This window comes from Macaca mulatta, chromosome 15 (genome assembly GCF_049350105.2).
Source record: "Macaca mulatta isolate MMU2019108-1 chromosome 15, T2T-MMU8v2.0, whole genome shotgun sequence".
Lineage (NCBI taxonomy): Eukaryota > Metazoa > Chordata > Mammalia > Primates > Cercopithecidae > Macaca > Macaca mulatta.
In genome coordinates this window covers 77,918,686-77,990,774 of record NC_133420.1, presented here as the reverse complement: position 1 = coordinate 77,990,774, position 72,089 = coordinate 77,918,686, and the positions used below count along the sequence as shown (strand labels likewise).

At 35.6% G+C, this 72,089-nt stretch overlaps 9 protein-coding genes, 1 non-coding gene and 1 pseudogene across 10 annotated transcripts; 1 reads left to right on the top strand and 10 right to left on the bottom strand.

Annotated features, from left to right (window-relative positions):
- Nucleotides 1-3,752: 3,752 nt before the first annotated feature.
- LOC710848 (interferon alpha-17) lies at nt 3,753-4,322 on the bottom strand. The gene has a single exon (XM_001107817.5). The coding sequence runs from the start codon at nt 4,320-4,322 to the stop codon at nt 3,753-3,755; it is 570 nt and encodes a 189-aa protein (XP_001107817.2).
- A 3,794-nt stretch (nt 4,323-8,116) lies between these two features.
- On the bottom strand, nt 8,117-8,686 carry LOC144334812 (interferon alpha-17-like). The gene has a single exon (XM_077966570.1). It carries the CDS (start codon nt 8,684-8,686, stop codon nt 8,117-8,119), a length of 570 nt encoding a protein of 189 aa, XP_077822696.1.
- A 3,860-nt stretch (nt 8,687-12,546) lies between these two features.
- On the bottom strand, nt 12,547-13,116 carry LOC144334811 (interferon alpha-17-like). Its single transcript, XM_077966569.1, has one exon. It carries the CDS (start codon nt 13,114-13,116, stop codon nt 12,547-12,549), a length of 570 nt encoding a protein of 189 aa, XP_077822695.1.
- A 3,650-nt stretch (nt 13,117-16,766) lies between these two features.
- On the bottom strand, nt 16,767-17,532 carry LOC710751 (interferon alpha-4-like). Its single transcript, XM_015117659.3, has one exon. It carries the CDS (start codon nt 17,521-17,523, stop codon nt 16,978-16,980), a length of 546 nt encoding a protein of 181 aa, XP_014973145.3. The 5' UTR covers nt 17,524-17,532; the 3' UTR covers nt 16,767-16,977.
- An 11,534-nt stretch (nt 17,533-29,066) lies between these two features.
- On the bottom strand, nt 29,067-29,702 carry LOC100426176 (interferon omega-1-like; annotated as a pseudogene).
- Nucleotides 29,703-37,296: 7,594 nt separating this feature from the next.
- LOC106992322 (interferon alpha-17) lies at nt 37,297-37,866 on the bottom strand. Its single transcript, XM_077966568.1, has one exon. The coding sequence runs from the start codon at nt 37,864-37,866 to the stop codon at nt 37,297-37,299; it is 570 nt and encodes a 189-aa protein (XP_077822694.1).
- Nucleotides 37,867-41,663: 3,797 nt separating this feature from the next.
- LOC114672663 (interferon alpha-17-like) lies at nt 41,664-42,233 on the bottom strand. The gene has a single exon (XM_028834485.2). It carries the CDS (start codon nt 42,231-42,233, stop codon nt 41,664-41,666), a length of 570 nt encoding a protein of 189 aa, XP_028690318.2.
- A 6,114-nt stretch (nt 42,234-48,347) lies between these two features.
- LOC114672956 (U6 spliceosomal RNA) lies at nt 48,348-48,454 on the top strand. Its single transcript, XR_003723470.1, has one exon. It is a non-coding gene; the product is annotated as a U6 spliceosomal RNA (small nuclear RNA).
- Nucleotides 48,455-49,215: 761 nt separating this feature from the next.
- Nucleotides 49,216-49,785, bottom strand: IFNA10 (interferon, alpha 10). Its single transcript, NM_001194384.1, is given in 1 exon segment — nt 49,216-49,785. A coding segment is annotated over 1 exon segment (570 nt).
- Nucleotides 49,786-58,713: 8,928 nt separating this feature from the next.
- Nucleotides 58,714-59,972, bottom strand: LOC710568 (interferon alpha-4-like). Its single transcript, XM_015117658.3, has one exon. It carries the CDS (start codon nt 59,641-59,643, stop codon nt 59,074-59,076), a length of 570 nt encoding a protein of 189 aa, XP_014973144.2. The 5' UTR covers nt 59,644-59,972; the 3' UTR covers nt 58,714-59,073.
- A 6,896-nt stretch (nt 59,973-66,868) lies between these two features.
- On the bottom strand, nt 66,869-68,470 carry LOC710487 (interferon alpha-14). The gene has a single exon (XM_001107576.5). The coding sequence runs from the start codon at nt 67,890-67,892 to the stop codon at nt 67,233-67,235; it is 660 nt and encodes a 219-aa protein (XP_001107576.3). The 5' UTR covers nt 67,893-68,470; the 3' UTR covers nt 66,869-67,232.
- Nucleotides 68,471-72,089: the final 3,619 nt, after the last annotated feature.

Genomic DNA, 72,089 nt, shown 5'->3' with positions numbered 1-72,089 from the left:
AGCTGGGAATATTTTTTCTCTCTAAGATCCAAAAGTTAGGGAAATGGCCTAATTCCAGTACCAGGGTCAGTTCTTTCTTGGGAAGAGCCTCTCTTTAGCTATGAAGATACATCTCCAGTCAGGAGGCCTACTTCTCACTAACAGCCTGCTCTCCAGACTTGGCTGCTGTCTTGGTGCATTTTGACCAGTTGGTGGATCGCTTTCCCTGTAAATGTTTAACAGTCTCCAAGTAAATGGAACCTGCCTTTTATTTCCTTTTTTGCTAAGCTACTGTTATGTCATTGTAACAGGGACATTGCCTCTTTCAGAAATATTCATCATAAGAAAGGAAGGAGAGTATTTTATAAAAGAGCTTCTGAAAAACCTAGAACTTTCACTGAACTTCTGCTTTCATTTGTGATTTTGTACTCTTAATGGGAAAGTGATGGATAAAACCCACAAGAGAACTGAAAACAGCTGTGTGAAGAGGCAGTGCAGGCTCACGGTGAGTGAAGAAGAGACCACAGTGCCAATTTCTAGAGGAAGAGGAAGGAAACTAACGTGATATGGGAGTGAAAAATGTGATACGGAAAAGCAGGGAGGAAAGGGGAAAGTGTGTCAGCTCCCAGAACCAGCAAAGATGTATATTTTACTTAAGTTTAGGAGACTACCTTCATATGGGAGTGTACTCTGGAATTCCGAGAGCCAGGAAACGAATGTGCCAGGTGCCAGAATCAGTTAACCATAAACACGTGTATTCTGCACTTCACTCTAGATGCCGCTCCTCTGTCAGGTATTTCTACAAGCCACCATTTCCTGACTGAATATATATAGGACTTTGAAATGAGGTGAGACAATTTTTCAGCCTCTCTAGAATTCATGACAGAATTCTGTTTTTTTAGGCTGCCTAAAATAATATATGCAAGCATAATGGAATTTCAATGAAAAATAATGTATTGTTATTTGTACCTGATGTGTAAATTTTGTATTGGGATTTCCTTAATCATTATTAATCTCCTCTTTTCCTCAATTATACACAGCCATATCCTGCTCTCTTAAATTCCTTGGTTGTATTTTCACCTGAGTTTGACCAACTTCTTTTCTTTCTTTCTTTTTTTTTTTTTTTAAATTTTGCTTGAAGTTCCAGGATACATGTGCAGAACGTGCAGATTTGTTACATAGGTATACGTGTGCCATGGTGGTTTGCCGCACCTATCAAGTCGTCACCTATTAGCACATTTTTTTTTAATCGAGTCTATCATTGAAGGGCATTTGGGTTGGTTACGTGTCTTTGCTACTGTGAACAGTGCTGCAATAAACATAGATGTGCGTGTATTTTTGTAATAGAATGATTTATATTCCTTTGGGTATGTACTCAGCAATGAGATTGCTGGGTCAAATGTTATTTCTGCGTCTAGATCCTTAATGAATTGCCACACTGTCTTCCACAATGGTTGAACTAATTTACATTCCCACCAACAGTGTAAAAGCTTTCCTATTTTTCCACAGCTTCACCAGCATCTGTTATTTCCTGACTTTTTAGTAATCGCCATTCTGAGTGGCATGAGATGGTATCTCATTGTGGTTTTGATTTGCTTTTCTGTAATGATCAGTGATGTTCAGCTTTTTTCATGTTTATTGGCTACATAAGTCTTCTTTTGAGAAGTGTCTGTTCGTGTCCTTTACCAACTTTTTGATTTTTGTTTGTTTGTTTTGTTTTTTTGTAAATTTGTTTAAGTTCTTTGTACATTCTGGATATTAGACCTTCATCAGATGGGTAGATTGCAAAAATTTTCTCCCATTCTGTAGGCTGCCTGTTCGCTCTGATGATTCATAGTTTCTTTTGCTGTGCAGAAGCTCTTCAATTCGATGCAATTTGTCAATTTTAGCTTTTGTTGCAGTTGGTTTTGGTGATTTCATCATAAAATCTTTGCCCATGCCTATGTCCTGAGCATTATTGCCTAGGTTTTCTTCTAAGGTTTTCATGGTTTTGGGTTTTACATTTAAGGTTTAATCCATCTTGAGTTAATTTTTGTATTAGGTGTAAGGAAGGGGTTCAGTTTCAGTTTTCTGCTTATGGCAGTCCAGTTTTCTCAGCACCATTTATTAAATAGGGATTCCTTTCCCCATTCCTAAAGTATTGAGAAAGAGAATCTCTTCTAGTTTCCGATTTTATTTTGTGAAAGAAATGTGTCAGTTTTTACTGACATTTAACAGAGAAATAATCAAAATAATGATCAATTACTATTGTAAATAATTTTATATTTTATGCTTTAAAAATATAAAATATTAAATGTATTAATATGATTTACCAATGCATCAAATATATGAAATTTAGTGACATGTATTTTCAAAAAGGAAACACTATGCAGATAAAAGATAATCCACATTTTTGGAGAGTGCAACCTTATTACTTCCCTCCATTGCAAATGCAGATCTCTCACAATTTTCTATATGTGTCATCTTGATTTTTCTTTTCGGATTCACTCTTCTACCTACCTCAGTATGGCTTCTGCTGATTAATTCTATCAATCCAGCTCTCAGTAAGCTCTGCACTGCCATCTCTTTTCTTGCTGTAGTGCTCAGTTTTAATTCACATTTTTCGTAAGTCTATTGATTCTTTTTCTAAGCACATTTATTTTCTAAATATGCTTTTATCACCATTCCCTCTTGTCCTTCTGCTGTTAAGATATTCCACCTCTGAGCTTGCAGTGAGCTGAGATCCAGCCACTGCACTGCAGCATGGGCGACAGAGGGAGAATCCGCCTCAAAAAAAAAAAAAAAAAAAAGATATTCCACCTCTGTTTTCTTTTTCTCTTTGTGTCTCTTCCGTTCCCCCACTTTAGTGGTGGAAGGTCCTCAGAATCCACTTTAAGTCTTTTTTTCCCTCTCCAATTGTTCACCACATGGACATTCATTCCATTTCATTTTTGGCCTTTCCATTGCCAGTTAGGAACTTCCAGATATGGTATTCCTTGAAAACTGCAAACTCATTTATCTGACTGGCAATGTACCTTTTCAATTACATGTTGAAAGTCAGTTTACAGAGAATATCTCTGCTTTTAATTCCAGACATGTCTCAATCTACCTTCTGCTAAGAGGAATTCATTGCTTTTTCACTTCTTCATATTACAGTAGTTAGTATAACTGATATTAATTCAGCATTATTATTGTTTTTAGATTTCTTTCTGGACAAAAATCAAAGATACAAGAGAACAGGAACTGTAGTTTTTATGTTCATGTTTGTATCCTGATGACGACATATAACCTGGTATAGAAAAATATATTTTTATAAAACTTGAATAAAATTATGATAGGTAACTAAATTAAATCATCTATTTTTAAGTCAGGTTGTACAGTCAGGCTTGGCAATTTTATCTTAAAGAAAAAACAAACACAAGACATTTTGTGTAGTAAAAATTTAATGAAAAAGGAAATTAATATATTAGCTACATAAGAAGAACATATATTGTTACATTAACCACAAAATAAAGGTACACATGATATTACATAAAAATAATTTAAATCTTAAAAATATGTAAATAATAAATATTTAAATAAACAGATGAACAGAGACATCAGCGTGGTCATCTGTAAAGGACTAGTGCCTGCACAGGCAAACACGATGCTTCTTTACACTCCTGAAAACATTTGAAAATTTTGATTCAACTCGTGGTGTTTATAGGAGAAATGAGTCTTTGAAATGGAAGAACTCATGAAAGTGTGAGATGACATGTCCGTCAATGAGGATCATTTCCATGTTGAACCAGTTTTCAATCCTTCCTCCTTAATCTTTTTTGCAAGTTTGTTGAAAAAGAGAGGGATCTCATGATTTCTGCTCTGACAACCTCCCAGGCACAAGGGCTGTATTTCTTCTCCGTCAGATAGAGAGTGATTCTTTGGAAGTATTTCTTCACAGCCAGGATGGAGTCCTCATTCATCAAGGGAGTGTCTTCCATCCCAGGCTCTGCTATCACACAGGCTTTCAGGTCATTCAGTTGCTGGTAAAGCTCAGCGGAAAATTTTTCTAGGAGGTTCTGTTCCCAAGCAGCAGATGAGTCCTTTGTGCTGAAGAGATTGAAGGTCTGCTGGATCATCTCATGGAGGACAGACATGGCTTGAGCCTTCTGGAACTGGTTGCCATCAAACTCCTCCTGGGGGAATCCAAAGTCATGTCTGTCCTTCAGACAGGAGAACGGAGAGATCCTTCCCATTTGTGCCAGGAGTATCAAGGCCCTCCTATGACCCAGGCTGTGGGTCTGAGGAAGATCACAGCCCAGAGAGCAGATGGATTTGTAGCTGAGCACCACCACGGCCATCAGTAAAGAAAAGGACAGGGCCATTGGGATGTTGTCAATATTGCTAGGCTACGTGAGGTGGGTAACCTTGAACCTTGGCCTCTAGGTTTTCTGAAGACTTTGCTCTGTGCATGGGTCTTAAATAGTGAACATACTAATTTCCATTTTCTAAAGGCTCTAGTTTTACTTTCTATCTCTGTTTTTGCTTTCTTTATTCACTCTCTACATGTGTTGAAAGATGTTTTTCATCATTGCCTATTTTTCACCTACACTCAAAATTTTTATGGTATTTTTTTCTAATTGAAATCTTCATGAACTCTTAATAACACAGATTTGGCATATTTATTTATGTATACTGTGTATACCTCTACTTCACAGATAAAAACTATAAACTTTGCTCTTTTTATTCAATGTAAAGTTAAGAATGACAGAAAAGTTAAACTAAAATCTAAGTTTAAAAGCTATTGACATTTAACTTAGTTTGATGGGTAGAATTGTGGAATAACTTTTAATGTAATATATTCATGTAAATTTTTGTGTGAAATTACATATGCAAAATAAAAATCTATATAAATATACATTAATAATATGAATGTAATTACCTACCTAATCATTCAAAACTGCTAAAAATGTGAATAAGTTTTAAAAATTTTTCTCATAGTATATGAAGCTTTAAATTTTCCTTTATATGAGAAAATAATTTGTAAACTTCACTAGCTGCAGTATTCATCCAGGTATTGCCAACACTTTTTCTTTTCAGTACTTAACATAAATATTGATGTGTGACTAACTTTAGTAGAAATAAATCATATAATGCAAGCTATTTGCATTTAATTCTCAAAGTCTATGAAACATCCTGAAAAACTGAGAATCAAACATAAGTAATAACCATAAGATAGTCAATGGCAGCCAGAAGTTATGCAGGCTAAAGCTACAAATTGTGATAAGACTTTAAGATCCAGCAAAAAATGGACAGAAAGTCCTCCAATCACAGTCATCTATTTGCCCTAGGTTTGTGACACTGATCTTGCGAATATTTTGTGTATCTTCCTGAACTCAGTATCAGTGCTTCTCATGTGATACACAACAAAACCCAATGAGAAAGATGTATATTAAGCAATCAAATTTTGTTGGATAGACTTGTTGGAGAGTCACAAACTATTGTAATACATCAGATTTGTTTATACTATGAGAACTAATTTTTGTACCCTTCGAAGAAGTATCATTCCAATAAATATATGTGACTTAGAAAATATTATCAATTACATCATTGTCATTTTTCAAAGGTTTTCAGAAGTTCTTATCGAAGTCAATTCTTATCGAATAAATAAGACCATCTTTTCTTCTAAATTCATAAATTTATAATAATTGAATATTATCAACTAAAGTACTAACTTTCAGAGTGGTCCTGAACTCTAACTCTAACTTTTTATTTTGCATAAGAAGTTAGTTTGTCTCAGCCCTATAGAGGCTGAGTCCTTAAATAGAATGAGCTCTGCTTTAGCAAATCAGCTATTTAGTAAGTGAAGGTTTACTAGTTTCTCATTTTTTCTTCTACTAGCAATGGGATTGCTGGGTCAAATGGTATTTCTGGTTCTAGATCCTTGATGAATTCCCAGACTGTCTTCCACAATGGTCGAACCTTTTACATTCCTACCAACAGTGTAAAACCTTTCCTATTTTTCCACAGCTTCACCAGCATCTGTTATTTCCTGAATTCTTAGTAATCGCCATTCTGAGTGGCATGAGATGGTATCTCATTGTGGTTTTGATTTGCATTTCTGTAATGATCAGTGATGTGGAGCTTTTTTCATGTTTATCGGCCACATAAAAGTCTTCTTTTGAGAAGTGTCTGTTCGTGTCCTTTACCAACTTTTGAATTTTTTTTTTTTGTAAATTTGTTTAAGTTCTTTGTACATTCTGGCTATTAGACCTTCGTCAGATGGGTAGACTGCAAAAATTTTCTCCCATTCTGTAGGCTGCCTGTTCGCTCTGATGATTCATAGTTTCTTGTGCTGTGCAGAAGCTCTTTAATTCGATGTCATTTGTCAATTTTAGCTTTTGTTGCTCTTGGTTTTGGTGATTTCATCATAAAATCTTTGCCCATGCCTATGTCCTGAGCTCTGTTGCCTAGGTTTTCTTCTAAAGTTTTTATGGTTTTGGGTTTTACATTTAAGAGTTTAATCCATCTTGAGTTAATTTTTGTATTAGGTGTAAGGAAGGGGTTCAGTTTCAGTTTTCTGCTTATGGCAATCCAGTTTTGCCAGCACCATATATTAAATAGGGAATCCTTTCCCCATTCCTAAAGTATTGAGAAACAGTATCTCTTCCAGTTTCAGATTTTATTTTGTGAAAGAAATGTGTCAGTTTTTACTGACATTTAACAGAGAATTAATCAAAATAATGATCAATTACTATTGTAAATAATTTTATATTTTATGCTTTAAAAATATAAAATATTTAATGTATTCATATGATTTACCAATGCATCAAATATATGAAATTTATTTAGTGGCATGTATTTTCAAAAAGGAAACACTATGCAGATAAAAGATAATCCACATTTTTGGAGAGTGCAACCTTATTACTTCCCTCCATTGTAAAGGCAGATCTCTCACAATTTTCTATATGTGTTATCTTGATTTTTCTTTTCGGATTCACTCTTCTACCTACCCCAGTATGGCTTCTGCTGATTAATTCTATCAATCCAGCTCTCAGTAAGCTCTGCACTGCCATCTCTTTTCTTGCTGTAGTGCTCAGTTTTAATTCACATTTTTTGTAAGTCTATTGATTCTTTTTCTAAGCACATTTATTTTCTAAATATGCTTTTATCACCATTCCCTCTTCTCTTTCTGCTGTTAAGTTATTCCACCTCTGTTTTCTGTGTGTCTCTTCAGTTCCCCCGCTTTAGTGGTGGAAGGTCCTCAGAATCCAGTTTAAGTCTTTTTTTCCCTCTCCACTTGCTCACCACATGGACAGCCATTCTATTTCATTTTTGGCCTTTCCATTGCCAGTTAGGAGCTTCCAGATATGGTATTCCTTGAAAACTGCAAACTCATTTATCTGACTAGCAATGTACCTTTTCAATTACATGTTGAAAGTCAGTTTACAGAGAATATCTCTGCTTTTAATTCCAGACATGTCTCAATCTACCTTCTGCTAAGAGGAATTCATTGCTTTTTCACTTCTTCATATTACAGCAGTTAGCATAACTGATATTAATTCAGCATTATTATTGTTTTTAGATTTCTTTCTGGACAAAAATCAAAGATACAAGAGAACAGGAACTGTAGTTTTTATGTTCATGTTTGTATCCTGATGACAACATACAGCTTGGTATAGAAAAATATATTTTTCTATAACTTGAATAACATTATGATAGGTAACTTAATTAAATCATCTATTTTTAAGTCAGGTCGTACAGTCAGGCTTTGCATTTTATCTTAAAGAATAAACAAACACAAGACATTTTGTATAGTAAAAAAATTTAATGAAAAAGGAAATTAATATATTGGCTAAACATGAAGAGCATATATTATTACATTAACCACAGTGTAAAGGTACACATGATATTACATAAAAATAATTTAAATCTTAAAAATATGTAAATAATAAATATTTAAATAAACAGATGAACAGAGACATCAGCGTGGTCATCTGTAAAGGACTAGTGCCTGCACAGGCAAACACGATGCTTCTTTACACTCCTGAAAACATTTGAAAATTTTGATTCAACTCGTGGTGGTTATAAGAGACATGAGTCTTTGAAATGGAAGAACTCATGAAAGTGTGAGATGACATGTCCGTCAATGAGGATCATTTCCATGTTGAACCAGTTTTCAATCCTTCCTCCTTAACCTTTTTTGCAAGTTTGTTGAAAAAGAGAGGGATCTCATGATTTCTGTTCTGACAACCTCCCAGGCACAAGGGCTGTATTTCTTCTCCGTCAGATAGAGAGTGATTCTTTGGAAGTATTTCTTCACAGCCAGGATGGAGTCCTCATTCATCAAGGGAGTGTCTTCCATCCCAGGCTCTGCTATCACACAGGCTTTCAGGTCATTCAGTTGCTGGTAAAGCTCAGCGGAAAATTTTTCTAGGAGGTTCTGTTCCCAAGCAGCAGATGAGTCCTTTGTGCTGAAGAGATTGAAGGTCTGCTGGATCATCTCATGGAGGACAGACATGGCTTGAGCCTTCTGGAACTGGTTGCCATCAAACTCCTCCTGGGGGAATCCAAAGTCATGTCTGTCCTTCAGACAGGAGAAAGGAGAGATTCTTTCCATTTGTGCCAGGAGTATCAAGGCCCTCCTATGACCCAGGCTGTGGGTCTGAGGAAGATCACAGCCCAGAGAGCAGATGGATTTGTAGCTGAGCACCACCACGGCCACCAGTAAAGAAAAGGACAGGGCCATTGGGATGTTGCAAATATTGCTAGGCTACTTGAGGTGGGTAACCTTGAACCTTGGCCTCTAGGTTTTCTGAAGACTTTGCTCTGTGCATGGATCTTAAATAGTGAACATACTAATTTCCATTTTCTAAATGCTCTAGTTTTACTTTCTATCTCTGTTTTTGCTTTCTTTATTCACTCTCTACATGTGTTGAAAGATGGTTTTCATCATTGCCTATTTTTCACCTACACTCAAAACTTTTTGTGGTATATTTTTCTAATTGAAATCTTCATGAACTTTTAATAACACAGATTTGGCCTATCTTTTTATGTATACTGTGTACACCTCTACTTCACAGATAAAAACTATAAACTTTGCTCTTTTTATTCAATGTAAAGTTAAGAATGACAGAAAAGTTAAACTAAAATCTAAGTTTAAAAGCTATTGACATTTAATTTAATTTGATGAGTATAATTGTGAAATAACTTTTAATGTAATTTGTTCATGTAAATTTTGTTGTGTGAAATTACATATGCAAAATAAAAATCTATATAAATACACATTAATAATATGAATGTAAATACCTACCTAATCATTCAGAACTGCTAAAAATGTGAATAATTTTTTAAAATTTTTGTCATAGTATATGAAGCTTTGAATTTTCCTTTATATGAGAAAATAATTTGTAAACTTCACTAGCTGCAGTATTCATCCAGGTATTGCCAACACTTTTTTCTTTTCAGTACTTAACATAAATATTGATGTGTTGACTAACTTTAGTAGAAATAAATCATATAATATAAGCTATTTGCATTTAATTCTCAAAGTCTACAAAACATCCTGAAAAACTGAGGATCAAACATAAGTAATAACCATCAGATAGTCAATGGCAGCCCAAAGTTATGCAGGCTAAAGCTACAAATTGTGATAAGACTTTAAGATACAGCAAAAAATGGACAGAAAGTCCTCCAATCACAGTCATCTCTTTGCCCTAGGTTTGTGACACTGATCTTGTAAATATTTTGTGTATCTTCCTGAACTCAATATCAGTGCTTCTCATGTGATACACAACAAAAGCCAATGAGAAAGATGTATATTAAGCAATCAAATTTTGTTGGATAGACTTGTTGGAGAGTCACACACTATTGTAATATGTCAGATTTGTTTATACTACGAGAACTAATTTTTGTACCCTTCGAAGACGTATCATTCCAATAAACATATGTGACTTAGAAAATATTATCAATTAAATCATTGTCATTTTTCAAAGGTTTTCAGAAGTTCTTATCGAAGTCAATTCTTATCGAATAAAAAAGACCATCTTTGTTCTAAATTCATAAATTTATAAATATTGAATATTATCAACTAAAGAATTAACTTTCAGAGTGGTCCTGAACTCTGACTCTAACTTTTTATTTTGCATAAGACGTTAGTTTGTCTCAGCCCTATAGAGGCTGAGTCCTTAAATAGAATGAGCTCTGCTTTAGCAAATCAGCTATTTAGTAAGTGAAGGTTTACTAGTTTCTCATTTTTTCTTCTACTAGCAATGGGATTGCTGGGTCAAATGGTATTTCTGGTTCTAGATCCTTGATGAATTGCCACACTGTCTTCCACATTGGTTGAACTAATTTACATTCCTACCAACAGTGTAAAACCTTTCCTATTTTTCCACAGCTTCACCAGCATCTGTTATTTCCTGAATTTTTAGTAATCGCCATTCTGAGTGCCATGAGACGGTATCTCATTGTGGTTTTGATTTGCATTTCTGTAATGATCAGTGATGTGGAGCTTTTTTCATGTTTATTGGCCACATAGAAGTCTTCTTTTGAGAAGTGTCTGTTCATGTCCTTTACCAGCTTTTTGATTTTTTTTTTTTTTTTTTGGTAAATTTGTTTAAGTTCTTTGTACATTCTGGATATTAGACCTTCGTCAGATGGGTAGACTGCAAAAATTTTCTCCCATTCTCTAGGGTGCCTGTTCGGTCTGATGATTCATAGTTTCTTTTGCTGTGCAGAAGCTCTTTAATTCAATGTCATTTGTCAATTTTAGCTTTTGTTGCAGTTGGTTTTGGTGATTTCATCATAAAATCGTTGCCCATGCCTGTGTCCTGAACACTATTGCCTAGGTTTTCTTCTAAGGTTTTTATGGTTTTGGGTTTTACATTTAAGGTTTAATCCATATTGAGTTAATTTTTGTATTAGGTGTAAGGAAGGGGTTCAGTTTCAGTTTTCTGCTTATGGCAATCCAGTTTTGCCAGCACCATATATTAAATAGGGAATCCTTTCCCCATTCCTAAAGTATTGAGAAAGAGAATCTCTTCCAGTTTCAGATTTTATTTTGTGAAAGAAATGTGTCAGTTTTTAGTGACATTTAACAGAGAATTAATCAAAATAATGATCAATTACTATTGTAAATAATTTTATATTTTATGCTTTAAAAATATAAAATATTTAATGTATTAATATGATTTACCAATGCATTAAATATATGAAATTTAGTGACATATATTTTCAAAAAGGAGAGTGCAATCTTATTACTTGCCTACAATGCAAATGCAGATCTCTCACAATATTCTATATGTGTTATCTTGATTTTTCTTTTCGGATTCACTCTTCTACCTACCCCAGTATGGCTTCTGCTGATTAATTCTATCAATCCAGCTCTCAGTAAGCTCTGCACTGCCATCTCTTTTCTTGCTGTAGTGCTCAGTTTTAATTCACATTTTTCGTAAGTCTATTGATTCTTTTTCTAAGGACATTTATTTTCTAAATATGCTTTTATCACCATTCCCTCTTGTCCTTCTGCTGTTAAGATATTCCACCTCTGAGTTTGCAGTGATCTGAGATCCGGCCACTGCATTCCAGCCTGGGCAACAGAGGGAGAATCCGCCTCAAAAAAAAAAAAAAAAAAAAAAAGATATTCCACCTCTGTTTTCTTTTTCTCTTTGTGTCTCTTCCGTTCCCCCACTTTAGTGGTGGAAGGTCCTCAGAATCCACTTTAAGTCTTTTTTTCCCTCTCCACTTGTTCTCCACATGGACATTCATTCCATTTCATTTTTGGCCTTTCCATTGCCAGTTAGGAACTTCCAGATATGGTATTCCTTGAAAACTGCAAACTCATTTATCTGACTGGCAATGTACCTTTTCAATTACATGTTGAAAGTCAGTTTACAGAGAATATCTCTGCTTTTAATTCCAGACATGTCTAAATCTACCTTCTGCTAAGAGGAATTCATTGCTTTTTCACTTCTTCATATTACAGCAGTTAGCATAACTGATATTAATTCAGCATTATTATTGTTTTTAGATTTCTTTCTGGACAAAAATCAAAGATAAAAGAGAACAAGAACTGTAGTTTTTATGTTCATGTTTGTATCCTGATGACGACATATAACTTGGTATAGAAAAATACATTTTTTTAAAATTATGATAGGTAACTTAATTAAATCATCTATTTTTAAGTCAGATTGTACTGTCAGGCTTTGCATTTTATCTTAAAGAATAAACAAACACAAGACATTTTGTGTAGTAAAAATTTAATGAAAAAGGAAATTAATATATTAGCTACATAAGAAGAACATATATTGTTATATTAACCACAATGTGAAGGTACACATATTACATAAAAATAATTTAAATCTTAAAAATATGTAAATAATAAATATTTAAATAAACAGATGAACAGAGACATCAGCATGGTCATCTGTAAAGGACTAGTGCCTGCACAGGCAAACACGATGCTTCTTTACACTCCTGAAAACATTTGAAAATTTTGATTCAACTCGTGGTGGTTATACGAGAAATGAGTCTTTGAAATGGAAGAACTCATGAAAGTGTGAGATGACATGTCCGTCAATGAGGATCATTTCCATGTTGAACCAGTTTTCAATCCTTCCTCCTTAATCTTTTTTGCAAGTTTGTTGAAAAAGAGAGAGATCTCATGATTTCTGTTCTGACAACCTCCCAGGCACATGGGCTGTATTTCTTCTCCGTCAGATAGAGAGTGATTCTTTGGAAGTATTTCTTCACAGCCAGGATGGAGTCCTCATTCATCAAGGGAGTGTCTTCCATCCCAGGCTCTGCTATCACACAGGCTTTCAGGTCATTCAGTTGCTGGTAAAGCTCAGCGGAAAATTTTTCTAGGAGGTTCTGTTCCCAAGCAGCAGATGAGTCCTTTGTGCTGAAGAGATTGAAGGTCTGCTGGATCATCTCATGGAGGACAGACATGGCTTGAGCCTTCTGGAACTGGTTGCCATCAAACTCCTCCTGGGGGAATCCAAAGTCATGTCTGTCCTTCAGACAGGAGAACGGAGAGATCCTTCCCATTTGTGCCAGGAGTATCAAGGCCCTCCTATGACCCAGGCTGTGGATCTGAGGCAGATCACAGCCCAGAGAGCAGATGGATTTGTAGCTGAGCACCACCACGGCCATCAGTAAAGAAAAGGACAGGGCCATTGGGATGTTGTCAATATTGCTAGGCTACGTGAGGTGGGTAACCTTGAACCTTGGCCTCTAGGTTTTCTGAAGACTTTGCTCTGTGCATGGGTCTTAAATAGTGAACATACTAATTTCCATTTTCTAAAGGCTCTAGTTTTACTTTCTATCTCTGTTTTTGCTTTCTTTATTCACTCTCTACATGTGTTGAAAGATGTTTTTCATCATTGTCTATTTTTCACCTACACTCAAAAGTTTTTATGGTATTTTTCTTAATTGAAATCTTCATGAACTCTTAATAACACAGATTTGGCATATTTATTTATGTATATTGTGTATACCTCTACTTCACAGATAAAAACTATAAACCTTGTTCTTTTTATTCAAAATAAAGTTAAGAATGACAGAAAAGTTAAACTAAAATCTTAGTTTAAAAGCTATTGACATTTAACTTTATTTGATGGGTAGAATTGTGGAATAACTTTTAATGTAATATGTTCATGTAAATTTTTGTGTGAAATTACATATGCAAAATAAAAATCTATATAAATATACATTAATAATATGAATGTAATTACCTACCTAATCATTCAAAACTGCTAAAAATGTATATGTTTGAAAATTTTTTTCTCATAGTATATGAAGCTTTAAATTTTCCTTTATATGAGAAAATAATTTGTAAACTTCACTAGCTGCAGTATTCATCCAGGTATTGCCAACACTTTTTTCTTTTCAGTACTTAACATAAATATTGATGTGTGACTAACTTTAGTAGAAGTAAATCATATAATATAAGCTATTTGCATTTAATTCTCAAAGTCTGTGAAACATCCTGAAAAACTGAGGATCAAACATAAGTAATAACCATAAGATAGTCAATGACAGCCCAAAGTTATGCAGGCTAAAGCTACAAATTGTGATAAGACTTTAAGATCCAGCAAAAAATGGACAGAAAGTCCTCCAATCACGGTCATCTATTTGACCAGGTTTGTGACACTGATTTTGCACATATTTTGTGTATCTTCCTGAACTCAATATCAGTGCTTCTCATGTGATACACAACAAAACCCAATAAGAAAGATGTATATTAAGCAATCAAATTTTGTTGGATAGACTTGTTGGAGAGTCACAAACTATTGTCATACGTCGGATTTGTTTATACTATGAGAACTTATTTTTGTACCCTTCAAAGAAGTATCATTCCAATAAATATATGTGACTTAGAAAATATTATCAATTACATCATTGTCATTTTTCAAAGGTTTTCAGAAGTTCTTATCGAAGTCAATTCTTATCGAATAAATAAGACCATCTTTTCTTCTAAATTCATAAATTTACAATTATTGAATATTATCAACTAAAGAATTAACTTTCAGAGTGGTCCTGAACTCTGACTCTAACTTTTTATTTTGCATAAGAAGTTAGGTTGTCTCAGCCCTATAGAGGCTGAGTCCTTAAATAGAATGAGCTCTGCTTTAGCAAATCAGCTATTTAGTAAGTGAAGGTTTACTAGTTTCTCATTTTTTCTTCTACTAGCAATGGGTTTGCTGGGTCAAATGGTATTTCTGGTTCTAGATCCTTGATGAATTGCCACACTGTCTTCCACAATGGTTGAACCTTTTACATTCCTACCAACAGTGTAAAACCTTTCCTATTTTTCCACAGCTTCACCAGCATCTGTTATTTCCTGACTTTTTAGTAATCGCCATTCTGAGTGGTATGAGATGGTATCTCATTGTTGTTTTGATTTGCATTTCTCTAATGATCAGTGATGTTCAGCTTTCTTCATGTTTATTGGCCACATAAAAATCTTCTTTTGAGAAGTGTCTGTTCGTGTCCTTTACCAGCTTTTTGATTTTTTTTTTTTTTTTTTGGTAAATTTGTTTAAGTTCTTTGTACATTCTCGATATTAGACCTTCGTCAGATGGGTAGACTGCAAAAATTTTCTCCCATTCTGTAGGCTGCCTGTTCGCTCTGGTGATTCATAGTTTCTTTTGCTGTGCAGAAGCTCTTTAATTCGATGTCATTTGTCAATTTTAGCTTTTGTTGCTCTTGGTTTTGTTGATTTCATCATAAAATCTTTGCCCATGCTTATGTCCTGAGCGCTATTGCCTAGGTTTTCTTCTAAGGTTTTTATGGTTTTGGGTTTTACATTTAAGTGTTTAATCCATCTTGAGTTAATTTTTGTATTAGATGTAAGGAAGGGGTTCAGTTTCAGTTTTCTGCTTATGGCAATCCTGTTTTCCCAGCACCGTTTATTATATAGGGAATCCTTTCCCCATTCCTAAAGTATTGAGAAAGAGAATCTCTTCCAGTTTCAGATTTTATTTTGTGAAAGAAATGTGTCAGTTTTTAGTGACATTTAACAGAGAATTAATCAAAATAATGATCAATTACTATTGTAAATAATTTTATATTTTATGCTTTAAAAATATAAAATATTAAATGTATTGATATGATTTACCAATGCATTAAATATATGAAATTAAGGATATATATTTTCAAAAAGGAGAGTGCAATGTTATTACCTCCCTCCATTGCAAAGGCAGATCTCTCACAATTTTCTATATGTGTTATCTTGATTTTTCTTTTCGGATTCACTCTTCTACCTACCCCAGTATGGCTTCTGCTGATTAATTCTATCAATCCAGCTCTCAGTAAGCTCTGCACTGCCATCTCTTTTCTTGCTGCAGTGCTCAGTTTTAATTCACATTTTTCGTAAATCTATTGATTCTTTTTCTAAGCACATTTATTTTCTAAATATGCTTTTATCACCATTCCCTCTTGTCTTTCTGCTGTTAAGAAATTCCACCTCTGAGCTTGCAGTGAGCTGAGATCCAGCCACTGCACTGCAGCATGGGCGACAGAGGGAGAATCCGCCTCAAAAAAAAAAAAAAAAAAAAAAGATATTCCACCTCTGTTTTCTGTGTGTCTCTTCAGTTCCCCCGCTTTACTGGTGGAAGGTCCTCAGAATCCAGTTTAAGTCTTTTTTTCCCTCTCCACTTGCTCACCACATGGACAGCCATTCCATTTCATTTTTGGCCTTTCCATTGCCAGTTAAGAACTTCCAGATATGGTATTCCTTGAAAACTGCAAACTCATTTATCTGACTGGCAATGTACCTTTTCAATTACATGTTGAAAGTCAGTTTATAGAGAATATCTCTGCTTTAATTTCCAGACATGTCTCAAACTACCTTCTGCTAAGAGGAATTCATTGCTTTTTCATTTCTTCATATTACAGCAGTTAGCATAACTGATATTAATTCAGCATTATTATTGTTTTTAGATTTCTTTCTGGACAAAAATCAAAGATACAAGAGAACAAGAACTGTAGTTTTTATGTTCATGTTTGTATCCTGATGACAACATACAGCTTGGTATAGAAAAATACATTTTTCTATAACTTGAATAACATTATGATAGGTAACTTAATTAAATCATCTATTTTTAAGTCAGGTTGTACAGTCAGGCTTTGCATTTTATCTTAAAGAATAAACAAACACAAGACATTTTGTATAGTAAAAAAATTTAATGAAAAAGGAAATTAATATATTGGCTAAATATGAAGAGAATATATTATTACATTAACCACAGTGTAAAGGTACACATGATATTACATAAAAATAATTTAAATCTTAAAAATATGTAAATAATAAATATTTAAATAAACAGATGAACAGAGACATCAGCATGGTCATCTGTAAAGGACTAGTGCCTGCACAGGCAAACACGATGCTTCTTTACACTCCTGAAAACTTTTGAACATTTTGATTCAACTCGTGGTGGTTATAAGAGACATGAGTCTTTGAAATGCAAGAACTCATGAAAGCGTGAGATGACATGTCCGTCAATGAGGATCATTTCCATGTTGAACTAGTTTTCAATCCTTCCTCCTTAATCTTTTTTGCAAGTTTGTTGAAAAAGAGAGGGATCTCATGATTTCTGCTCTGACAACCTCCCAGGCACATGGGCTGTATTTCTTCTCCGTCAGATAGAGAGTGATTCTTTGGAAGTATTTCTTCACAGCCAGGATGGAGTCCTCATTCATCAAGAGAGTCTCTTCCATCCCAGGCTCTGCTATCTCACAGGCTTTCAGGTCATTCAGTTGCTGGTAAAGCTCAGCGGAAAATTTTTCTAGGAGGTTCTGTTCCCAAGCAGCAGATGAGTCCTTTGTGCTGAAGAGATTGAAGGTCTGCTGGATCATCTCATGGAGGACAGACATGGCTTGAGCCTTCTGGAACTGGTTGCCATCAAACTCCTCCTGGGGGAATCCAAAGTCATGTCTGTCCTTCAGACAGGAGAAAGGAGAGATTCTTCCCATTTGTGCTAGGAGTATCAAAGCCCTCCTATGACCCAGGCTGTGGGTCTGAGGAAGATCACAGCCCAGAGAGCAGATGGATTTGTAGTTGAGCACCACCACGGCCATCAGTAAAGAAAAGGAAGGGCCATTGGGATGTTGCAAATATTGCTAGGCTACTTGAGGTGGGTAACCTTGAACCTTGGCCTCTAGGTTTTCTGAAGACTTTGCTCCGTGCATGGATCTTAAATAGTGAACATACTAATTTCCATTTTCTAAATGCTCTAGTTTTACTTTCTATCTACTGTTTTTGCTTTCTTTATTCACTCTCTACATGTGTTGAAAGATGTTTTTCATCATTGCCTATTTTTCACCTACACTCAAAACTTTTTATGGTATTATTTTCTAATTGAAATCTTCATGAACTTTTAATAACACGGATTTGGCATATCTATTTATGTATACTGTGTACACCTCTACTTCACAGATAAAAACTATAAACTTTGCTCTTTTTATTCAATGTAAAGTTAAGAATGACAGAAAAGTTAAACTAAAATCTAAGTTTAAAAGCTATTGACATTTAATTTAATTTGACGAGTATAATTGTGAAATAACTTTTAATGTAATTTGTTCATGTAAATTTTGTTGTGTGAAATTACATATGCAAAATAAAAATCTATGTAAATACACATTAATAATATGTATGTAATTACCTACCTAATCATTCAGAACTGCTAAAAATGTGAATAATTTTTTAAAATTTTTGTCATAGTATATGAAGCTTTGAATTTTCCTTTATATGAGAAAATAATTTGTAAACTTCACTAGCTGCAGTATTCATCCAGGTATTGCCAACACTTTTTTCTTTTCAGTACTTAACATAAATATTGATGTGTGACTAACTTTAGTAGAAGTAAATCATATAATATAAGCTATTTGCATTTAATTCTCAAAGTCTACCAAACATGCAAAAAACTGAGGTTCAAATATAAGTAATAACCATCAGATAGTCAATGGCAGACCAAAGTTATGCAGGCTAAAGCTGCAAATTGTGATAAGACTTTAAGATCCAGCAAAGAATGGACAGAAAGTCCTACAATCACAGTCATCTCTTTGCCCTAGGTTTATGACACTGATCTTGCACATATTTTGTGTATCTTCCTGAACTCAATATCAGTGCTTCTCATGTGATACACAACAAAACCCAATGAGAACGATGTATATTAAGCAATCAAATTTTGTTGGATAGACTTGTTGGAGAGTCACAAACTATTGTAATATGTCAGATTTGTTTATACTACGAGAACTAATTTTTGTAACCTTCGAAGAACATCATTCCAATAAACATATGTGACTTAGAAAATATTATCAATTAAATCATTGTAATTTTTCAAAGTTTTGCAGAAGTTCTTATCGAAGTCAATTCTTATCGAATAAAAAAGACCATCTTTGTTCTAAAGTCATAAATTTACAAATATTGAATATTATCATGTAAAGAATTAACTTTCAGAGTGATCCTGAACTCTAACTCTAACTTTTTATTTTGCATAAGAAGTTAGTTTGTGTTGGCCCTATAGATACTGAGTCCTTAAATGGAATGAGCTCTGCTTTAGCAAATCAGCTATTTATTAAGTGGAGGTTTACTAGTTTCTCATTTTTTTCTTCTACTATGAAGTGTTCAAGAATGAAGGTATTTTGCTTCATCATGGCCATATTTGCTGGGATTATAATAGACAATGACAAAAATTTCCATTCAGCTCTTACTGAGAGTCAATAATGCCAATGTAGTTTACTGCTAAAACCACTGGGATTCTAGTTTTTTAAGGTGCATGTAGATCTGGGGATCACAATTGCAAGAGCAGCACAATATCATCCTCTGCCCAGCACTATATTAACCATTTATGACTTCTTCTCTGATCTGCCCTCTACTTTGTTATAATAGAAAATAACCAGCCTGGTGTCAAATACAGATTCACATATCTAAATTCAAACTCTCCCATTCACACAGTTTATAGGAATCAGACAATTTACTCTTCCCAAAAGTAAGGAATAATAGCCTCTGTCCCCCAGATAATTCTACAGCTTTCCTTCCCTGAATCAAATCCCCAGAATGTGTATGTGAACTGTAAATACTTGTGACATCATTTTTCCATCATTTATAAATTTCAGCTTCAAATCACGTGATAATCTTTAGATGACACTAGTAGAAAATGAGCCTGTTTATATAAAGGTAGAGATTATGAAATGGATCAATTTTAGAAAATAACCAAACACATTTTATTATTCATTATTTTAAATGATTCAAATAAATTCTTTTATCATTGAGCAATTAAAATAGTCTGCATTGTGAAATGTGCACCGGGGTTTCCATAATAGAGGAAACTTGATTTCAGAAATGTATATTTTGTACATGTATTTAGTAGTTTATTCAGTCAACAAGTTTGTATTACATTTTGGGCTCATCCTTTTTATCAGACCCTGAGAATACAGGGTATTTTTGCCCAAGTTGTTATTCTTAGTCTTTGAAACACTGGGGGAGACAGTATATTTTCTTTGTTTACTTGAGATTGTGTGGAGAATTTCTGCCTATTCATTTTTTATGTAGTATTTTACTGTGAAAATGTGTTTTTCTATATTTTCATTTCCTTCATTTTCATATTCAGGTTGATATCAATGAAATAATATAAATATAAATTTTAGATGGGTTATACGTTGGTTCTGTGTGGCATTCACAACAAATATATTTATATTTCTCACTTCACTTTTCCTAGGAGGTAAAAGTGATCTGATTTTTCATCTTAATTTATGGGAACTAAGAGAAAAGAAATGTGTGTCTAAAGGTGATAAACATGTAAGAGGAGAAATACCTTATGTACATGATGAGTTGATGGGTGCAGCAAACCAACATGGCACATGTGTTGCTGTGCAACAAACCTGCACGTTGTGCACATGTACCCCAGAACTTAAAACATAATAATAATAATAATAAAAAAGAATGACCAGAAGGGAACTTAGAAAATATCTTGAGTGAGATGAAAATGAAAACACAACATACCAAAATGTATGTGATGCCGTGAAAACAGAGCTAAAGTGGAAATTGAAAGTGATAAAACTTATATTAAAAAAGAAGAAAGACCTCAAACCAATGAACTAACTTTACAAGTTAAGGAAGTAGAAAAAGAAGAAATAAACCATAGCAAGGAAGAGGAAGAAAATAAGAAAGATGAAATTTTATTAATGAAGTAATTAATAAAATACAGAATAGAAAAGCAATTAAAAAATCAATGGAACTAAGCCTTGGTCTTTTGAAGTGATCAACAAAATTGACAAGCCCTTAACTGTATTAAGAGATCAGTAGAGAAAAATCGGATGAAAATCAGAGACAACAGAGGACACATAACAACTGACGGCATAGAAGTAAAATGTATTGGCAGGACGTGGTGGCTCATGCCTGTAATCCCAGCACTTTGGAAGGCCAAGGCGGGTGGATCACGAGGTCAGGAGATCGAGACCATCCTGGCTAACACAGTGAAACCTCATCTCTACTAAAAATACAGAAAGAAATTAGCCAGGCATGGTGGCGGGTGCCTGTAGTCTCAGCTACTCAGGAGGCTGAGGCAGGAGAATGGCCTGAACAAGGGAGTCGGAGCTTGCAGTGAGTGGAGATCACGCTGCTGCACTCCAGCCTGGGCGACAAAGCAAGACTACATCTTAAAAAAAAAAAAAAAAAAAAAGAAGAAGAAGAAGAAGAAGTAAAAAGGATTATAACAGACTACTATGAGCAATTATACTTCAACAAATTGATTAACCTAGAAGAAATATATAAATTCCTAGAAACAAACAACTTGCCAAGACCAAATCATGAATAAACAAAATATCTGACTAGACCTATAACTAGTAAGGAGATCGAATCAGTCATCAGACTTCCCAATAACAATGACAACAACAAAAACCATAATCAGATGGCTTCAGTGGATAATTCTATCAAACATTTAGGGAATTAATACCAATCCTTCTCAAAATCTTCCAAAAAAATTGAAGAGGAAGGAATAGTTTCAAACTCATTTTATGAGACGAGCATTTCCCTCATATTAAAGCCACACAAGGATACTACAAGGAAAGAAAACTACAGATCCCTTTCACCGATAAATGTTGATACAAAAATCCTCACTAAAATACTTGTAAACCAAATTCAACAGCACAATACAAGGATTATACATCATGACCAAGGGGGATTTACTACTCGGTTGGAAGAATGTTTCAACATATGAAAATTAATCAATGCAATACATCATATTAACAAAATGAATGAAAAATATACATAATAATCTCTATAGATGCAGAAAAAGGAATTGACCAAATTCCATATCCTTTCATGACAAAAAAATTCGACAAACTTGGAATAAAAGGAAGTTAGCTCAACATAATAAAGGCCATATATGAGAATCCCACAATTAACATTTTATTCAATGGTAAGAAACTAAAAGCTTTTCCTCTAAGATGAGGAACAAGGCAGGGATGCCACTCTTACCACTTTTATACAACATAACATTTGTAGATCTAGCGATGGCAATTAACAAGAAAAAGAAATAAAAAGCATTCATATTGGAAAGGAATAAGAAAAATTATGTTTTTGCAGATAGCATGATTGTGTATGCAGAAAACTCTAAAGTTTACACACACACACACACACATTCACTTACAAACTACCAGAAAAAAAACTCATTTGCAATAGCATCAAAACAATAAAGTACTCAGGAAAAAAACGTAAACAAAGTGGGAAAAATTTTATATATTGAAAACTAGCAAACACTGCTGAAAGAAATTAAGGAAGAGAAATGAAAAGATATTGCTGATCATGGATTGGGAAGACTATTGTTGTTATAATGTTCAAATTATACAAAGCAATACACAGATACAATGCAAGCCCTATCAAAATCATTAAGACATTTTTGACAGAAGCAAAAAAATCAGTCCTAAAACTCTTATGGAATCTTGAAGGACTGTAATCAACCTTGAGAAAGACAAGCAAAGCTACAGGACTCACCCTACCTGATTTTGAAGCACATTACAAGGCTACAGTAATAAAAATGGTATGATACTGACATAAAGATGGACATATAGGCCAATGGGAGAGAAAGGAAAGCCCAGAAGTAAACTCTCATGTATATGGTCAAATAAACTTTGACAAAAGTGCCAAGGCTACACAATGTAAAGATCAACTCTTCAAAAATGAGGTTGTGAAAACTGTACATACACATGCAAAGGAATGAAGTTGCACCCTTACTTTACACTATGTGCTAAAATTAACTCAAAATAGATCAAAGATTTAAACATAAGACCTGAAACTATAACAACTTTAGAAGAAAATCTTCAGGGGAGGCTCAGACAATGGGTTTGGCAATGAGTTCTTGGATACCACACCAAAACACAGGTAACTAAAGTAAAAATAGATCAATTGGACTCTACAAAGATTAAAAATCTCTGTGCATTCAAGGACAAAATCCAGAGTGAAAAGGCAACCTTCAGAATGACAGAAAATATTTGCAAATCTTGTATCTGATAAAAGGGTAACAGCATATTCAGAATATAGAAGGAACTCTCACATCTCCAACAACAACAAAAACATAACTTGAGTAAGGAATATGAATAGATCTTTATTCAAAAAAGATATACAAATGGCCAACAAGCATGTTTCTATGGCCTGAATGTTTGTGCGCTCCCAAAATTCGTATGTTGAAACCCTAACTCTTAGGGCAATGGTGGTAGGACATGGGCCTTTTTGGGATGTGATTAATTCCACCATGGCTCATTGTGAAATAGGACACGGGCCCCAACCACACACCAAATCTGCTGGTACCTTGATTCTTGGACTTTCCAGCCTGCAGAACTGTGAGAAATAAATTTGTGTTCTTTATAAACTACCTAATTGATGATATTATAGCAGCCCAAATGAACTAAGGAACATATGAAAAGATCCTCAACATCACTATTAGGGAAATGCAAATTAAAGTCACAATGAGATTTCACTTCACATCTATCAGGGTGGCTACTATCAAAATAAAGAAAATAACAAGTGTTGGTGAAGATGTGGAGAAACTGGAACTCTTGTGCACTGTTGGTGGAAATGTAAAATGGTGCCGCACAGCCACAGTGGAAAACAACATGATGTATCTCAAAAAATGAAAAACATAATTACCATATAATCTAGTAAATTCTGGTATGGATACATATTTAGAACACTTTTTGAAAGCAGGATTCAAAGATACATTTTTTACATCTATGTTCATAACAATAGCCAAAAGTTGGAAGCAACCCAAGTGTCCATTGATAGATGGATTATATGTGATATATACATATAATGGACTACCATTCATCCTTATATATATTCCATTAAACATATCGGAATATTATTCACTCTTATACCATGGATGATTATTCTGCCTTATCATATTATTCAGGAAAATGTGGTATATACAAATAATGAGACATATTTAGCCTAATTCTGACATATACTGCAACATGAGGACGTAATGTAAGCCAGGCGCAAACAGACAAATGTAGTATGATTTCAATCATATGAGTTATCTAGAGTAGATAATTCATAGAAACAGAAAGTAAAATGGTTTTAGGGGTGGAGGTCCAGGGGAGAGGAGATAAGGAGTTGTTGTTCAATGAGTACAGTTTCAGTTTTCCAAGATGAAAAACTGATGATTAGTTGCATGGCAATGTGAGTTTACTTAATACTGCTGAACTGTATACTTAAAAATGGTTAAAATGGTACATGTGGGCATGGGCATGGGCTCGAAGAAAAGCAAGCATTTCTGGTCCAGGTTTTAGCTTTCAGATTTGCTGAATCCTGTCTTCACAGAGTCAAGGGAGACATATCAACTAACTCAGAAGAGTTTATACATAAGAAAGGCAAATTTTGGGGAGTTTCAAATTCTTTCTGTGTAGTGGGCAAATGTTAATTGCACTAAATTCTTCCCTAGTATATAAATAAATTAAGCAGATAAATAGTTTGCTCATCATATGTCTAACAAGAAGTAAGGAAATAGATAATTGGAAACAATACTTCCCCCAACTTAATAGAGCTAAATAACAAAAATAATGTTAACAAAAAGAACGAAATAGCTAAATTGTAAAAGATATTTACTGTCAGGCATTGTTGTTAGTATTTACAAATCAATCCACATTTTACCCAATGAAGAGTAGGCCCCATGTTTCATACATGTTGAAACACCTATTATGTGCCCTGTACCATTAAGTCACTGGAGACATCTGTGACTACAGCAGGCAGTGATAAATTCTGGTATTTTCCCCATTTTTAAGAGAACAAGGGAACTATTGAACTGTGGAGCCACTGTTGGAACCCAGAAAATCCTATTTAGAGTACTCAACTCTTGCATGTGCTCTGGTCATATGTCATAACCACCAGAGCTGATTTCTAGACTCCACATTTTTTTTTCCAGTAGAGTCCTACCTAAATAATGACAGATTATTTCTCTTCTGCTCTTTTTCCGTTCCTCCACCGAAATGCTTCATTTGCTCATGTCAGACATGTTTTGTTATTAAATTGGGCCCCATGTTACTTACCCATATATCCTGGTTTTGTCTTCCTGAGACTGTATTTTCATAAACTTGAATATATTGGCCAAACACTTTGTTCACCCCAGTAATATATCCATAAGCAACTCTTTGAAACCCTACATAGTTCTATCCATTTATGAAAATGTCCACAAGGCTTTAGATTTCTATCTGTTTGCCAGACACCTTTGTGTCATCACCAGGATATAGGCATGCACTAAAATCAGAACTGAACCAACCAAATGAAGGCTCAGAGCTCAGGGAGGGCACATCTAGAAGGGCTCACTAAAGGAGTTAGAGGTGTGGAAATGTAAGCACTTCTGGGGAAGAGAGGAGAGCCCAGTGAATTAGAGGAGATGGACTGAGATGACCGAAGTCTAAATCACCTCACTTGGCAGCTGGTTGATGCCTTTTATGTTGCAGGCCAGAGAGTTTGCTTCTGGATTGATTGCACATTCTGACTGGAGGAACCTTAATGGCTAAGGAACAATCTTTCAGACAGTTACATTATAGATAGAATTTTCTGTCTTCTGAAAAAAATTAAGAATCTAATGAATGATTTAAAACAATTAAATCCATTAACAAATGCTAAATCAGTAAGGTCTAGAATCTTGAAAATCTATTCATTTTTAACTTTTTACTTTGAAAGAATTTTAGATTTACAGAGAATTACAAAGACACTACAGTGATTTTGCTTAGGCCTTAACCCAGCTTCTTCTCATGTTAGCAACCTACATGACCATGGTATAATGAATCAAAACAAAGAAATGAACACTGGGGCAATATTACTAACTAACATTCAGATTTTACTAAGATTTCCTCAGATTTTTAAAAACTGATGTCTTATCTTATTTCAAGAATCAACCCAGAATCTCACATTGCATTTTTTTGTCATACCTTCAGTCTCCTCCAATCTATAACACATGCTCAGTTTTTCTTTGGCTTTCATGACATTGAAACGTTTGAAGAATATTGATCATTTATTTCATAGACTGTTCATCAATTTGGATTTGTCTGATGTTAACTCATGATTATGCTGAGGTTATGTGTTTAAAGGATTAAAACCACAGAGTTTATCTGATCATCTCATCACACAAAATCCATGGTACATGATATTAATATGTTTTATTGCTGCTGATGTTAACTTAATCACTTGGTTAAGATGTTGTTTGCCAGACTTCTGCCCTATAAAGTTACTATTTTTGCCTTCCACACACTACATGGTAGAAGTATATCACTAAATACCAGCCTAAACTCAAGTCTCTAATCTAGTTTCTCTCATTCATTTTTATGTTATCTGACATTCTTGGTTATATAGTATAATTAGCCATTTTAAGATTCACAAATGTTTATGATTTCATGAAGCCAATGCTGTCTCTTAGAACAATTCTAAATTTAATCAGGAAATAAAGCAAGCAATAATATTAAAATGTGTAAAGGAATTCTTGAATTTAGGTAGCTCAACCAGAAGAATTAAATGAGTTTTAAAATATCAGAAGTAATATAAATGTTGCTATTAGTAAGTTTAGGAACCATATTAATACAGAAGAAACCTCAAAACGTTGTATTATCAGAATTAACTAGATTTATTGTACAGCTGCATCTATTGTTAAGAAAGAAAATAAAATTTCAATAGAATGTTCTACAATAATTGTTTGTCACTCTGAAAAAATTAATTTGGATTATCATAGCATATGAAATAAATTCTAATATGTTACATAATTAAGTGTAAAAACACATTTACAAGAACAGAAACTTGATGTGTGTAAAATAAAAAGACTTAAGTAGGCATGTGGTTCTGTGTTCTAGACAGTGCTTGGAAAAATATACATGGGACTGTTTAGTGCTTGGTTAACACATGAAATAAAAAATAAGTATCCATCAAAAGATTATAGCTACAACGTATAAGAAATGTTTTGACAATGATTAGGAATTATAAAATTATAAATCAATAATGTAAATAACCAACATAGAAAATACAGTAAATGAAATAACAGGTAAAATAAAATCAAAATTGTAAAACTTGATTGAAAAAAGAATTAAACTAGCAAGTAAATGGGTTACTGTTGAAATTTACTACCAAGTAGTATTAATTAGAATAATGATAAATTACCATTTTAGCCAAATAAATAAGCAACAATTTGAATCAAAAATATAAATAAGTAATAGTTTAAATAAACCAAATATTTAAGATGTCCAGTACAGCATGGGAAATATATTTAATAATAGTGCATTGTATTCTGGAAATTTACTAAGGGAGTAGATATGTGTTCTCACCATGCACAATAAAATTTTTTGTTAGGTGATGGATGTGTTAATTAACTTCATTGTCAGAATCATTACACAAGGTATAATTACAGCAAAACAGTATGTTGTACACCTTAGATCCATAAATTTTAATTTCTCAACCATATTATCAACAGTAAAATTTTTAAAGATTTTGTTCCAATTCATCTATTCTTTGAAAATGATTTTCAGAAAACACTAACAACATATGCATGAAGATGTTAACTCACATTCTCCTGCAGGTATCATCTTATTTCCCAACTCCACAAACAAGCTTCCCAAGATAAATTTTTATACACAGTATACCCAAATGCCCTTTTTGTGTGTCTTATTCAAGCCACTCCCATCAAGTTTCTGTCCCATTCATTCCACTAAACCAGATCCACCTAAGGTCACTGATGGCATCTGTTTTTGAGTCCATTAAGATAGGTCAGCTTTCATCTTCCCTGAGAACACCACTGTCTACCCCTCATTGTCTCTCCCTCATTCTTTCCTATTTCTCCTTCCAGCTGCACTGACCACTCCTCCTAAGTGCTCTTTGCCCATCACAGACTCTCCTTCTCTGCCCTACCTATGACTGTTGAGGATCTGCAGGACTAAGTTTAGATCCTGTCTCAACGTTCCCTCTTTGTAACTATGTTAGGTGATGGATTCCCTAATATCCATTCTCATGCCCTCAATACCAGACATGCAATAAAAAACCCCAAATTAATACCGTTGCCCGTGGCATTTGTTGTTCATTCTAGACCCATATTCCCAGCTGCCAATAAGATTCTGGAATCACTGTTTCCTTTGGTATCCATGGGATTTTGGTTCTAAGGCTCCACACCTGTCCTCCGGATACCCAAATCTGTGCATACTCAAGTCCTGCAGGCCCTTCATATATGCGCGTTTCACATCCCACAAATACGGTATTTTCTAACCATGTTTAGTTTTACATGCAGAAACTGCAGATATGAAAGGTGAACTGTATTTGGAAGAAAAAAAAAAAAAACCCTGTATAAGTGGGCCCATGCAGTTCAAAAGTTCAACCCACCATGTTCAAGGGTCAACTGTACATATATCCCAAGTACCTTAAGAAGGACATCTAATATTGGTTTTCCCTTCCTGTCATCATTTGTACATAAAGCTTCTGCTGTGAGAACATTGTTTTCCTTTACTTATTTTTCTAGCATTTAAAAGAATTGCAATAAAGTAAGCATATGTACTGTTTTTACATCTCTTTCTCTGTAAGACTGAGAGTGCTTCATTCAATTGTATTTCTTGAAGGGAACTCTACAATCTGCCACTTACTTAACTTACACATATAATGTGAATGGAATAAAAGAGTAAATATATTTTATTGTCCTTTCTTCAATTTTATTCAAAATGTGGGTGTGGATTTTGTTTTTAGAAAAAATAATTTCAAGACATTTTCCTTAATGAATAAAACAAATGAGAATTTAATGAATAAAACACATGCAAATTGAATAACATGGAAAGATAAATATATTTGTAAATGTTAATACAATGTAAAGATGAACATGTTATTATATGTAAAATATCTAAATATTATAAATGAAAGAGATGCAAAAAGAGTGCAAATAAGTAAGCAAATAAATGACATCAGAGTAGTCATGTTTTAGGAACCGAAGGCCAGCACTGAATGTTTAAACATATACTTGCTAAATATTGTTAACAAGGTATTTGCTGAGTTTAATTCAATAAATTCTGTGACAAAGGCAGAAATAAGAGTCTATTGAAATGACCAAAGACACATGTGCAAGTGTGATATGGTGGATTAATCAATGAGAATCATTTCAGGATGACCCCAGGTCTTCATCCTTACTTCTCAGTCCTTGCAAGTTTGTTGATGAAGAGAAGGATTTCATGATTCCACTCTGACAACCTCCCAAGCACAGTCACTGTATTTCTTCTCTCTCAGGCAGATTCCCTGGATTCCCTGGAAGTACCTCCTCAAGGCCAGTGTAGGGCCCCAATCACCCCCACAGATTCTTCCTCTCCTGTTGCCTGCCCTAAGCAAGACTCCAGGCTTTCTAGCTGCTGATAAAATCCAGTGTGGAGCTGGTCCAGGAGGGTCATGTTCCAGGCAGCAGAAGAGTGCTCTGTGGGGAAGAGGCGCAAGATCTGCTGCAGCATCTCATGGAGGACAGACACGGCCTGGGCCTTCTGCAACTGGCTGCCATCCACAACTCCACGGGGAACCTGAAATCTCTTCTCTTCTTGAGACACAAGAAAGTGGAGATTCTCCACATTTGGCCCAGATGTTCCAAGGTGTTCCTGCTAAGTAGGCCATGGTTGTGAGGCAGATCACAGCTCAGAGATCCAACAGGGCCACAGCTGCAAAGCACTAGGGCCACCAGTAGAAGAAGCAGGAGGACCACTGGGAAACGAGGGTGCTGCTGGCCTGGCTGAGCTCGAGTCCGGATGAACATTGGACTCCAGGTTCTCTGAAGGCATTCTTTTTATGCATGACTTACAGTTGGAAACAAATAGTTTTCAGTGTTGGCCAAGATGGCCACCCAGAAGCTGCTAGTGTGTGCCACTCTCATGGAGAGAAATGGAAGAGGCAAGTAAATACAGCACCTTCAACTGAAACATCCAGGTACAGACTTTCGGACTCAAGAAAACAACTTGACCCATGGAGAACAGAACAAAGCAAGGCAGGATGACTGCCTACCCAGGAGTGACACAGAGCCAGGGGAGACTCTCCCGCCCAGGGAAGTGGTGAGTAAGTGAGCAGCCCTGGGGACCCACGCTTCCTCCACAGATCTTTGCAATCCTTAGATCGGGAGATCTCCTAGTGAACCCACTCTATCACAGCCTTCAGTCTGACATGCAGGGCTACTTGGTGTTTCAGCAGAGCAGCTACTCAGGCATGCGTGGGGACCTTGGAGTCTTAGCTACCCAGGCCTCCCACAAAAGAAGCTATAACTCCAGCCAAGCAGGAGGCTAGACCCCTTTACATACCCCTAGGAAAGGGGTTTCATCCAGGGGCTGAGCAGTGACAAGTGGCAGTCCCCCTTTCCATGGCCTGTCTCAGGGTAAGACCCACTGGCTTGGGAATCCAGCCAGCCACTGGTAGCAGCCTCACACCTCCTTGACATGGTGCTCCCAGCGGCAGGGCATGGGCTGCCATCTTTGTTGTTTCACAGCCTTAGCTATTTGGGTTCTAGGGAATCCAAGGCAGCTAAGGACTGGAGCAGCCACCCAGCACAGCCCAGCAGCTCTACAGAGAAGTAGTCAGACTGCTTATTCACGTGGATCCCACAACGTGTTTCTTTTCACTGGGTGGAATCTCCCCAGTGGGGTCTCCACTCACCTCCACCAGTGTTTTCAGGCAGACAGCAATTTCGAATGTCCCTAGGATGGTGCTCCCAAAGGGAGGGGTAGGTCGCCATTGTTGCTGTTTAGCTGCCTTAGCCATTCTTGCAAATGGCATTCTTCTGTGCTGGGAGTGGTAGCAGACCCCCAGCACAGCACAGCTGCTCTACCAAAAAGTGGTCAGACTGTTTTTTCACCTGAGTCCTTGATGCTGTTTCTCCTCAGTGGGCGGGATATCCCAACTGGGGTCTCCAGTCACCTCCTGCAGGTATGTTGCAACAGGCAACAGGTTTCACCTCTCTGGAACAGAGCTCCCAGAGGGAGGGGCAGACTCCCATCTTCACTGTTTCATAGCCTTCCCTGTTGATACCTTCAGGTACTGAAAAATGCAAGGTGACTGTGGTCTGGAGTGGACCCCAGCATATTGCAGCAGCCCTATGGAAATATGGCCAGACTGTGTGTTATGTGGATCCCTGATCCCGTATCTCCTCACTGGGTGTGTCTGCCAGGCCTGGGTCTGCAGCCACCAGCTGGGGCTATCGAGCCAATAGCAGCTCTGCAACTCCCTGGAACAGAGCTCCCAGTGAGAAGGGTGAGTTGCCTTCTTTGCTGTCTCACAGCTCTTGCCATTGCTGTCTCCAGGCTCCGGAGAGTCTGCAGGGAACAGGGGGTGGTCCAGATCGCCAGCACAGAGCAACTACCTCACAGAAGAGTGGTCAGACTGTTCTCCATGCAATTCCTGGTTGTCACCTCTCCTCATTGGCCAGGAACACCTGACCAGAGACTCTAGTACAGGCACCCTTCCCCTGCCTCATCACCTCAATCAGGCAGTCCAGCATTTCTCCAAGGAAGAAATCCCAGAGTCAACCCACAACTCATCCACCACTACCGTTGCAGTGGGACAGCCCCAGCAGCCCTCTGGCTGGGGAAGGAACAAATGGCCTAGTCACTACACTGGCACCTCCAGCACTCCACAGCCACCATAGAAAGAGGAATTTAGCCCCTCTTTCCTGGGAATCCCCATCCCTATCCTTCAGGAGGCAGGGCCCCCAGCCCGTGTCTGCAGAACAGTCACCCCACCCATGGCTGAGCATATCCACTGGTAGTTGCCTGGAGTTTCCCTAGGGAGAGGCTCCCAGAGCCATCCTACCTCTGCCACTGCCACAGCAGCAGTATTATCCCTGCTGCCTTGAGTCTGGGGAAGAAACCAAGAGCCTGAAGCTCTTTGTTTATAAGCTTACAGCACGCCACAGTCACCTGAACTTACTGCACGCTGCAGTTACCATATGGGGAGGAGAAAAGTCTCTGCTCCTCGTGAGATTTTCACCTCTTGTTTCCAAAAAAGTGAAGCCCCAAGCTTACACCAGCAGTTCAGCCACCCCACCCCTCTGGCTATACACTCTCATTAACATGGCTTCACATTTCTTGGAGGTGGAGAAACCAGGGGCAACAGAAAGCCTGTCTACCATTGCCTCTGCAGTGGTGCCACCCCAGCTACCTTGGGACTAATGACGCAGCAAAGACCCCAAGTGCCTTATCCATACCTCCAACAAGCTGCAGTCAACCCAAGAGAGGAGGCCAGTCTGTCTCCCATTGGTCAACCACCCACCCCTCACATCACCAGGCAGGGAACCCCTGGCTTGGGCCCACAGCACAGACACCCCCATTCCAGGCAGATTGCACTGAGTGATTGCTGGCCTGCATCTCTGGGGTGGAGCACCCAGGAGACAAGCAAAAGACCCTCAGTTACAACTACTACTAAGGTCCTTTCCTTCGATGCCTCCAAGCTGGGGAGTAAACATTAGCCCTGACATAATACCAGAGCTGTTGTGGGCAGCCCGGGAGTGACAAGATACAAGCTACAGTCAGCACTCAAGTGGGAGAGGAGCCCACAATTTCATAGCATTCAGCAGCACAGCTGCAACCATGAGGAAATATAGGGGAGCCACATGACTGAGCAAGAGCCTGACAACTGACCACCACACCTAAGGGTCACCTACTAGATCATGCCCAAAGCTTCAACACTAAAATATCTCACTAACATACCCTCATTAAACCAAAGACAAGTCAGCTACAAATAAAGACCCTGCACAAAGCTGCAGCCCTGTGAAAACATCCAGAAAAGAAGTCTATTTATTGAATAAACTCAAGCTACACTCCCATATGCAGAGATGAGAAAGAACCAATGCAAGAACTACAGTAACTCAAATGGACGGAGTTTCTTATGTCCTCCAAATAATCACACTAGTTCTCCAACAAGGGTTCTTAACCAAAATAAGTTAGCTACAATGACAGAAATGTAACTCAGAATATGGATAGAAAGGAACTTCATTGAGATTCCTGAAAACAGTAAAACCTAAACCAAGGAAACTAAGAATCAGAGTCAAAGGATACAGGAGGTGACAGACAAAATAGCCAGTATGAAAAACAACCTAATGGACCTAATAGATCTAAAAAACACATTACAAGAGTTTCACAATGCAATCACAAGTATTAACAGCGGAATAGACCAAGCTGAGGAAAGAATCTCAGGTCTTGAAGGCTGGCTCTCTGAAATAAGACAGTCAGACAAAACTAAAGAAAATAAACGAAGAGCAATGAACAAAACCTCCAAGAAACAGGGGACTGTATAAAGAGGCCAAATGTAGGAATCACTTGCATCCTTAGAAGAGACAGGGAGAAAACAAACAACTTGGAAAATATATTTCAGGATATCATCTATGAAGAGTTCCACAACCTTGATAGAGAGACCAAAAGTCAAATACCCTTGAAATCTACACCCAGATTGGGAGGCTGTTCTAATTCCTAGTGTTGTACAATACATAGAGGAAGGGATAAGTTAGGAGGCCCCGGGGAGGCTGGGCAGGGTGGAGGAAAGGGACACATCCTGACCCTTTTTCTTTCGCCATAGCTGTCCATTGCCCCAAGAGGACAGGTCCTGCCTGAAGCTGGGAATATTTTTTCTCTCTAAGATCCAAAAGTTAGGGAAATGGCCTAATTCCAGTACCAGGGTCAGTTCTTTCTTGGGAAGAGCCTCTCTTTAGCTATGAAGATACATCTCCTGCAAGGAGGCCTACTTCTCACTAACAGCCTGCTCTCCAGACTTGGCTGCTGTCTTGGTGCATTTTGACCAGTTGGTGGATCGCTTTCCCTGTAAACGTTTAACAGTCTCCAAGTAAATGGAACCTGCCTTTTATTTCCTTTTTTGCTAAGCTACTGTTATGTCATTGTAACAGGGACATTGCCTCTTTCAGAAATATTCATCATAAGAAAGGAAGGAGAGTATTTTATAAAAGAGCTTCTGAAAAACCTAGAACTTTCACTGAACTTCTGCTTTCATTTGTGATTTTGTACTCTTAATGGGAAAGTGATGGATTAAACCCACAAGAGAACTGAAAACAGCTGTGTGAAGAGGCAGTGCAGGCTCACGGTGAGTGAAGAAGAGACCACAGTGCCAATTTCTAGAGGAAGAGGAAGGAAACTAACGTGATATGGCAGTGAAAAATGTGATACGGAAAAGCAGGGAGGAAAGGGGAAAGTGTGTCAGCTCCCAGAACCAGCAAAGATGTATATTTTACTTAAGTTTAGGAGACTACCTTCATATGGGAGTGTACTCTGGAATTCCGAGAGCCAGGAAACGAATGTGCCAGGTGCCAGAATCAGTTAACCATAAACACGTGTATTCTGCACTTCACTCTAGATGCCGCTCCTCTGTCAGGTATTTCTACAAGCCACCATTTCCTGACTGAATATATATAGGACTTTGAAATGAGGTGAGACAATTTTTCAGCCTCTCTAGAATTCATGACAGAATTCTGTTTTTTTAGGCTGCCTAAAATAATATATGCAAGCATAATGGAATTTCAATGAAAAATAATGTATTGTTATTTGTACCTGATGTGTAAATTTTGTATTGGGATTTCCTTAATCATTATTAATCTCCTCTTTTCCTCAATTATACACAGCCGTATCCTGCTCTCTTAAATTCCTTGGTTGTATTTTCACCTGATTTTGACCAACTTCTTTTCTTTCTTTCTTTTTTTTTTTTTTTTAATTTTGCTTGAAGTTCCAGGATACATGTGCAGAACGTGCAGATTTGTTACATAGGTATACGTGTGCCATGGTGGTTTGCCGCACCTATCAAGTCGTCACCTATTAGCACATTTTTTTTTAATCGAGTCTATCATTGAAGGGCATTTGGGTTGGTTACGTGCCTTTGCTACTGTGAACAGTGCTGCAATAAACATAGATGTGCGTGTATTTTTGTAATAGAATGATTTATATTCCTTTGGGTATGTACTCAGCAATGAGATTGCTGGGTCAAATGTTATTTCTGCGTCTAGATCTTTAATGAATTGCCACACTGTCTTCCACAATGGTTGAACTAATTTACATTCCCACCAACAGTGTAAAAGCTTTCCTATTTTTCCACAGCTTCACCAGCATCTGTTATTTCCTGACTTTTTAGTAATCGCCATTCTGAGTGGCATGAGATGGTATCTCATTGTGGTTTTGATTTGCTTTTCTGTAATGATCAGTGATGTTCAGCTTTTTTCATGTTTATTGGCTACATAAGTCTTCTTTTGAGAAGTGTCTGTTCGTGTCCTTTACCAACTTTTTGATTTTTGTTTGTTTGTTTGTTTTGTTTTTTTGTAAATTTGTTTAAGTTCTTTGTACATTCTGGATATTAGACCTTCATCAGATGGGTAGATTGCAAAAATTTTCTCCCATTCTGTAGGCTGCCTGTTCGCTCTGATGATTCATAGTTTCTTTTGCTGTGCAGAAGCTCTTCAATTCGATGCCATTTGTCAATTTTAGCTTTTGTTGCAATTGGTTTTGGTGATTTCATCATAAAATCTTTGCCCATGCCTATGTCCTGAGCATTATTGCCTAGGTTTTCTTCTAAGGTTTTCATGGTTTTGGGTTTTACATTTAAGGTTTAATCCATCTTGAGTTAATTTTTGTATTAGGTGTAAGGAAGGGGTTCAGTTTCAGTTTTCTGCTTATGGCAATCCAGTTTTCTCAGCACCATTTATTAAATAGGGAATCCTTTCCCCATTCCTAAAGTACTGAGAAAGAGAATCTCTTCTAGTTTCCGATTTTATTTTGTGAAAGAAATGTGTCAGTTTTTACTGACATTTAACAGAGAAATAATCAAAATAATGATCAATTACTATTGTAAATAATTTTATATTTTATGCTTTAAAAATATAAAATATTTAATGTATTCATATGATTTACCAATGCATCAAATATATGAAATTTAGTGACATGTATTTTCAAAAAGGAAACACTATGCAGATAAAAGATAATCCACATTTTTGGAGAGTGCAACCTTATTACTTCCCTCCATTGCAAATGCAGAGCTCTCACAATTTTCTATATGTGTTATCTTGATTTTTCTTTTTGGATTCACTCTTCTACCTACCCCAGTATGGCTTCTGCTGATTAATTCTATCAATCCAGCTCTCAGTAAGCTCTGCACTGCCATCTCTTTTCTTGCTGTAGTGCTCAGTTTTAATTCACATTTTTCGTAAGTCTATTGATTCTTTTTCTAAGCACATTTATTTTCTAAATATGCTTTTATCACCATTCCCTCTTGTCCTTCTGCTGTTAAGATATTACACCTCTGAGCTTGCAGTGAGCTGAGATCCAGCCACTGCACTGCAGCATGGGCGACAGAGGGAGAATCCGCCTCAAAAAAAAAAAAAAAAAAAAAAAGATATTCCACCTCTGTTTTCTTCTTCTCTTTGTGTCTCTTCCGTTCCCCCACTTTAGTGGTGGAAGGTCCTCAGAATCCACTTTAAGTCTTTTTTTCCCTCTCCAATTGTTCACCACATGGACATTCATTCCATTTCATTCTTGGCCTTTCCATTGCCAGTTAGGAACTTCCAGATATGGTATTCCTTGAAAACTGCAAACTCATTTATCTGACTGGCAATGTACCTTTTCAATTACATGTTGAAAGTCAGTTTACAGAGAATATCTCTGCTTTTAATTCCAGACATGTCTCAATCTACCTTCTGCTAAGAGGAATTCATTGCTTCTTCACTTCTTCATATTACAGCAGTTAGTATAACTGATATTAATTCAGCATTATTATTGTTTTTAGATTTCTTTCTGGACAAAAATCAAAGATACAAGAGAACAGGAACTGTAGTTTTTATGTTCATGTTTGTATCCTGATGACGACATATAACCTGGTATAGAAAAATATATTTTTATAAAACTTGAATAAAATTATGATAGGTAACTAAATTAAATCATCTATTTTTAAGTCAGGTTGTACAGTCAGGCTTGGCAATTTTATCTTAAAGAAAAAACAAACACAAGACATTTTGTGTAGTAAAAATTTAATGAAAAAGGAAATTAATATATTAGCTACATAAGAAGAACATATATTGTTACATTAACCACAAAATAAAGGTACACATGATATTACATAAAAATAATTTAAATCTTAAAAATATGTAAATAATAAATATTTAAATAAACAGATGAACAGAGACATCAGCGTGGTCATCTGTAAAGGACTAGTGCCTGCACAGGCAAACACGATGCTTCTTTACACTCCTGAAAACATTTGAAAATTTTGATTCAACTCGTGGTGTTTATAGGAGAAATGAGTCTTTGAAATGGAAGAACTCATGAAAGTGTGAGATGACATGTCCGTCAATGAGGATCATTTCCATGTTGAACCAGTTTTCAATCCTTCCTCCTTAATCTTTTTTGCAAGTTTGTTGAAAAAGAGAGGGATCTCATGATTTCTGCTCTGACAACCTCCCAGGCACAAGGGCTGTATTTCTTCTCCGTCAGATAGAGAGTGATTCTTTGGAAGTATTTCTTCACAGCCAGGATGGAGTCCTCATTCATCAAGGGAGTGTCTTCCATCCCAGGCTCTGCTATCACACAGGCTTTCAGGTCATTCAGTTGCTGGTAAAGCTCAGCGGAAAATTTTTCTAGGAGGTTCTGTTCCCAAGCAGCAGATGAGTCCTTTGTGCTGAAGAGATTGAAGGTCTGCTGGATCATCTCATGGAGGACAGACATGGCTTGAGCCTTCTGGAACTGGTTGCCATCAAACTCCTCCTGGGGGAATCCAAAGTCATGTCTGTCCTTCAGACAGGAGAACGGAGAGATCCTTCCCATTTGTGCCAGGAGTATCAAGGCCCTCCTATGACCCAGGCTGTGGGTCTGAGGAAGATCACAGCCCAGAGAGCAGATGGATTTGTAGCTGAGCACCACCACGGCCATCAGTAAAGAAAAGGACAGGGCCATTGGGATGTTGTCAATATTGCTAGGCTACGTGAGGTGGGTAACCTTGAACCTTGGCCTCTAGGTTTTCTGAAGACTTTGCTCTGTGCATGGGTCTTAAATAGTGAACATACTAATTTCCATTTTCTAAAGGCTCTAGTTTTACTTTCTATCTCTGTTTTTGCTTTCTTTATTCACTCTCTACATGTGTTGAAAGATGTTTTTCATCATTGCCTATTTTTCACCTACACTCAAAATTTTTATGGTATTTTTTTCTAATTGAAATCTTCATGAACTCTTAATAACACAGATTTGGCATATTTATTTATGTATACTGTGTATACCTCTACTTCACAGATAAAAACTATAAACTTTGCTCTTTTTATTCAATGTAAAGTTAAGAATGACAGAAAAGTTAAACTAAAATCTAAGTTTAAAAGCTATTGACATTTAACTTAGTTTGATGGGTAGAATTGTGGAATAACTTTTAATGTAATATGTTCATGTAAATTTTTGTGTGAAATTACATATGCAAAATAAAAATCTATATAAATATACATTAATATTATGAATGTAATTACCTACCTAATCATTCAAAACTGCTAAAAATGTGAATAAGTTTTAAAAATTTTTCTCATAGTATATGAAGCTTTAAATTTTCCTTTATATGAGAAAATAATTTGTAAACTTCACTAGCTGCAGTATTCATCCAGGTATTGCCAACACTTTTTTCTTTTCAGTACTTAACATAAATATTGATGTGTGACTAACTTTAGTAGAAATAAATCATATAATGCAAGCTATTTGCATTTAATTCTCAAAGTCTACGAAACATCCTGAAAAACTGAGAATCAAACATAAGTAATAACCATAAGATAGTCAATGGCAGCCAGAAGTTATGCAGGCTAAAGCTACAAATTGTGATAAGACTTTAAGATCCAGCAAAAAATGGACAGAAAGTCCTCCAATCACAGTCATCTCTTTGCCCTAGGTTTGTGACACTGATCTTGCGAATATTTTGTGTATCTTCCTGAACTCAGTATCAGTGCTTCTCATGTGATACACAACAAAACCCAATGAGAAAGATGTATATTAAGCAATCAAATTTTGTTGGATAGACTTGTTGGAGAGTCACAAACTATTGTAATACGTCAGATTTGTTTATACTATGAGAACTAATTTTTGTACCCTTCGAAGAAGTATCATTCCAATAAATATATGTGACTTAGAAAATATTATCAATTACATCATTGTCATTTTTCAAAAGTTTTCAGAAGTTCTTATCGAAGTCAATTCTTATCGAATAAATAAGACCATCTTTTCTTCTAAATTCATAAATTTATAATAATTGAATATTATCAACTAAAGAACTAACTTTCAGAGTGGTCCTGAACTCTAACTCTAACTTTTTATTTTGCATAAGAAGTTAGTTTGTCTCAGCCCTATAGAGGCTGAGTCCTTAAATAGAATGAGCTCTGCTTTAGCAAATCAGCTATTTAGTAAGTGAAGGTTTACTAGTTTCTCATTTTTTCTTCTACTAGCAATGGGATTGCTGGGTCAAATGGTATTTCTGGTTCTAGATCCTTGATGAATTGCCACACTGTCTTCCACAATGGTCGAACCTTTTACATTCCTACCAACAGTGTAAAACCTTTCCTATTTTTCCACAGCTTCACCAGCATCTGTTATTTCCTGAATTCTTAGTAATCGCCATTCTGAGTGGCATGAGATGGTATCTCATTGTGGTTTTGATTTGCATTTCTGTAATGATCAGTGATGTGGAGCTTTTTTCATGTATATCGGCCACATAAAAGTCTTCTTTTGAGAAGTGTCTGTTCGTGTCCTTTACCAACTTTTTGAATTTTTTTTTTTTGTAAATTTGTTTAAGTTCTTTGTACATTCTGGCTATTAGACCTTCGTCAGATGGGTAGACTGCAAAAATTTTCTCCCATTCTGTAGGCTGCCTGTTCGCTCTGATGATTCATAGTTTCTTGTGCTGTGCAGAAGCTCTTTAATTCAATGTCATTTGTCAATTTTAGCTTTTGTTGCTCTTGGTTTTGGTGATTTCATCATAAAATCTTTGCCCATGCCTATGTCCTGAGCTCTATTGCCTAGGTTTTCTTCTAAGGTTTTTATGGTTTTGGGTTTTACATTTAAGTGTTTAATCCATCTTGAATTAATTTTTGTATTAGGTGTAAGGAAGGGGTTCAGTTTCAGTTTTCTGCTTATGGCAATCCAGTTTTGCCAGCACCATATATTAAATAGGGAATCCTTTCCCCATTCCTAAAGTATTGAGAAACAGTATCTCTTCCAGTTTCTGATTTTATTTTGTGAAAGAAATGTGTCAGTTTTTACTGACATTTAACAGAGAATTAATCAAAATAATGATCAATTACTATTGTAAATAATTTTATATTTTATGCTTTAAAAATATAAAATATTTAATGTATTCATATGATTTACCAATGCATCAAATATATGAAATTTATTTAGTGGCATGTATTTTCAAAAAGGAAACACTATGCAGATAAAAGATAATCCACATTTTTGGAGAGTGCAACCTTATTACTTCCCTCCATTGCAAAGGCAGATCGCTCACAATTTTCTATATGTGTTATCTTGATTTTTCTTTTCGGATTCACTCTTCTACCTACCCCAGTATGGCTTCTGCTGATTAATTCTATCAATCCAGCTCTCAGTAAGCTCTGCACTGCCATCTCTTTTCTTGCTGTAGTGCTCAGTTTTAATTCACATTTTTCGTAAGTCTATTGATTCTTTTTCTAAGCACATTTATTTTCTAAATATGCTTTTATCACCATTCCCTCTTCTCTTTCTGCTGTTAAGTTATTCCACCTCTGTTTTCTGTGTGTCTCTTCAGTTCCCCCGCTTTACTGGTGGAAGGTCCTCAGAATCCAGTTTAAGTCTCTTTTTCCCCCTCCACTTGCTCACCACATGGACATTCATTCCATTTCATTTTTGGCCTTTCCATTGCCAGTTAGGAGCTTCCAGATATGGTATTCCTTGAAAACTGCAAACTTATTTATCTGACTAGCAATGTACCTTTTCAATTACATGTTGAAAGTCAGTTTACAGAGAATATCTCTGCTTTTAATTCCAGACATGTCTCAATCTACCTTCTGCTAAGAGGAATTCATTGCTTTTTCACTTCTTCATATTACAGCAGTTAGCATAACTGATATTAATTCAGCATTATTATTGTTTTTAGATTTCTTTCTGGACAAAAATCAAAGATACAAGAGAACAGGAACTGTAGTTTTTATGTTCATGTTTGTATCCTGATGACAACATACAGCTTGGTATAGAAAAATACATTTTTCTATAACGTGAGTAAAATTATGATAGGTAACTTAATTAAATCATCTATTTTTAAGTCAGGTGGTACAGTCAGGCTTTGCATTTTATCTTAAAGAATAAACAAACACAAGACATTTTGTATAGTAAAAAAAATTTAATGAAAAAGGAAATTAATATATTGGCTAAATATGAAGAGCATATATTATTACATTAACCACAATGTAAAGGTACACATGATATTACATAAAAATAATTTAAACCTTAAAAATATGTAAATAATAAATATTTAAATAAACAGATGAACAGAGACATCAGCATGGTCATCTGTAAAGGACTAGTGCCTGCACAGGTAAACACGATGCTTCTTTACACTCCTGAAAACTTTTGAAAATTTTGATTCAAATCGTGGTGGTTATAAGAGACATGAGTCTTTGAAATGGAAGAACTCATGAAAGTGTGACATGACATGTCCGTCAATGAGGATCATTTCCATGTTGAACCAGTTTTCAATCCTTCCTCCTTAATCTTTTTTGCAAGTTTGTTGAAAAAGAGAGGGATCTCATGATTTCTGTTCTGACAACCTCCCAGGCACATGGGCTGTATTTCTTCTCCGTCAGATAGAGAGTGATTCTTTGGAAGTATTTCTTCACAGCCAGGATGGAGTCCTCATTCATCAAGGGAGTGTCTTCCATCCCAGGCTCTGCTATCACACAGGCTTTCAGGTCATTCAGTTGCTGGTAAAGCTCAGCGGAAAATTTTTCTAGGAGGTTCTGTTCCCAAGCAGCAGATGAGTCCTTTGTGCTGAAGAGATTGAAGGTCTGCTGGATCATCTCATGGAGGACAGACATGGCTTGAGCCTTCTGGAACTGGTTGCCATCAAACTCCTCCTGGGGGAATCCAAAGTCATGTCTGTCCTTCAGACAGGAGAAAGGAGAGATTCTTTCCATTTGTGCCAGGAGTATCAAGGCCCTCCTATGACCCAGGCTGTGGGTCTGAGGAAGATCACAGCCCAGAGAGCAGATGGATTTGTAGCTGAGCACCACCACGGCCATCAGTAAAGAAAAGGACAGGGCCATTGGGATGTTGCAAATATTGCTAGGCTACTTGAGGTGGGTAACCTTGAACCTTGGCCTCTAGGTTTTCTGAAGACTTTGCTCTGTGCATGGGTCTTAAATAGTGAACATACTAATTTCCATTTTCTAAATGCTCTAGTTTTACTTTCTATCTCTGTGTTTGCTTTCTTTATTCACTCTCTACATGTGTTGAAAGATGTTTTTCATCATTGCCTATTTTTCACCTACACTCAAAACTTTTTGTGGTATATTTTTCTAATTGAAATCTTCATGAACTTTTAATAACACAGATTTGGCCTATCTAGTTATGTATACTGTGTACACCTCTACTTCACAGATAAAAACTATAAACTTTGCTCTTTTTATTCAATGTAAAGTTAAGAATGACAGAAAAGTTAAACTAAAATCTAAGTTTAAAAGCTATTGACATTTAATTTAATTTGATGAGTATAATTGTGAAATAACTTTTAATGTAATTTGTTCATGTAAATTTTGTTGTGTGAAATTACATATGCAAAATAAAAATCTATATAAATACACATTAATAATATGAATGTAAATACCTACCTAATCATTCAGAACTGCTAAAAATGTGAATAATTTTTTAAAATTTTTGTCATAGTATATGAAGCTTTGAATTTTCCTTTATATGAGAAAATAATTTGTAAACTTCACTAGCTGCAGTATTCATCCAGGTATTGCCAACACTTTTTTCTTTTCAGTACTTAACATAAATATTGATGTGTTGACTAACTTTAGTAGAAATAAATCATATAATATAAGCTATTTGCATTTAATTCTCAAAGTCTACAAAACATCCTGAAAAACTGAGGATCAAACATAAGTAATAACCATCAGATAGTCAATGGCAGCCCAAAGTTATGCAGGCTAAATCTACAAATTGTGATAAGACTTTAAGATCCAGCAAAAAATGGACAGAAAGTCCTCCAATCACAGTCATCTCTTTGCCCTAGGTTTGTGACACTGATCTTGTAAATATTTTGTGTATCTTCCTGAACTCAATATCAGTGCTTTTCATGTGATACACAACAAAACCCAATGAGAAAGATGTATATTAAGCAATCAAATTTTGTTGGATAGACTTGTTGGAGAGTCACAAACTATTGTAATATGTCAGATTTGTTTATACTACGAGAACTAATTTTTGTACCCTTCGAAGAATTATCACTCCAATAAACGTATGTGACTTAGAAAATATTATCAATTAAATCATTGTCATTTTTCAGAGGTTTTCCGTTCTTATCCAAGTCAATTCTTATCGAATAAAAAAGACCATCTTTGCTCTAAAATCATAAATTTACAAATATTTAATGTTATCATGTAAAGAATAAACTTTCAGGGTGGTCCTGAACTCTAACTCTAACTTTTTATTTTGCATAAGAAGTCAGTTTGTCTTGGCCCTATAGATACTGAGTCCTTAAATGGAATGAGGTTTGCTTCAGCAAATCAGCTATTTAGTAAGTGGAGTTTTTACTAGTTTCTCATGTTCTCTTCTAATAGGAAGTGTTCAATAATGAAGCTATTTTGCTTCATCATGGCCATATTTGCTGGGATTATAATAAACAATGACAAAAGTTTCCATTCAGCTCTTATTGAGAGTCAATAATGCCCATTTAGTTTACTGCTAAAACTACTGGGATTCTAGTTTTTTTTAAGGTGCATGTAGATCTGGGGATCCCAATTGCAAGAGCAGCACAATATCATCCTCTGCCCAGCACTATATTAACCATTTATGACTTCATCTCTGATCTGCCCTCTACTTTGTTATAATTGAAAACAACCAGCCTGGTGTCAAATGCAGATTCACATATCTAAATTCAAACTCTCCCATTCACACAGTTTATAGGAATCAGACAATTTACTATTCCCAAAAGTAGAGAATAATAGCCTCTGTCCCCCAGATAATCCTACAGCTTTCCTTCCCTGTATCAAATCCCCAGAATGTGTATGTGAACTGTAAATATTTGTGACATCATTTTTTTATCACTGTAAATACTTGTGACATCATTTTTCCACCACTGCCTTGGGCCCACAGCACAGACACCCCCATTCCAGGCAGATTGCACTGAGTGATTGCTGGCCTGCATCTCTGGGGTGCAGCCCCCAGGAGACAAGCAAAAGACCCTCAGTTACAACTACTATTAAGGTCTCATCCTTTGATGCCTCCAAGCTGGGGAGAAAACATTAACCCTGACATAACCCCAGAGCTGTTGTGGGCAGCCCGGGAGTGACAAGATACAAGCTACAGTCAGCACTCAAGTGGGAGAGGAGCCCACAATTTCATAGCATTGAGCAGGAGCACGGCTGCAACCATGAGGAAATATAGGGGAGCCACATGACTGAGCAAGAGCCTGACAACTGACCACCACACCTCAGAGTCACCTACTAGATCATGCCCAAAGCTTCAACACTAAGAAATCTCACTAACATACCCTCATTAAACCAAAGACAAGTCAGCTACAAATAAAGGCCCTGCACAAAGCTACAGCCCTGTGAAAACATCCAGAAAAGAAGTCTACTTATTGATTGAACTCAAGCTACCCTCCCATATGCAGAGATGAGAAAGAACCAACGCAAGAACTACAGTAACTCAAATAGAGTTTCTTATGTCCTCCAAATAATCACAACTAGTTCTCCAACAAGGGTTCTTAACCAAAATGAGTTAGCTACAATGACAGAAATATAATTCAGAATATGGATAGAAGGGAATTTCATTGAGATTCAGGAAAACAGTAAAACCTAAACCAAGGAAACTAAGAATCACAAAGGATACAGGAGCTGAGAAACAGTCAGTATGAAAAAGAACCCAATGGACCTAATAGATCTGAAAAACACACTGCAAGAATTTCACAGTGCAATCACAAGTATTAACAGCAGAATAGACCAAGCTGATGATAGAATCTCACGACTTGAAGACAGGCTCCCTGAAATAAAACAGTCAGACAAAAGTGAAGAAAAAAGAATGAAGAGCAATAAACAAAACCTCCAAGGAATAGGGGATTGTATAAAGATGCCAAATCTAGGAATCACTTCCATCCTTAAAAGAGACAGGGAGAAAGCAAACAACTTGGGGAAAGTAATGGATAAACCCACAAGAGAACTGAAGACAGCGGTGTGAAGCGGCAGTGCAGGCTAATGATGAGTGAAGAAGAGAGCACAGTGCCGATTTCTAGAGGAAGAGGAAGGAAACTAATGTGATATGGGAGTGAAAATGGAATACAGAAAAGCAGGGAGGAAAGGGGAAAGTGTGTCAGCCACCAGAACCAGCATAAATGTATGTATGGTTTTAACTATACATAAAAGATGTATATTTTACTTAAGTTTAGGAGACTACCTTCATATGGGAGTGTGCTCTGGAATTCCGAGAGCCAGGAAACGAATGTGCCAGGTGCCAGAATCAGTTAACCATCAACATGTGTATTCTACACTTCAATCTAGATGCCGCTCCTCTGTCAGGTATTTCTACAAGCCACCATTTCCTGACTGAATATAAATAGGACTTTGAAATGAGGTGAGACAATTTTTCAGCCCCTCCAGAATTTATGACAGAATTTTGTTTTGTTTTTTGTTTTTTGTGTTTTTTTTTAGGCTGCCTAAAAAAATATATGCAAGCAGAATGGAATTTCAATGTAAAATAATTTATTGTTATTTATACCTGATGTGCAAATTTTGTATTGGGATTTCCTAAATAATTATTAATCTTCTCTTTTCCTCAATTATACACAACCATCTCCTGCTCTCTTAAATTCCTTGGTTCATGTTGTATTTTTACCTGATTTTGACCAACTTCCTTCCTTCCTTCCTTCCTTCCTTCCTTCCTTCCTTCCTTCCTTCCTTCCTTCCTTCCTTCCTTCCTTCCTTCCTTTCTTTCTTTCTTTCTTTCTTTCTTTCTTTCTTTCTTTCTTTCTTTCTTTCTTTCTTTCTTTCTTTCTTTCTTTCTTTCTTTTTGCTTTAAGTTCTGGGATACATGTGCAGAACGTGCAGATTTGTTACATAGGTATATGTGTGCCATGGTGGTTTGCTGCACCTATGAAGTCGTCACCTAGGTTTTAAGCACAATCTTTTTTAATCCTGTCTGTCATTGACGGGCATTTGGGTTGGTTTCTCGTCTTTGCTATTGTGAATAGTGCTGCAATAAACATACACGTGCATGATTTTATAATAGAATGACTTATGTTCCTTTGGGTATACACTCAGCAATGGGATTGCTGGGTCAAATGGTGTTTCTAGGTTCTAGATCCTTGATGAATCGCCACACTGCCTTCCACAATGGTTGAAGTAATTTACATTCCTACCAACAGTGTGAAAGCTTTCCTAATTCTCCACAGCTTCACCGGCATCTGTTATTTCCTGAATTTTTAGTAATTGCCATTCTGAGTGGCATGAGATGGTATCTCATTGTGGTTTTGATTTGCATTTCTCTAATGATCAGTGATGTTCAGCTTTTTTCATGTTTATTGGCTGCATAAATGTCTTCTTTTGAGAAGTGTCTGTTCATGTCCTTTGACAGCTTTTTGATGGGGCTTTTCTTTTTGTAAATTTGTTTAAGTTCTTTGTGCATTCTGGATATTAGACCTTTGTCAGATGGGTAGACTGCAAAAATTTTCTCCCATTCTGTAGGTTGCCTGTTCTCTCTGATGATTCATAGTGTCTTTTGCTGTGCAGAAGCTCTTTAATTACATGCCATTTGTCAATTTTAGCTTTTGTTGCAGTTGGTTTTGGTGATTTCATCATAAAATCGTTGCCCATGCCTATGTCCTGAATGCTATTGCCTATGTTTTCTTCTAGGGTTTTTGTCGTTTTGGGTTTTACATTTACGTCTTTAATCCATCTTGAGTTAATTTTTGTATTAGGTGTAAGGAAGGGGTCCATTTTCAGTTTTCTGCATATGGAAACCAGTTTTCCCAGCACCATTTTTAAAATAGGGAATCCTTTCCCCATTCCTACAGTACTGAGAAAGAGAATCTCTTTTCCAGTTTCCGATTTTATTTTATGAAAGAAATGTGTTAGTTTTACTGACATTTTACAGAGTATTAATCAAAATAATGATCAATTACTATTGTTAATAATTTTATATTTTGTGCTTTAAATATATAAAAATTAAATGTATTAATATGATTTGCCAATGCATCACATTTTGAAATTTATTCAGTAACATATATTTTCAAAAAGGAAACACTATGCGGATAAAAGATAATCCACATGTTTTGGGATTCCAACCTTATTACTTCCCTCCATTGCAAAGGCAGATCTCTCACAATTTTCTATATGTGTTACCTTGATTTTTCTTTTCGGATTCACTCTTTTACCTACCCCAGTATGACTTCAGCTGAGTAATTCTATCAATCCAGCTCTCAGTAAGCTCTGCACTGTCATCTATTTTTTTGCTGTAGTGCTCAGTTTTAATTCATATTTTCCATAAGTCTGTTGATTCTCCTTCTAAGCACATTTATTTTTTCAATACGCTTTTATCACCACTCCCTCTTCTCCTTCTGATATTAAGGTATTCCACGTCTGTTTTCTTTGTGTCTCTTCTGTTTCCCCACTTTAATGTTGGAAGGTCCTCAGAATCCAGTTTAAGTCTTTTTTTTTTCTCTCCCCACTTGCTCCCCACATTACAGCCTTCATTTTTGGCCTTTCCATTGCCAGTTAGGAACTTCCAGATATGGTATTCCTTGGAAACTGCAAACTCATATATCTGACTGGCAGTGTACATTTCCAATTACATGTTTGAAAGTCAGTTTACAGAGAATATCTCTGCTTTTAATTCCAGACATGTCTCAATTTACCTTCTGCTATGCATAATTCATTGTTTTTTTTACTTCCTCACGTTACAGCAGTTAGCATAACTGATATTAATTCAACATTATTATTGTTTTTAGATTTCTTTCTGGATAAAATCAAAGATACAAGAGAACAGGAACTGTATTTTTTATGTTCCCATTTATATTTTGAAGGCAACATATAACCGGGTATAAAAAAATGTATTTTTCCATATTTGAATAAAATTATGATAGGTAACTTAACTAAATCATCTATTTTTAAGTCAGGTTGTGCAGTCAGGCTTGGCATTTAATCTTAAAGAATAAACAAACAGTGCTCACTCCTGCAGCACATATACTAAAATTGGAACCATACAGAGAAGATTAGCATGGCCCCTGTGCAAGGATGACATGCAAATTTGTGAAGCGTTCTATATTTTTAGCAAACTATTGCAAGAACAGAAAACCAAACACTGTATGTTCTCACTCATAGGTGGGAATTGAACAATGAGATCACTCGGACACAGGAAGGGGAACATCACACACCAGGGCCTGTAGTGGGGTGGGGGTGGCGGGGAGGGATAGCATTAGGAGATATACCTAATGTAAATGATGAGTTAATGGGTGCAGCACACCAACATGGCACATGTATACATATGTAACAAAACTGCACGTTGTGCACATGTACCCTAGAACTTAGAGTATGATAAAAAAAAGAATAAAAAACACAAGAAATTTTGATAGTAAAAATTTAATGAAAAAGGAAATTAATATACTGGCTAAGAATATGAAGAACATATGTTATTACATTAACCACAATGTAAAGGTACACCTTATATTACATACAAATAAGTTAAATCTTAAAAATAGTTAAATAAATAAATATTTAAATAAACAGATGACACTGCACTCCAGCCTGGGCGACAGAGCGAGACTCTGTCTCAAGAAAAAAAAATAAAAATAAATAATAAATAAATAATAAATAAATAAATAGATGAACAGAGACATCAGCGTGATCATCTGTAAAGGACTAGTGCCTGCACAGGCAAACACGATGCTTTTTTACACTCCTGAAAACATTAGAAAATTTTCTTTCAACTCGTGGTGGTTATAGGAGAAATTAGTCTTTGAAATGGAAGAACTCATAAAAGTGTGAGATGATGTGTCAGTCAATGAGGATCATGTCCATGTTGAACCAGTTTTCAATTCTTCTTCCTTAATCTTTTTTGCAAGTTTGTTGAAAAAGAGAGGGATCTCATGATTTCTGCTCTGACAACCTCCCAGGCACAAGGGCTGTATTTCTTCTCCATCAGATAGAGAGTGATTCTTTGGAAGTATTTCCTCACAGCCAGGATGGAGTCCTCATTCATCAGTGGAGTCTCTCCCACCCCGGCCTCCTGTATCACACAGGCTTCCAAGTCACTCAGTTGCTGGTAAAGTTCGGTGGAAAATTTTTCTAGGAGGTTCTGTTCCCAAGCAGCAGATGAGTCCTTTGTGCTGAAGAGATTGAAGGTCTGCTGGATCATCTCATGGAGGACAGACATGGCTTGAGCCGTCTGGAACTGGTTGCCATCAAACTCCTCCTGGGGGAATCCAAAGTCATGTCTGTCCTTCAGACAGGAGAAAGGAGAGATCCTTCCCATTTGTGCCAGGAGTATCAAGGCCCTCCTATGACCCAGGCTGTGGGTCTGGGGCAGATCACAGCCCAGAGAGCAGATGGATTTGTAGCTGAGCACCACCACGGCCATCAGTAAAGAAAAGGACAGGGCCATTGGGATGTTGCAAATATTGCTAGGCTACTTGAGGTGGGTAACCTTGAACCTTGGCCTCTAGGTTTTCTGAAGACTTTGCTCTGTGCATGGATCTTAAATAGTGAACATACTAATTTCCATTTTCTAAATGCTCTAGTTTTACTTTCTATCTCTGTTTTTGCTTTCTTTATTCACTCTCTACATGTGTTGAAAGATGTTTTTCATCATTGCCTATCTTTCCCCTGCACTCAAAACTTTTTATGGTATTATTTTCTAATTGAAATCTTCATGAACTTTTATTAACACAGATTTGGCATATCTATTTATGTATACTGTGTATACCTCTACTTCAGAGATAAAAACTACAAACTTTGCTCTTTTTATTCAATGTAAAGTTAAGAATGACAGAAAAGTTAAACTAAAATCTAAGTTTAAAAGCTATTGACATTTAATTTAATTTGAGGGGTATAACTGTGGAATAACTTTTAATGTAATTTGTCCATGTATATTTTGTTGTATCAAATTAAATATGCAAAATAAAAATCTGTATAAATACACATTAATCATATGAATGTAATTACATACTTAATCATTCAAAACTTCTAAAATTATGAATCAATAATTTTTAAACATTTTTCTCAAAGCTTTGAAGTTTGCTTTATATGAGAAAATAATTTGTAAACTTCACTAGCTGCAGTATTCATGCAGATATTGCCAACACTTTTTTCTTTTCAGTACTTGACATAAATATTGATGTGTTGAATAACTTTAGTAGAAATAAATCCTGTAATATAAGCTATGTAATTCTCAAAGTCTACAAAACATCCTGAAAAACTGCGGATCAAACATAAGTAATAACCCTAAGATAGTCAATGGCAGCCCAAAGTTATGCGGGCTAAAGCTACAAATTGTGATAAGACTTTAAGACCCAGCAAAAAATGGACTGAAAGTCCTCCAATCACAGTCATCTATTTGACATAGGTTTGTAACACTGGTCTTGCAAATATTTTGTGTATCTTCATGAACTCAATATCAGTGCTTCTCATGTGATACACAACAAAACCCAATGAGAAAGATGTATATTAAGCAATCAAATTTTGTTGAATAGAGTTGTTGTTGGAGAGTCACAAACTATTGTAATATGTCAGACTTGTTTATACTATGAGAACTAATTTTTGTACCCTTCAAAGAATTATCATTCCAATAAACATCTGTGACTTAGAAAATATTATCAATTAAATCATTTTTTGTCATTTTTCATTGATGTTCAAATTCTCTAAAGGTTTTCAGAAGTTCCTATCCAAGTCAATAATTATCGAATAAAAAAGACCATCTTTGTTCTAAAATCATAAATTTATAAATATCGAATATCATCATGTAAAGAATTAACTTTCAGGGTGGTCCTGAATTCTGGCTCTAACTTTTTATTTTGCATAAGAAGTTAGTTTGTCTTGACCCTATAGATACCAAGTCCTTAAATGGAATGAGCTCTGCTTTAGCAAATCAGCTACATAGTAAGTGGAGTTTTTACTAGTTTCTCATGTTTTCTTCTACTGGAAAGTGTTCAATAATGAAGCTATTTTGCTTCATCATGGCCATATTTGCTGGGATTATAATAGACAATGACAAAAATGTCCATTCAGCTCTTACTGAGAATCAATAATGCCCATTTAGTTTACTGCTATAACCAGTGGGATTCTAGTTTTTTAAGGTGCATGTAGATCTGGGGATCCCAATTGCAAGAGCAGCACAATATCATCCTCTGCCCAGCACTATATTAACCATTTATGGCTTCATCTCGGATCTGCCCTCTACTTTGTTATAATTGAAAATAACCAGCCTGGTGTCAAATACAGATTCACATGTCTAAATTCAAACTCTCCCATTCACACAGTTTATAGGAATCAGATAATTTACTATTCCCAAAAGTAGGGAATAATAGCCTCTGTCCCCTAGATCATCCTACAGCTTTCCTTCCCTGGATCAAATCCCCAGAATGTGTATGTGAACTATAAACACTTGTGACATCATTTTTCCATCATTTATAAATTTCAGCTTCAAATCATGTGATAATCTTCAGAAGACACTAGTAGAAAATGAGCCTGTTTATATAAAGGTAGAGATTATGAAATGGATCAATTTTAGAAAATAACCAAACACATTTTATTATTCATTATTTTAAATAATTCAAATTCTTCATATCTCTGAACAATTAAAATATTCTACATTGTGAAATGTGCACAGTGGTTTCCATAATAGAGGAGTCTTCATTTCACAAATGCATATTTTGTACATGAATTTAGTAGTTTATACAGTCGACAAATTTGTATTGAATTTTGAGCCTATCCTTTTTATCAGACCTTAAGAATACAGGGCAATTTTGCCCAAGTTATTGTTCTTAGTCTTTGAAACACTGGGGGAGAGAGTATTTTTCCTTTGTTCACTTGAGATTGTATTGGGAATTTTTGCATATTCATTTTTTACATAGTATGTTACTGTGAAAATTTGTTTTTCTATACTTTGATTTCTTTGATTTTCATATTCAGGTTAGTGTCAATGAAAGAATATGAAGATAATTTTTAAATGGGCTATACAGTAGTTCTGTGTGGCATTCATGACAACAAATATATTTATATTTCTCACTTCACTTTGCCTAGAAGGTAAAAGTGGTCTGATTTTTCATCTTAATTTATGGGAACAAAAAGAAAACAAATGTATGTCTAAATGTGATAAGCATGTAAGAGGAGAAATACCTAATGTAAATGATGAGTTAATGGTGCAGCACAGCAACATGGCACATGTATAGCTATTTAACAAACCTGCATGTTTTGCACATGTACCCTAGAACTTAAAGTATAATAAAAGAAAAGAATGACCAGAAGGGAACTTAGAAAATATCTTGAGACAGATGAAAATGTAAACACAACATAACAAAATGTATGTGATGCAGTGAAAACAGAGCTAAAGGGGAAATTGAAAGCTATAAAAGTTTATATTTAAAAAGAAGAAAGACCTCAAACCAATGAACTAACTTTACAAATTAAGGAAGTAGAAAAAGTAGAAATAAACACAGAGCTAGGAAGAGGAAGAAAATAAGAAAGACTAAAGCAGAAATTAATAAAATACAGAATAGAAAAGCAATTAACTTGAAATACCATTTGACCCAGCCATCCCTTTACTGGGTTTATACCGAAAGGTATTATAAATCATGCTGCTATAAAGACACATGCACATGTATGTTTATTGTGGCACTATTCACAATAGCAAAAACTTGGAACCAACCCAGATGTCCCTCAATGATAGACTGGATTAAGGAAATGTGGCACATGGCTGGGCGTGGTGGCTCACACCTGTAATCCCAGCACTTTGGGAGGCCACGGCGGGCGGATCACAAGGTCAGGCGATCGAGACCAGCCTGGCTAACATGGTGAAACCCTGTCTCTACTAAAAATACAAAAAAGTTAGCCAGGCATGGTGGCGGGTGCCTGTAGTCCCAGCTACTCGGGAGGCTGAGGCAGGAGAATGGCATGAACCCAGGAGGAGGAACTTGCAGTGAGCCGAGGTCACACCACTGCACTCCAGCCTGGGCGACAAAGCGAGACTCCGTCTCAAAAAAAAAAAAAAAAGAAAAGAAAAGAAAATGTGGCACACAGACACCATGGAATACTATGGAGCCATAAAAAAGATGTGCTCATGCCTTTTGTAGGGACATAGATGAAGCTGGAAACCCTTATTCTCAGCAAACTATCACAAGGACAAAAAAAACAAACACCGCATGTTCTCACTCATAGGTGGGAATTGAATAATGAGAACACTTGGAAACAGGAATGGGAACATCACATACCAGAGCCTGTGGTGGGCTAGGGGGTAGAAGGGAGGGATAGCATTAGGAAATATACCTAATGTAAATGACGAGTTAATGGGTGCAGCACACCAACATGGCATATGTATACATATGTAACAAACCTGCACGTTGTGCACATGTACCCTAGAACTTAAAGTATAATAAAAAAAATAATAAAAAGGAAAGAAAAGCAATTAAAAAATCAATGGAAGTGAACATTGGTCTTTTGAAAGGATCAACAAAATTGACAAACCCTAAATTATATTAAGAGATAAGTAGAGAAAAATCACATGAAAGTCAGAAATAACAGAGGACATAAAACAACTGACGGCATAGAAGTAAAAAGGATTGGCCAGGAGCGGTGGCTCACGCCTGTCATCCCAGCACTTTGGGAGGCCGAGGCGGGCAGATCACAAGCTCAGGAGATCGAGACCATCCTAGTTAACACAGTGAAACCCCATCTCTACTAAAAATACAAAAGGAAATTAGCTGGGCATGGTGGCAGGTGCCTGTAGTCCCAGCTACTCAGGAGGATGAGGCAGGAGCATGGCCTGAACCCGGGAGTCAGAGCTTGCGGTAAGTGGAGATCGTGCTACTGCACTGCAGCCTGGGCGACACAGCGAGACTTGGTCTCCAAAAAAAAAAAAAGAAGAAGTAAAAAGGATTATAACAGACTACTATGAGCAATTATACTCCAACAAAGTGATTAACCTGTAAGACATAAATAAATTCCTAGAAACAAACAACTTACCAAGACCAAATCATGAATAAACAAAAAATCTGACTAGACCTATAACAAGCAAGGAGATCAAATCAGTCATCAAACTTCCCAATAACAACAACAATATAGGGGAGCCACATGACTAAGCCTGACAACTGACCACCACACCTAAGGGTCACCTACTAGATCATGCCCAAAGCTTCAACACTAAAATATCTCACTAACATATCCTCATTAAACCAAAGACAAGTCAGCTACAAATAAAGACCCTGCACAAAGCTGCAGCCCTGTGGAAACATCCAGAAAAGAAGTGTATTTATTGACTGAACTCAAGCTACACTCCCATATGCAGAGATGAGAAAGAACCAATGCAAGAACTACAGTAACTCAAATGGACGGAGTTTCTTATGTCCTTCAAATAATCACACTAGTTCTCCAACAAGGGTTCTTAACCAAAATGAGTTAGCTACAGTGACAGAGATATAATTCAGTATATGGATAGAACGGAATTTCACTGAGATTCAGGAAAACAGTAAAACCTAAACCAAGGAAACTAAGAATCACAATCAAAGGATACAGGAGCCGACAGACAAAACAGCCAGTATGAAAAACAACCTAATGGACCTAATAGATCTAAAAAACACTATAAGAGTTTCACAATGCAATCACAAGTATTAACAGCAGAATAGACCAAGCTGAGGAAAGAATCTCAGGACTTGAAGACTGGTTCTCCGAAATAAGACAGTCAGACAAAACTAAAGAAAAAAGAATGAAGAGCAATGAACAAACCTCCAAGAAACAGGGGACTGTATAAAGAGGCCAAATCTAGGAATCACTTGCATCCTTAGAAGAGACAGGGAGAAAACAAACAACTTGGAAAATATATTTCAGGATATCATCTATGAAAAGTTCCACAACCTTGATGGAGCCCAAAAGTCAAATTCCCTTGAAGTTCTACACCCAGATTGGGAGGCTGTTCTAATTCTTAGTGTTGCACAATACATATAGGAAGGGATAAGTTAGGAAGCCCTGGGGAGGCCAGGCAGGTTGGAGGAAAGGCACACATCCTGACCCTTTCTCTTTCCCCATAGCTGTCCATTGCCCCAAGAGGACATGTCCTGCCTGAAGCTGGGATTATTTTCTCTCTCTAAGATCCAAAAGTTAAGGAAATGGGTTAATTCCAGTACCGGGGTCAGTTCTTTCTTGGGAAGAGCCTCTTTTTAGCTATGAAGATACATCTCCAGTCAGGAGGCCTACTTATGCATCAGCAGCCTGTTCACAGACTTGGTTGCCGTCTTGATGCATTTTGACCAGTTGGGGGCGCTCATTCCCTGTAAATGTTGTAATAGTCTCCAAACCTGCCTTTTATTTCATTTGCTAAGCTACTGTTATGTCATTGTAACAGAGACATTCCCTCTTTGTCAGAAATATTCATCATAAGAAAGGAAAAGGAATATTTTATAAAAGAGTTTCTGAAAAACCTAGAACTTTTATTGAACTTCTGCTTTCATTTGTGATTTTGTACTCTTAAGGGGAAAGTGATGGGTAAAACCCACAAGAGAACTGAAAACAGGTGTGTGAAGAGTCAGTGCAGGCTAATGATGAGTGAAGAAGAGAGCACGGTGCCGATTTCTAGAGGAAGAGGAAGGAAACTAATGTGATACGGGAGTGAAAAATGGGATACAGAAAAGCAGGGAGGAAAGGGGAAAGTGTGTCAGCTCCCAGAACCAGCAAAGATGTATATTTTACTTAAGTTTAGGAGACTACCTTCATATGGGAGTGTCCTCTGGAATTCTGAGAGCCAGGAAACGAATGTGCCAGGTGCCAGAATCAGTTAACCATCAACACGTGTATTCTGCACTTCACTCTAGATGCTGCTCCTCTGTCAGGTATTTCTACAAGCCACCATTTCCTGACTGAATGTAAATAGGACTTTGAAATGAGGTGAGACCATTTTTCAGCCTCTTTACAATTCATGACAGAATTCTGTTTTTTGTTTTTTAGGCTGCCTAAAAAAATATATGCAAGCAGAATGGAATTTCAATGTAAAATAATTTCTTGTGATTTATACCTGATGTGTAAATTTTGTATTGGGATTTCCTAAATAATTATTAATCTCCTTTTTTCTCCAATTATACGCAACCATGTCCTGCTCTCTGAGGAGATGTTGCATTTTCAGCTGATTTTGACCAACTTTCTTCCTTTCTGTTTTTTTGACATTGCTTTAAGTCCTGGAATACATGTGCAGAATGAGCAGATTTGTTACATAGGTATACGTGTGCCATGGTGGTTTGCTGCACCTATCAACTCGTCACCTAGAATTTAAGCACAATTTTTTTTTAATCCCGTCTATCATTGATGGTCATTTTGGTTGGTTTCTTGTCTGTGCTATTGTAAATAGTGCTGCAATAAACATACACGTGCATGTATTTTTATAATAGAATGATTTATATTTCTTTGGGTATATACTCAGCAATGGGATTGCTGGGTCAAATGGTATTTCTGGTTCTGGATCCTTGATGAATTGCCACACTGTCTTCCACAATGGTTGAACTAATTTACATTCCTACCAACAGTGTAAAACCTTTCCTATTTTTCCACAGCTTCACCAGCATCTGTTATTTCCTGACTTTTTAATAATCGCCATTCTGAGTGGCATGAGATGGTATGTCATTGTAGTTTTGATTTGCATTTCTGTAATGATCAGTGATGTTGAGCTTTTCTCATGTTTATTGGCCACATAAAAGTCTTCTTTTGAGAAGCATCTGTTCTTGTCCTTTGCCAAGTTTTTGATGGGGCTTTTTTTTTTTGGTAAATTTGTTTACGTTCCTTGTACATTCTGGATATTAGACCTTCGTCAGATGGGTAGACCGCAAAAATTTTCTCCCATTCTGTAGGCTGCCTGTTTGCTCTGATGATTGATAGCTTCTTTTGCTGTGCAAAGGCTCTTTAATTAGATGCCATTTGTCAATTTTAGCTTTTGTTGCAGTTGCTTTTCGTGATTTCATCATAAAATCTTTGTCCATGCCTATGTCCTGAACGCTATTGCCTAAGTTTTCTTCTAGGGTTTTTATGGTTTTGGGTTTTACATTTAAGTGTTTAATCCATCTTGAGTTAATTTCTGTATAACGTGTAAGGAACAGGTCCAGTTTCAGTTTTATGCTTATGGCTCTCCAGTTTTCCCAGCACCATTTATTAAATAGGGAATCTTCTCCCCATTCCTAAAGTATTGAGAAAGAGAATCTCTTTTCCAGTTTCTGATTTTATTTTATGAAAGAAATGTGTCAGTTTTTACTGATATTTAACAAATTAATCAAAATTTTGATCAATTACTATTGTAAATAATTTTATATTTTATGCTTTAAATATATAAAAAGTAAGTGTATTAATATGATTTACCAATGCATCACATTTATGAAAATTATTCAGTGACATATATTTTCAAAAGGGAAACACTATGCAGATAAAAGATAATCCACATTTTTGGAGAGTGCAACCTTATTAGTTCCCTCCATTGCAAAGGCAGATCTCTCACAATTTTCCGTATGTGTTATCTTGATTTTCTTTTCTCATTCACTCTTCTACCTACCCCAATATGGCTTCTGCTGATTAATTCTATCAATCCAGCTCTCAGTAAGCTCTGCACTGCCATCTCTTTTCTTGCTGTAGTGCTCAGTTTTAACTCACGTTTTCCATAAGTCTGTTGATTTTTTTCTAAGCACATTTATTTTCTAAATACACTTTTATCACCATTCCCTCTTGCCCTTCTGATATTAAGGTATTCCACGTCTGTTTTCTTTGTGTCTCTTCTGTTCCCACACTTAAACGTTGGAAGGTCCTCAGAATCCAGTTTAAGTCTTTTTTTCCTTCTCCACTTGCTCCCCACATGACAGCCATTCCATTTCATTTTTGGCCTTTCAATTGCCAGTTAGGAATTTCCAGATATGGTATTCCTTGAAAACTGCAAACTCATTTATCTGACTGGCAATGTACATTTTCAATTACATGTTGAAAGTCAGTTTACAGAGAATATCTCTGCTTTAATTTCCAGACATGTCTCAATCTACCTTCTGCTAAGAGGAATTCATTGTTTTTTTACTTCCTCACAATTCAGCAGTCAGCATAACTGACATTAACTCAGCATTATTATTGTTCTTAGATTTCTTTCTGGACAAAAATCAAAGATACAAGAGAACAGGAACTGTATTTTTTATGCTCACGTTTATATCTTGAAGTCAACATATAACCTGGTATAGAAAAATATATTGTTCTATAACTTGAATAAAATTGATAGTTAACTTAATTAAATCATCTATTTTTAAGTCAAGGTGTACAGTCAGGCTTGGTGTTTTATCTTAAAGAATAAACAAACACAAGAAATTTTGTGTAGTAAAAATTTAATGAAAAAGAAATTAATATATTGGCTACATAAGAAGAACATATATTGTTACATTAACCACAATGTAAAGGTACACATGATATTACATAAAAATAATTTAAATCTTAAAAATAGTTAAATAAATATTTAAATAAATAGATGAACAGAGACATCAGCACGGCCTTCTGTAAAGGACTAGTGCCTGCACAGGCAAACACGATGCTTCTTTACACTCCTGAAAACATTTGAAAATTTGGATTCAACTCGTGGTGGTTATAGGAGAAATTAGTCTTTGAAATGGAAGAACTCATGAAAGTGTGAGATGATGTATAGTCAATGAGGATCATTTCCATGTTGAACCAGTTTTCAATCCTTCCTCCTTAATCTTTTTTGCAAGTTTGTTGAAAAAGAGAGGGATCTCATGATTTCTGCTCTGACAACCTCCCAGGCACAAGGGCTGTATTTCTTCTCCATCAGATAGAGAGTGATTCTTTGGAAGTATTTCCTCACAGCCAGGATGGAGTCCTCATTCATCAGGGGAGTCTCTTCTACCCCAGCCTCCTGTATCACACAGGCTTCCAGGTCATTCAGTTGCTGGAAAAGTTCAATGTAGAATTTGTCTAGGAGGGTCTCATCCCAAGCAGCAGATGAGTCCTTTGTGCTGAAGAGATTGAAGGTCTGCTGGATCATCTCATGGAGGACAGAGATGGCTTCAGCCTTCTGGAACTGGTTGCCATCAAACTCCTCCTGGGGGAATGCAAAGTCATGCCTGTCCTTCAGGCAGGAGGGAAGAGAGATTCTTTGCATTTGTGCCAGGAGTATCAAGGCCCTCCTATGACCCAGGCTGTGGGTCTGAGGCAGATCACAGCCCAGAGAGCAGATGGATTTGTAGCTGAGCACCACCACGGCCATCAGTAAAGAAAAGGACAGGGCCATTGGGATGTTGCAAATATTGCTAGGCTACGTGAGGTGGGTAACCTTGAACCTTGGCCTCTAGGTTTTCTGAAGACTTTGCTCTGTGCATGGGTCTTAAATAGTGAACATAATAATTTCCATTTTCTAAATGCCCTAGTTTTACTTTCTATCTCTGTTTTTGCTTTCTTTATTCACTCTCTACATATGTTTAAAGATGCTTTTCATTTTTTTCATCATTGCCTACTTTTCCCCTGCACTCAAAACTTTTTATGGTATTTTTTTTCTAATTGAAATCTTCATAAAATTTTAATAACACAGATTTGGCATATCTATTTATGTATACTGTGTAAACCTCTACTTCACAGATAAAGACTATAAAGTTTGCTCTTTTTATTTGATGTAAAGTTAAGAATGACAGAAAAGTTAACCTAAAATCTAAGTTTAAAAGCTATTGACATTTAACTTAATTTGATGAGTATAATTGTAGAATAACTTTTAATGTAATTTGTTCATGTAAATATTGTTGTATCAAATTACATATGCAAAATAAAAATCTATATAAATACACATTAATCATATGAATGTAATGACATACCTAATCATTCAAAATTCCAAAAAAATGAACCAGTTGTTTAAAATTTTTCTCACAGTATATGAAGCTTTGAATTTTGCTTTATACGAGAAAATAATTTGTAAACTTCACTAGCTGCAATATTAATCCAGATATTGCCAACACTTTTTTCTTTTCAGAACTTGACATACATATTGATGTGTTGTATAACTTTAGCAGAAATAAATCATATAATATAAGGTATTTGCAATGAATTCTCAAAGTCTACAAAACATCCTGAAGAACTGAGGAGAAAACATATGTAATAACCATAAGACAGTCAATGGCAGCCCAAAGGTATGCAGGTTAAATCCACATATTGTGATAAGACTTTAAGACCCAGCAAAAAAATGGACAAAAAGTCCTCCAATCACAGTCATCTATTTGACATAGGTTTTTAACACTGATCTTGCAAATATTTTGTGTATCTTCATGAACTCAATATTAGTGCTTCTCATGTGATACACAACAAAACCCAGTGAGAAAGATGAATATTAAGCAATCAAATTTTGTTGGATAGACTTGTTGGAGGTCACGAGCTGTTGTAATATGTCAGACTTGTTTATACTATGAGAAATAATTTTTGTACCCTTCAAAGAAGTATCATTCCAATAAACATATGTGACTTAGAAAATATTATCAATTAAGTCATTTTGGCATTTTTCATCGAAGTTCAAATTCCCTAAAGGTTTTCAGAAGTTCCTATCCAAGTCAATTCTTATCGAATAAAAAATATCATCTTTGTTCTCAATTCATAAATTTATAAATATTGAATATTATCATGTAAAGAATCAACTTTCAGAGGGGTCCTGAACTCTGACTCTAACTTTTTATTTTGTATAAGAAGTTAGTTTGTCTCAGCCTATAGAGGCTGAGTCCTTAAATGGAATGAGCTCTGCTTTAGCCAATCAGCTATTTAGTAAGTGGAGTTTTTACTAGTTTGTCATTTTTTCTTCTACTAGGAAGTGTTCAAGAATGAGGCTATTTTGCTTCATCATGGCCATATTTGCTGGGATTATAATAGACAATGACAAAAATGTCCATTCAGCTCTTATTGAGAGTCAATAATGCCCATGTAGTTTACTGCTAAAACGACTGGGATTTTAGTTTTTTTAAGGTGCATGTAGATCTAGGGATTCCAATTGCAAGAGCAGCACAATATCATCCTCTGCCCAGCACTATATTAACCATTTATGACTTCATCTCTGATCTGCCCTCTACTTTGTTATAATTGAAAATAACTAGCCTGTTGTCAAATACAGATTCACATATCTAAATTCAAACTCTCCAATTCACACAGTTTATAGGAATCAGACAAGTTACTATTCCCAAAAGTAGGGAATAATAGCCTCTGTCCCCCAGATAATCCTACAGCTTTCCTTCCCTGTATCAAATCCCCAGAATGTGTATGTGAACTGTAAATACTTGTGACATCATTTTTCCATCATTTATAAATTTCAGCTTCAAATCATGTGATAATCTTTAGATGACACTAGTAGAAAATGAGCCTGTTTATATAAAGGTAGAGATTATGAAATGGATCAATTTTAGAAAATAACCACATTTTAGAAATTTAGAAATTTTAGAAACAAACACATTTTATTATTCATTATTTTAAATGATTCATTTAAATTCTTCATATCATTGAACAATTAAAATATTATACATTGTGAAATGTGCACCAGGGTTTCCATAATAAAGGAGTCTTCATTTCAGAAACGTATATTTTATACATTAATTTAGTAGTTTATCCAGTCAACAAGCTTGTATTGAATTTTGGGCTCATCCTTATTATCAGACTCTGAGAATACAGGGCAAGTTTGCCCAAGTTATTATTCTTAGTCTTTAAAACACTGGGGGAGAGAGTATTTTTTCTTTTTTCACTTGAGATTGTATTGGGAATTTTTGCATACACATTTTTATGTAGTGTTTTACTGTGAAAATTTGTTTATATTTTGATTTCTTTGATTTTTATATTCAGGTTAGTGTCGATGAAACAATATAAATATAATTTTTAAATGGGCTATACGGTGGTTCTATGTGGCATTCACAACAACAAATATATTTATATTTCTCACTTCACTTTTCCTAGAAAGTGAAAGTGGTCTGATTTTTCATCTTAATTTGTGAGAACAAAAAGAAAACAAATGTAGGTCTAAATGTGATAAACCTGTAAGAGGAGAAATACCTAATGTAAATGATGAGTTAATGGGTATAGCAAACCAACATGATACATGTAGGGCTATTTAACAAACCTGCAAGCTTTGCACATGTGCCCTAGAACTTAAAGTATAATAAAAGAAAAGAATGACCAGAAGGGAACTTAGAAAATATCTTGAGACAGATGAAAATGAAAATACATCTTACCAAAATATATGTGATGCAGTGAAAACAGAGCTAAAGGGGATACTGAAAGCTTTAAAAGCTTATATTAAAAAAGAAGAAAGGCTTCAAACCAATGAACAAATTTCACAAGTTAAGGAAGTAGAAAAAGAAAAAATAAACACACAGCTAGGAAGAGGAAGAAAATAAGAAAGATGAAATTTTATTAATAAGAAATTAATAAAATACAGAATAGAAAAGCAATTAAAAAATCAATGGAACTAAGCGTTAGTCTTTTGAAAGGATCAGTTGAAAGCTATAAAAGCTTATATTAAAAAAGAAGAAAGACCTCAAACCAATGAACTAACTTTAAAAGTTAAGGAACTAGAAAAAGAAGAAATAAACACATAGCTAGGAAGAGGAAGAAAGTAAGAAAGACGAAAGAGCTTAGAAAATATCTTGAGTGAGATGAAAATGAAAACACAACATACCAAAATGTATGTGATGCTGTGAAAACAGCTAAAGAGGAAATTGAAAGCTATAAAGGCTTATATTAAAAAAGAAGAAAGACCTCAAACCAATGAACTAACTTTACAAGTTAAGGAAGTAGAAAAAGAAGAAATAAACACATAGCTAGGAAGAGGAAGAAAATAAGAAAGATGAAATTTTATTAATAAAGAAATTAATAAAATACAGAATAGAAAAGCAATTAAAAAATCAATGGAACTAAGCGTTGGTCTTTTGAAAGGATCAACAAAATTGACAAACCCTGAAGTGTATTAAGAGATAAGTAGAGAAAAATCAAATAAAAATCAGAAATAACAGAGGACACATAACAACTGATGGCATAGAGGTAAAAAGGATTGGCCGAGCGCGGTGGCTCACGCCTGTCATCCCAGCACTTTGGGAGGCCGAGACAGGCGGATCACGAGGTCAGGAGATCGAGACCATCCGAGCTAACACAGTGAAACCCCATCTCTACTAAAAATACAAAAAGAAATTAGCCAGGCTTGGTGGCGGGTGCCTGTAGTCTCAGCTACTCAGGAGGCTGAGACAGGAGATGGCCTGAACTCTGGAGGCAGAGCTTGCAGTGAGTGGAGATCTCGCCTCTGCACTCCAGCCCGGTCGACAGAGAGAGACTCCGTCTCTAAATAAATAAATAAATAAATACATAGATAGATAAATAAGTAAAAAGGATTATAACAGACTACTATGAGCAATTATACTCCAACAAATTGATTAACCTGGAAGAAATATATAAATTCCTAGAAACAAACAACTTACCAAGACCAAATTGTGAATAAACAAAAAATCTGACTAGACCTATAACTAGTAAGGAGATCGAATCAGTCATCAAACTTCCCAATAACAAAAACAACAACAACAACAACAACAACAGCAAAACATAATCGGATGGCTTCAGTGGATAATTCTATCCAACATTTAGGGAATTAACACCAATCTTTCTCAAAATCTTCCAAAAAATTGAAGAGGAAGGAATAGTTTCAAACTCATTTCATGAGACGAGCATTTCCCTGATGTCAAAGCCACATAAGGATACTGCAAGAAAACTACAGATCCATTTCCCCGATAGATATTGATACAAAAATCCTCACTAAAATACTTGTAAACCAAATTCAACAGCACAATAAAAGGATTATACATCATGACCAAGGGGGATTTACTACTCGGTTGGAAGAATGTTTCAACATATGAAAATTAATCAATGCAATACATCACATTAAAAAAATGAATGAAAAATATACATAATAATCTCTATAGATACAGAAAAAGAAATTGACCAAATTTCATATCCTTTCATGATAAAAAACATTCGACAAACTTGGAATAAAAGGAAGTTAGCTCAACATAATAAAGACCATATACGAGAATCCCACAATTAACATTATATTCAATGGTGAGAAACTGAAAGCTTTTCCTCTAAGATGAGGAACAAGGCAGGGAGGCCACTCTTACCACTTTTATATAACATAACATTTGTAGATCTAGCCATAGCAATTAACAAGAAAAAGAAATAAAAAGCGTTCATATTGGAAAGGAAGAAGTAAAATAATCTTTTTTCAGATAGCCTGATCGTGTATGTAGAAAACTCTAAGTTTACACACATACACACACTCACATACAAACTATTAGAACTAATAAATGAATTCAGCAAAGTTGTAAAATATAAAATTAAGATGCAAAAATAAGTAGCATTTTTATATGCTAACAATGGACAAATCTGAAAAGGAAACTGAAAAAACAAAACCCATTTGCAATAGCATCAAAACAGTAAAGTACTCAGGAAAAAACTTAAACAAAGTGGAAAAAGATTTATATATTGAAAACTAGCAAACACTGCTGAAAGAAATTAAGGAAGAGAAATGAAAAGACATTTCTGGTCATGGATTGGGAAGCCTGTCATTGTTATGATTTTCAAACTATCCAAAGCAATACACAGATACAATGCAAGCCCTCTCAAAATCACTAAGGCATTTTTGGAAGAAGTAAAAAAATCTGTCCTATTTTTCTACAGCTTCACCAGCATCTGTTATTTCCTGACTTTTTAGTAATCGCCAGTCTGAGTGGCATGAGATGGTATCTCACGGTGGTTTTGGTTTTCATTTCTCTAGTGATCAGTGATGCTGAGCTTCTTTTATGTTTATTGGCCGCATATATGTCTGTTTTTAAGAAGTGTCTGTTCATGTCTTTGCCTACTTTTTGATGGGCCTTTTTTTTTTTTTTTGGTAAATTTTTTTAAGTTCTTCGTACATTCTGGATATTAGACCTTTGTCGGATGGGTAGACTACAAAAATTTTCTCCCATACTCTAGGCTGCTCGTTCGCTCTGATGATAGATAGTTTCTTTTGCTGTGCAGAAGCTCTTTAATTAGATGCTATTTGTCAATTTTAGCTTTTGTTGCAGTTGGTTTTGGTGATTTCATCATATAATCTTCGCCCATGCCTATGTCCTGAATGCTATTGCCTATGTTTCTTCTAGGGTTTTTATGGTTTTGGGTTTTATATAAGTCTTTAATCCATCTTGAGCTAATTTTTATATAAGGTGTAAGGAAGGGGTCCAGTTTCAGTTTTCTGCATACAACTCTCCAGTTTTCACAGTAGCATTTATTAAACAGGGAATCCTTTCCCCATTCCCAAAGTATTGAGAAAGAGAATCTCTTTTCCAGTTTCTGATTTTATTTTATGATAGAAATGTGTCAGTTTTTACTGACAATTAACAGAGTATTAATCAAAATAATGATTAATTACTCTTGTTATATTTTATGCTTTAAATATATAAAATATTAAATGTATTAATGTGATTTACCAGTGAATCACATTTATGAAATTTATTCAGTGACATATATTTTCAAAAGGGAAACACTATGCAGATAAAAGATAATCCACATTTTTTTGGAGTCCAACTTATTACTTCCCACCTTTACAAAGGCAGATCTCCCACAATTTTCTATATGTGTTATCTTGATTTTTCTTTTCTCATTAATTCTTCTACCTACCCCAAAATGGCTTCTGCTGATTAATTCTATCAATCCAGCTCTCAGTAAGCTCTGCACTGCCATCTCTTTTCTTGCTGTAGTGCTCAGTTTTAATTCACATTTTTCGTAAGTCTATTGATTCTTTTTCTAAGCACATTTATTTTCTAAATATGCTTTTATCACCATTCCCTCTTGTCCTTCTGCTGTTAAGGTATTTCACCTCTGTTTTCTGTGTGTCTCTTCTGTTCCCCTACTTTAAAATCGTGGAAGGTCCTCAGAATCCAGTTTAAGTCTTTTTTTTCCCTCTCCACTTGCTCCCCAAATGACAGCCTTCATTTTTGGCCTTTCCATTGCCAGTTAGGAACTTCCAGATATGGTATTCCTTGGAAACTGCAAACTCATATATCTGACTAGCAATGTGCATTTTCAATTACATGTTTGAAAGTCAGTTTATAGAGAATATCTCTTCTTTTAATTCCAGACATGTCTCAATCTACCTTCTGCTAAGAAAAATTCATTGCTTTTTGACTTCCTCACTATACAGCAGTTAGCATAACTGATATTAATTCAGTATTATTATTATTTTTAGATTTCTTTCTGGACAAAAGTCAAATATACAAGAGAACAGGAACTGTAGTTTTTATGTTCATGTTTATATCCTGAAGGCAACATATAACCTGGTATGGAAAAATGTATTTTTCTATAACTTGAATAGAATTATGATAGGTAACTTAATTAAATCATCTATTTTTAAGTCAGGTTGTACAGTCAGGCTTTGCATTTTATCTTAAAGAATAAACAAACACAAAAAATTTTGTATAGTAAAAATTTAGTGAAAATGGAAATTAATATATTGGCCAAATATGAAGAACATATATTATTATGTTAACCACAATGTAAAGGTACACACGATATTACATTAAAAATAATTTAAATATTTAAAATAGTTAAATAAATAAATATTCAAATAAATAGATGAACAGAGACATCAGCGTGGTCATCTGTAAAGGACTAGTGCCTGCACAGGCAAACACGATGCTTCTTTACACTCCTGAAAACATTAGAAAATTTTGATTCAACTCGTGGTGGTTATAAGAGACATGAGTCTTTGAAATGGAAGAACTCATTAAAGTGTGAGATGATGTATAGTCAATGAGGATCATTTCCATGTTGAACCAGTTTTCAATCCTTCCTCCTTAATCTTTTTTGCAAGTTTGTTGAAAAAGAGAGGGATCTCATGATTTCTGCTCTGACAACCTCCCAGGCACAAGGGCTGTATTTCTTCTCCGTCAGATAGAGAGTGATTCTTTGGAAGTATTTCCTCACAGCCAGGATGGAGTCCTCATTCATCAGGGGAGTCTCTTCTACCCCAGCCTCCTGTATCACACAGGCTTCCAGGTCATTCAGTTGCTGGAAAAGTTCAATGTAGAATTTGTCTAGGAGGGTCTCATCCCAAGCAGCAGATGAGTCCTTTGTGCTGAAGAGATTGAAGGTCTGCTGGATCATCTCATGGAGGAGAGAGATGGCTTGAGTATTCTGGAACTGGTTGCCATCAAACTCCTCCTGGGGAAATTCAAAGTCATTTCTGTCCTTCAGGCATGAAAAAGGAGAGATTCTCCTCATTTGTGCCATGAGCATCAAAGTCCTCCTGTTATTCATGTTGTGGGTTTGAGATGGATTACAGCCCAGAGAGCAGCTTGACTTGTAGCTAAGCACCAGCAGGGCCATCATTAAAGCAAAGGGCAATGCCATTGGGAATCCTGAAGATGCTGCTGGGCTGGTTGATGAGGAGTAACCCTGAACCCTGGGCTGTAAGTTTTCTGAAGACCTTGCTCTGTGCATAGGTTTTAAATAGGGAACATACTAGCTTCCATTTTCTGAACGTCTTCATGTTTCTTTCTACTTCTCTTTTGGCTTTCCTTTGTGTCATGTCTACACGGGTATAGAGCAGTTTCTCAACCACTTTTATTTTCATTATTACCTCCTCTTTCCCTGCCCCATAGCCTTTTTAGAAATTTCTTTCTAATTCAAAGTCCCATTAAGTTTTAATAACAGGGATACACCATATATTTGTTGAGGTACTCTACATATCTATTTATAAGGAGTGTAAAGTTTAATCTTTTAATTCAACTTAGTGTTAAGAATGACCAAATGGGCTGGGCCCAGTGGCTCACACTTATAATTCCAGCACTTTGGGAGGCCAAGGCAGGTGGATCACGAGGTCAGGAGTTCGAGACCTGCCTGGCCACCATGGTGAAACCCCATCTCTACTAAAAATACAAAAATTAGTTGGGCATGGTGGCAGGTGCCTGTAATCTTAGCTGCTCGGGAGGCTGGAGCAGGAGAATTGCTTGAACCTGGGAGGCAGATGTTGCAGTGAGCCGAGATTGCAATATTGCACTGCAGCCTGGGCGACAGAGTGAGGCTCCATCTCAAAAAAAGAAAAAAAAAAAGAAAAAAAAAAAGAAAAAAAAAAAAGAAAAGAAAGAAAAAAAGAAAGACCAAATGAAATTTTTAAGCTAAAAGTTAATGGTTAAATTTAAAACCCATGGGCATTTAACTCAATTTGTTTGTGTCTTTAAAGTGATTTATTTACCTATATAAAATGTAGTATGTTCAATTACATCAGCAAATTAACAAATTATAAAAACACATAATAATACCTAATACAATAAAATACTTAAAAACATTTAAAACTGCTAAAGACTATTAAAATTTAATTTTTTTAACATTTTCTTTTAGTCTATTTACCTTTTAATTTTCCTTCATGTTCGAAAATGTTTAACTTCACTAGCTGCTAGATATTCATCCAAATATTGTCTAGATTTTTTTTCTCTTCAGTGCTTGACAATTATTGATGTATTTGAACACCTTTAGTAGAATTAAATAATAAAATATAAAGTATTTGCATTTAATTCTTAAAGCCCACAACACAGTCAGAAATGCTAAGGATTAAACATAAGCAACATTCATAAGATGGCTGCTGACAGCCCATTTGTATACAGAGGCCACCTGAGATGATATGACTTTGACATCTAGTAAACCTTGGAAATTCCTCCAATCACAGCACCCATTTGACATAGGTGTGTAACACTGATCTTATATACCTTGTATCTTCCATGAACTCAATGTCAGTGCTTTTCATGTGACACACAAGAAAACCCACTGGAAAAAAAAGTACTAAGGAATAAGGTTTTGTCAGATAGAGTTGAGTTTTAGAGTGTTACCAATCACCGAAATACCTGAGATTTGTTTCCACACTCAGAAATAACTTTTACACCGTTGGGAGCAATATCATACGGAATGAGTATATGTAGCTAAGAAAAAAAACATTAATTTGATTAAACAAATTTTTTGGCACTAAAATTTAAATTTCCAAAGGACCTGCAGATGTTCCAATTCTGGTTCATTTTTATCAAACTAAAGGAAACCCTTTTTGTCCTGAATGTCCATAATAGGATGTAAATGTGATCACATAAATGTGTTGTACAATTGTTTTACATGCAGAACAGCAGAAACCTTTATTTCTCATTTTCATTTTCATTTTTATTGAAAACAAAGGTTGTCCACTTTTTGCATCCTAAAGAAGTGGGACAAAAGAAACCCCAAAACAAATGTATATCTAAATTTGATAAAAGTATAAAAAGGAAGCAATATATTAATGGGAAAAAACAAGGACAAAAAGCAACTTACCCACATTCAGCCCAGCCAAGGTAGAGATTAAGGAATGGAGAAGAAAAGAGGCAAGAAAGTGGAACAGATGTAGATCAAAGGCAGCAAATGATCATGGGCTAGAAGAAAAGTAATCATTCCTGATCAAGGGTGTGTTTTTGTTTTGCTGAATACAGCCTTCACAGAGAGTCATGGGACACACACCAACCGCATGAGTTTGTGCATTAAAAAGGCAAATTTAAAAGACTACAGTATACTCTCCACATAATGGTTAAGTGTTATTTCCCAAGCTCTCCCTTAATGTATACATAAACTCAAGAGGTCAATGTTTTTCTTATCATGTCTCTTAGAAGAAACTAGGGAATTGATTATCTCAAAGGACACTTCTCCCAACTTAATGTGTGTGTTGTCAATGTTTTGGAATTTAGCCATTCTAATATGTATGTAGTGGTATCTCATTATTATTTTAATGTGCAATTCCCTAGTAGTGTATGATGCTGAGCATATTTTCATATGTTATTTTCCATCTTTATATCTAGTTTGGTTAGGAGTATATTCGGAGGTTTTCCTAATTTCTAATTGGGTTGTTTGTTTTCTTATGGCTGAGTTTTAAGTATTCTTTGAATATATGTATATATATACACACACACACACATACACACTCATATATATGTTAATTTTTAATTTTTGTGGGTATATAGAAGTATATATTTAAGGGATACATGAGATGTTTTGGTACAGGCATACAATGAGTAATAATTTCATCAGGGTAAATAGGTAAATCACCTCAAGGTTTTATCCTTTCTTTGTGTTACAAATAATGTAATTATACTCTTTTAGTTATTTTTAAATGTACAATAAATTATTGTTGACTGTAGTCACAATGTTATGCTATCAAACTTGATCTTATTCATTCTATATAACAGTATTTTTGTATCCCTTAGCCTTTCCCTCTTTCCTCCTCCACTACCCTTCTCAGACTCTGGTAACTACCCTTCTACTCACTATCTCCATGAGTTCAATTGTTTTAATTTTTAGCTCCTACAAGTGAGTGAGAACGTGTGAAGTTTGTCTTTCTATGCCTGGCTTATTTCACTTAACACAATGACTTCCAGTTCCATCCATGTTGTTTCAAATGACAGGATATCATTTTTTAAATGTGTCAATTGTACTCCATTTTATATGTACATGTATTATTTGTATATTTTGGATAACGGCCATTTATTAGATGTCTTTGCAAATATATTCTCCCAGTATGTGGCTTTTCAAACTCTCACGACAGTGTCTTTTGCAAAGCAGAAGTTTTAATTGTAATAAAATCCAATGTATCATTTTTTAAAATGAATCATACTTTTGGTATTTTATCTAAAGTTATCACCAAACACTAGGTCATCTAGATTTCCATGTTTTCACAAGGACATGTTTTTGGAAAACATACCTTATTTTCTTACTAGGTATGATTCTTTCAGTTGGTGCCAATATTCGGAGTGCAAATCCAAGTTACATTCAGGTATAATGGGTGTGGGAATTTAAATTACAAAACCAATATTATTTTCATCCTTTTCACAGTACCATCTCACCTTAAAATCCTGAGGTTTCACATCTCTAGTGACACCCTCTGTTCTGAAGTGACAAAGTGTAGCTTGATTAATATGGGATCAGGAGTTAATCCCATTTAATTCTAACAGGGAATTAGCATCCAGAATACACAAGGAACTCAAACATCTCAAGAGCAAAAAAAAAATAATGTGATTATAAAATGGGCAAATTATCAGGAGTTTGAGAGAGTTTAAGAATAAACAGAAAATGCCAAACAAGTTTTGGTATACTGATAGTACCGCCATATAGGGCCTGCCTTATCTCCTTGAAGACCTCACTAATTCCACAGCAGAATCAGATTTTTATAAATCAAATAAATGTTATTATCCCTTATTTTGATGATTAAAATAAACTCTTCGTATAATTTAACAATTAAAATATGCAAAGTTTTGAAATTGGCATACAAGTTTCTTTAATAGATGAGTATTCTGTTCAGAAATGTATTTTGCAAAAATTGATAACTTTTACTACTTTATCCAATCATTTTTATTAGATTTTAGAGTTCATTCTAATCATCACATCCTGAGAATATTCATTATTTCTGAGCAAGCTATTTTTCTTAGTCTATCCAACACTGGGAAAGCAGCATTTTTTTTCTTTGTTCACTTGAGATTCTATTGAGAAATTATGTATAACCTCTCTTCATGTGGTGTTTTACTGTGCAAATTTGTTTTTCTACCCCAGGTTCTTTTCCTTTATATATTCAATTTTATATTAATGAAGGGAGGTGAGCATGACAAAACAAATGAAATGTACAATGTTTCCATA

Coding starts and splice junctions, on each gene's coding strand:
- LOC710568 (XM_015117658.3), bottom strand. CDS start 59,643: ATGGCCCTGTCCTTTTCTTTACTGATGGCCGTGGTGGTGCTCAGCTAC.
- LOC114672663 (XM_028834485.2), bottom strand. CDS start 42,233: ATGGCCCTGTCCTTTTCTTTACTGATGGCCGTGGTGGTGCTCAGCTAC.
- LOC106992322 (XM_077966568.1), bottom strand. CDS start 37,866: ATGGCCCTGTCCTTTTCTTTACTGATGGCCGTGGTGGTGCTCAGCTAC.
- LOC144334812 (XM_077966570.1), bottom strand. CDS start 8,686: ATGGCCCTGTCCTTTTCTTTACTGGTGGCCGTGGTGGTGCTCAGCTAC.
- LOC144334811 (XM_077966569.1), bottom strand. CDS start 13,116: ATGGCCCTGTCCTTTTCTTTACTGATGGCCGTGGTGGTGCTCAGCTAC.
- LOC710487 (XM_001107576.5), bottom strand. CDS start 67,892: ATGCACAGAGCAAGGTCTTCAGAAAACTTACAGCCCAGGGTTCAGGGT.
- LOC710848 (XM_001107817.5), bottom strand. CDS start 4,322: ATGGCCCTGTCCTTTTCTTTACTGATGGCCGTGGTGGTGCTCAGCTAC.
- LOC710751 (XM_015117659.3), bottom strand. CDS start 17,523: ATGGCCGTGGTGGTGCTCAACTACAAATCCATCTGCTCTCTGGGCTGT.